At 40.8% G+C, this 72,089-nt stretch overlaps 1 protein-coding gene across 1 annotated transcript; it reads right to left on the bottom strand.

Moving 5' to 3' along the window:
• Nucleotides 1-24,599: 24,599 nt before the first annotated feature.
• LOC112408107 (phosphatidylcholine transfer protein-like) lies at nt 24,600-51,842 on the bottom strand. Its single transcript, XM_024757668.1, is given in 7 exon segments — nt 24,600-25,183; nt 26,164-26,231; nt 27,113-27,241; nt 27,244-27,283; nt 29,764-29,843; nt 32,412-32,523; nt 51,702-51,842. Coding segments are annotated over 7 exon segments (636 nt in total). The 3' UTR covers nt 24,600-25,117.
• Nucleotides 51,843-72,089: the final 20,247 nt, after the last annotated feature.

Here is a 72,089-nt window from a genome sequence, read left to right as displayed (position 1 = left end):
CTGAGGTCTTCTGCCAGCCTTCAGTAGGAGTTCTGTAGGAGTTGTTCCACGTGTGGATGTATTTCTGGTGTATCCGTGGAGAGGAAGGCGATCTCCGCGTCTTACTCTTCCGCCATCTTCAAGGTCCCCCCTTGTGCTATTCTTGTCTTTACAATCTTGTGGTTGGAAGAAAGACTGAGCTGAGTGCTGAGTTAAGGAGATGGTGGGGCAGGGAACCCAATATTTCCTCTTCTCTTGGAAGTGCCTGCAACTGGGTTATAGTTGTGCCAGTCTCATACTGGAGTTCTTTGGAATTTGTGGGTCAAACTAATGTGATGTGTTGTCACTCTTGCTCCTCTGATTCCCATTTCCCTGGAAGAACCAAGGAGAAAGAGCTTCCTTTTCCGGTGCGTGCCTCCATCCACCTTCCATGACAAGACAAGCATTGCCTTTGGGAAACTGCCAAGATTCTGGGGTGGGACCTGAACCCTTGGCCTCTCAGACAAAGGTAATGATGCTACCAGCTGAGTGACACAGACATACTTCCTGAGTCAGTGACTAAACACAGCCAAAGGAATGTGAGGCATTTCTTTCTCTCCCCTTGGCTAGCCTTGGCATGTCTGCTGGTGCAGCCAGAGGTGCCCTCCCCTGGGAGTAGCTGCTGGGCCACTTCCAAGGCTGCAGAGTGCAGAGCTGCTCCTCAGCTTGTTGGTGAGTTTCTTCACCTTTGGTTTTCCTAACTTGAAAATAACTAAAATGAAGTACATCTTTAAAACCTGTTTTGACCCTTTTTTCCCTTCTCCTTTCTCCTTTCTAACAGCTATCTTATTTTTAATGGGAATCATGAATACATGACATAATAGCCAAATTTACATTTCCCTGGATTTTCAGGCCTTCTGCACCCTCTGGGATGGATATGACTAAGCTTACACTCTAGAATGGAGATACAGGGCTTCCCTGGTGGCGCAGTGGTTGAGAGTCTGCCTGCCGATGCAGAGGACATGGGTTCGTGCCCCGGTCTGGGAGGATCCCACATGCCACAGAGCGGCTGGGCCCGTGAGCCATGGCCTCTGAGCCTGCGCGTCTGGAGCCTGTGCTCCGCAACGGGAGAGGCCACAAGAGTGAGAGACCCGCGTACCACAGGAAAAAAAAAAAAAAATAGAATGGAGATACAGATATCAAAGATATTAATGAAGAGAAGACAGGAAAAAGTAATAGGTCTGGGTAATCCACACATTAAGTTATCTTCTGATAAGAGCTGTTTTTAAGAATATGGGACAACATGGAAAAACACTGACTGTAGTCTATAATCCCAGTCATGTAAAAGTGGACAATATATGAGCAAAGACTAACAAGGATCATAAAGAACTAAAGCAGAATGTGAATATTTTTTTAATTTTTTCTAATGTTGTTATGATATTGTTTAACTTATGTCTTTTTTTAATGAAGAGGAAAAGGAAAGTGTGTAACAAATAATGCACTGACACAAAACAGCCCTGCTCCTTTTAGCTTTGCTATATTAATAACTAGATATAACATTAATCTTCAATCTGACTTTCCTTTTCTTTTTCCCTTTCTCCCTTGCCAGGAATGACTCTGCTCTCAGTCACTCTGCAAAGACTTTCCACTGCCTTCACCAGGGGGAGTGACAATCCCCATGGCTGCAGAGACATGTGAGTGATTCTCTTCCAGAAGTGATGTCATAATGCTACTAACTTAAGGGTCCTTCTCATATCTCAGTGACAGGGTTGTGGATTTTCAAAGGCTTGGCAAGGCACCCACATTTCCACTCCAGTTGACTCACAATCAGATGGGATAAGATGGTCTTTCTGACATAACTGGCCTGGGCATCCTGACCTCTACGCCAGGTGAACCTGCATCTCAGTAGATCCATCATCTGCCCCAGAGTCTGTTGGCAGTTTTCCTAAGTCAGTGTTAGAACATGGAAGTAAAGGTTGAGAATTGTGACTTTGATTGGTTGAGTTCTGTTAGCAATGTTGGCAGTCGGACCTATTTTTCAAAGACCTGTCTCCCCCTTCCTCTTGGTTCTCACCCTGAAGATCCAGGGCAGGGTTCTGAATCGAATCCAGAATGGACACATTGTATGTTTATGTATAACTGTTATAACAAGCTATACTGACAAAATGCCTAGGCTCATATCTTGGTGCTATCATTTGTTATCTTGGACTAATGACTTAACATCTCTGAGCATCTTTTCTCTTCTTTGTAACATGAAGGAAGTACTGGTGCCTACTTCACATGGATGTTGTGAGGATGAAATGAAATGATCCTTGTAACATGTTCCCATAGTGCCCAGAACATGGTGAGAACTCAAAAATGTTAGTAGTGATGTTTGTTATTTTGATCATCAATTTTATTATATTTCCCTTCCATTCTTCACTTTAATCATCACAAAGTGAGCTAGAAGCATTTTGATATGACAACAAGAGCAGGGAACCTGGAATCGGATCCCTTCTGTTCTAGTAGCTGAATGACTTTGAGAAGTACTTAGCACATCTGAATCTACTGCCCCATCTGTAAAACATGGATAGTAATGCTCACCACATTGGGTCCCTGGGAAGATCCACTGTACCAAGATGCAGAGAAATGATTGATATATACCAAGTGCTCAGTAAATAATGGTTAAATCAGGACATAGGTTTGGGCCACCCACCCAGCTTGTCTCTTTTTAGCTCAGATTTGCAACTAAAGGAGAAGTCACCCTACCCTCCATTATGCTCCTTCCAGCAAAGAGCAGCAGGACAGGGAGCCAAAGCAGGAGCCAGCTTTTGGCAGGTGCGGAACAAGGACTGTGATCACAAGGCCACCATGCAGAACTTCCCAAAGAATGTGCAAATTATGCTATTCAAGCTGGAGTATCACCCAAGTATATTTTAGAACTGCGGTGGCCACATCTCAGCTTGATTGGGGCAGTGAAGTTGTACAGACAAGGATTTTTATTATTTTATTTAAAAGTGTGAATCATCAGACAAGCAACATTCTCCATCCAGGTGCTGTATTCAGATTGCACTTAACATCTACTTCCTTGACACCTAAGCAAGGCAAAAGCATTTAGGAAAAATTGTTCTGGGCCTGGGGAGATATCAGGGGTTAACATCTCAGTGTTTTAATCAAGGAGACCCTGGAAGTATCACTTAAACACTCTAGGCCTCAGTTTCCTCGTGCATAAAATAGGAAGATAATAGGAAATACTACATAGGTTGTTGTTATCATGACCAAATGAGATGTGTGAAAAGTGTTTGAGGAGAGCATGGCACATGTAATGAAATGTGTTTTGCTATAATGAAAATGATTATTGTACTAAGGCCTTTGGGGCTTTCAAAAGGCATCACATTCTTACCTCTACTTTAATAATTTTATATTCTTTTCGGAGAAAAGACTTTGTACATAACAAATGAAATGAAGATACAGAGCTGTTTAAATTACATGACAACTGAGCAAGTTTCCTATAGTCTGCGTGGCTGGGAATAATTCTCTGCAGAAGAAAATAATTAGAACCAACCCTTGCAGGAAATTTAAAAACTGTAGTAAAGCATAGAAGGGAAAGAAAGGTGAATAACTTGGTAAAAATGTCCAGGCTGCCCTGATGAATTCTGACCAATTTTTTGCAACTACACACACACACACACACACATATACACACAAGATTTTCAGTGTTTGCTTAAACCACCTGGTTTCCTCTGTTTCATGAATCAGAACTTGTTTTCATTCTCCTAACCTCTTGGCCACCAGTTCTCCTGGCATATCTATCACTTTGTCCTAGTTGCCCCATGAGATCAACACATAGTTCCATCTTTAAGTTTTTGATCCCAGTTTCCCTCCAGAGTATGGTTTCCTTTAGTTGACTCTTGGGGAAGCATCCTGGAAGTTTGATCCAGGCCAGTAGAACACTTTTTCAACATCACATCCACAGGGAGCCCCTACAAGTCTCATGAGCAAGATGGGGGTAAGCTGTCCTAGGCCCTCTCATGTTTTAAGGACAATGAATAGGTCTAATTCACTCCTATGATCAAGACAGTAGCGGTAATAAAAGCTCATTAATGGGGGCTCCAATAGAGATGGCAGAAAAGGAGGATGTGAAGCTCACCTCCTTCCACAAATATGTCATAAATACACCTACATGTGGAACAATTCTCACAGAATACTTACTGAACGTTGGCAGAATATTTCAGACACCCAAATTTGCAGGTAAGATCTCCACATAACTGGGTAGGACAAAAGAAAAAAAGGCAGGGGGAATTGGGATGGAACCTGTGACTCTGGGAGGGAGCTGTGAAAGAGAAAATACTCCTGCACCCTGGGAAGCCCCCTCACCAGCTGGGAGATCAGCCAAGATGGAAAGAGAGCTTCAGAGGCTTGGAGAAGAGGGCAGCAGTTGTTTTGTGGCAGGCAGAACAGAGAGGGGCCTGCACAGACTGTCCGTGCCACAGCCCAGCACTCCTCAGGCTGAGATGAATGTCTGCTGGTGCACATGGAGGCTGAGTGCTGAAACTCAGGCTCTGGAGGACAGATCTGGAGAGAGGACTGGGTTGGCCGTGAGGAGACAGCTTGAAGGGGCTGGAGTGTGGTGTGACTGCAGCTGGGTGGTGGGTAGGGGTGAGGGATGGGAAGCAGGAGTAGCCTGGGCCTGCCAGAGAAGTAAAGTGCCATCATTAAAGAGGGTGTGAACAGAGGGGCAGGGCCTGCCATAGCAGCCTCTTTCTCAGTGTGCTTTCAGCTAGCCCAGCATGACTTCATAATATCTGGGAGTGCACAAGAACCAGCACACTGCTCACATGCTGAGGTGGGGCTGAAAATAGAGCTGATCCCCAGGGGCCATGCCACTTCGGAAACAGGAAGGAAATCTGAGCCCTTTCCCCATGCTTGTGCAATCTGCTGCTGACTTTGTAAACTCATTGCCTGTGGGACATCAGAGTGGACTACAAGTGCTCCCATGGCTGGGATGGGTCCAGCCTTAGCAGCTGTGGGCTGTGTGGGCATGCACATATGGAGGATGGGACAGAGTCTGGGCTCTTTCCATAGTTCCCACAGCAGGTGAAGGTCCATGACTATTGTGGTCCTGGTACCTGACTTCAGTGGATCTGCGCTGGCTGATCTGTGCCGGTGGCTTTCTGAACCCAGCACCTGAGGGACACCAGAGCTGTTTGCCTGCATTCCCACAGTTGAGGCAGGGCCGACTGTGATGCCAACAATAGTGTACTTTGTGAGCCCCCACAGTGAGCGACAGGTCACAGCACAGAGCTCACTCTCCTGTAGACAACTCTGGCAGAGGAATATATTCAGTGGCTCCTCTCCCAGTGGGAGTGCTCCAATACAACCTAACTCACAATGCAGCTCAGAAACAGATCTGGGGGCTTCTACTCCAAAAACTGAGGAGAAGATCCTGCCCCAGACAGGGCTGCGACAACCACAGAGCAAAGAGGAGACCCGGCTCAATATCCAGTGCAGTCTTTGGTCACCACAACACCAGTCACATCCCCATCAAAGGAATAATGACCAGAATCATGAGGAAAGATGTGGCAGGCATCCATACTAAAATCAGTCCTCACACCAAAAATATTATACTCACACAGGCTAGACAGGGATGTCCCCACATAAAAATAGCCCTCCAAGTCCACAGTAGACAACTTTCTCCTAAACACATGAAGTAAGAGAAATATAAGTAAAATGAAGAAGCGGAGTAACCACTCCCAATTAAAAGATCAATAGAATTCCCCTGAAAGAACAAACAATGAAACAGCCCTCTTCAGTCTAATAGACACTGAGTTCAAAAAGGAAGTAATGTAAATACTGAAGGAATTAAGAAAGGCTACTGATAGAAATGCAAATTACTATAAAAAGTAACTAGAAACTATAAAGTGGAGCCAATTAAAATTAGTAAACTCACTTGCCAGTACGAAAACTGAGCTGAGCCAATAAATAGCAAATTGAATAATGCAAAAGAATGAATAAGGGATCTAGAAGTTAGAATAATGGACATCACCTGATCAGAACAGCAGGCAGAAGGCCAAATGGAAAGAAAAGGAAAGCAACGTAAGAAACCTATGGGATAATATTAAGTGTGCCAACCTATACATAATAGAGATCCCAGAAGGAGAAGAAAGAGAAAAGGGGATAGAAAGTGTAATTGAAAAAATTATGGCTGAAAATTTACCAAACCTAAAAAAGGAAATAGACGTCCAGGTACAGGATTCACAGAGAGTCCCAAACAAGAACCCAAACAGACCTACACCAAGACATATTATAATTAAAATGTCAAAAGTTAAGATAAAGAGAGGATTCTAAAGGCAGCAAGAGAGAAAAAAAAAAAAGGGTTAATTACAAGGGAACCCCCATAAGGCTCTCAGCTAATTTCTCTACAGAAATGTTGCAGGCCAGAAGGGAGTGGCAAGATATATTCAAATACTTGAGAGGGAAAAACCTGCAAGCTAGGATACTTTACCTAGCAAGCTTATCATTTAGATTAAAAAGAGAGATAAAGAATTTTTCAGACAAGCAAAAACTAAAAAATACAGCAATACTAAATCTATCCTAAAAGAAAGATTAAAGGGTCTTCTCTAAGTAGAAAAGAAATAAGAATCTATAGGAAAGAGAAAATCAAAATTGGAAATTAAATCATTTAGATATGCCAGTACACAGATTTTTTAAATATAAAAAAAATTCCATGACAGCAGTGATAATCACATGAATAGCAAAGTGATAAACATGAAGATGTAAAAGAGGACATCAAAATCATAAAGTATGGGAGAGGAGAGTAAGAAAACGTAGATTTTTTTTTTTTTTTTTTTTTTTTAGAATGTGTTTGAACCTATATGACCATCAGTCAAAAACAAGTAGATATAGTAAGGAGTTAATATACTTGGAAAAAGGGTAACTACAAATCAAAAACATACAATAGATTCACAAGAAACAAAAAGAAGAGAACACAGCATAATACAAAAGAAAACCACAAAAGGAAAAACAAAAAGAAAAAGAAACTAACAAAGAAGAAATACAAAATCTACTGGAAAGCAAGCTTTAAAATGGCAATAAATACGTATCTGTCGATAATTACTTTAAATGTCAGTGGATTAAATGCTCCAATGAAAAGACATAGAGTGACAGATTGGATAATAAACCAAGAGCCTACAATATGCCTTCTACAAGAGACTCACGTTAGGGTGAAGGACATCCATAGATTGAAAGGGGATGGAAAAAGATATTTCATGCAAATGCAAATGACAAGAAAGTGGGGGTAGCAATACTCATATCAGACAAAATAAACTGTAAAACAAAGTCTATAAAGAAAGATAAAGAAGAGGACTATATAATGAGAAAAGGATCAATACAAGAAGAGGATATTACACTTGTTAACATATATGCACCCAATATAGGAGCACCCAAATACGTAAAACACATACTAAGAGACATAAAGGGAGACATTGGTGGGAATACAATAATAGTAAGAGACTTTAACACCACCCTGACATCAACAGACAGATCTTCCAGAAAGAAAATCAATAAGGCAAAAGAGATCCTAAATGAAGCAATAGAACAGTTAGGTTTAGTTGATATTTTCAGGATATTATATCCAAAAAATACAAAAAAACAAGAAAAAACAGAATACACATTCCTTTGAAGTACACATGGAACATTCTCTAAGATTGACCACATACTAGGATACAAAACAAGCCTCAACAAATTTAAGAGTATAAAAATTATTTTAAGCATCTTTTCTGACCACAAGGACATGAAACTAGAAATCAACAACTGAAAGAGAAATGAGAAAAAAATGATTACATGGAGACTAAACAACATGCTGCTAAAATACCAATGGGTCAGTGATGAAATCAGAGAGGAAATTAAGAAAATACTTTGAAACAGATGACAATGAAAACATACAAAATCTATGGGATGTAAAAAAGCAGTTCTTAGAGGGAAGTTCATGGAGACACAGGCCTTCCTCAAAAATCAAGAAAAATGTCAAATAAACAACCTAACCTAACACCTAAAAGAATTAGAAAGAAAAAACGACAAACAAAACCTAAAGTCAGCAGAAGGAAAGAAATAATAAGGATTAGAGAGGAAATTAATAAAATAGAGATTTTAAAACAATAGAAAAATTAATAAAACCAAGAGCTTGTTCTTTGAAGGGGTAAAAAAATTGACAAAGATCTGACCAGGCTCACCAGGAAGAAGAGAGAGAGGACCCAAATAAACAAAATAAGAAACAAGAGAAGAGAAATAATAACCAATATTGCAGAAAGATAAAAACCATAAAACAATACTATGAAAAATTATATGCCAACAAATTGGACAACCTAGAAGAAATGGACAAGTTTCTAGAAGCATACACCCCACCAAAACTGAATCAAGCATAAAGAGATAATTTGAATAGACAGATCACTAGAAGTGAAATAGGATCTGTAATAAAAAATAATAATAATAATCCCTACAAATGAAAGTCCAGGACTAGATGGCTTCACTTGGGAATTCTACCAAACATACAAAGAAGAACTTATACCAATTCTTCTCAAACTCTTTCAAAAGACTGAAGATGAGGGAACACTCCCAAAGACATTCTATGAAGCCACTATCACCCTGATACCAAAACCAGACAAAGACACTATCATAAAAGAAAATGACAGGCCAATATCTTTGATGAATATAAATGCAGAAATTCTCAACAAAATATTAGGAAACTGAATCAAACAATACATTAAAAAGTTCATACACCACGACCATGCTGGATTGGATCAAGTGTCACAAGAATGGTCCAACATATCCAAGTCAATCAATGTGATACACCACATCAAGAAAAGGAAAAACAAAACTGACATGATCATGTCTAAGTCGTAGTTCTCCACCTCGTAAGGTTGTTGGAAGGATTAAATAATGTAGTATATGTCAAGAAACTATCACAAAACCTAGAACCCAGGAAGCATTATCAGGATCATCATTATAAATCCATTACTCTAACCAACAATGTATGTATCATTATCACTAATATCTACTTTATTTACTATTAGCATTTTAAGAGTTTGCAATAAGATAATGGATATGAGAATGATTCTTGCCAAAAAAATAGTTATAAATAGCTTAAAAGTGTTGACATTTATTTTACTCTGAGTTGAAAAATATATTTTTAAATGGAATAAATTGAATTTAAGGTAATTGTACATTTCACAAATTTCTTGAAAATCATCTCTTCCAGGGTCTTAACTCCTGAGAATGCTGAAAGATGATTTCAAGTGAAAAAACAAAGACATTTCACCAATCTCTCCAGGCCATAATATTTGTCTTTATAAAGTTCAGCTGTATACTTATTGCTCAGTTAATCACTGGTTTCATGCAGAAGCTTAGTTCAATCTCCTACAGTGCATTTTATCAACATGGATGGGGTAGCAGGAGGAGATTTACTATCTTATACAAGACAGGGTTTTCTTAAACTTACAAATAGGGATAAAAGTCATAAGTATCCAAGGATTTTCTTTGTGTCCAGAGGAGATGGGAAGGAAAAGAAGAGAGCCCATCTTCAACCAAAATTGTAGATACAGTTCTGATACTTATGTCAGTCCTTCCAGGCTCCAAGTGAGAAAAGAATAGAGAGACTAGGACACCCCAGAATGCTGATGACTAGTTTCTTCCAGTAGAAATCTCTGAGTTGTATTAGTTCTATGAACATGTGAAAGCTCAGCCCTTCATGAACACAGCTACTGTAAACCTAGTGGTTTCCAAGTAACAGTCATGGTGATGATGATACTGATGATTAAACAAATCATCATAACCCATCAGCATGATTTTATTGCCCTAAAGCTTTGTTCACAGCTCATTGTTGTAGACTCCATTATGGCCTAACTCCAACATCAAAGGGAATTTCTGGAAAAGAATGAAAGACTACCATCATCAAAATCACTCTCCCCCTCATGGCTATTCTTCACATGTTCTGATATACCTTGTTTTCCTATACATGTATGTAAATTTAATTTTAAACACAGGGAAAAGTGTACCAAATGCCTCCTGAGTCATTAACAGAGTAACGTTCATCCCTGACCTGTGTGGAACGTAAGAATATACGTTCTGCAAATGTCACTACTTCTGGGACTCAACTTGGGAATCCCTGTCTCTTCCACAAACCTATTTTTTTATGATGAAGATGAAAATATTTTCATGTTCCTTAAAATATACAAAATGGAAGGGACTATTCATATTATTTATATAAATATATATATTTATATTATTTATATTATTTCTACAAACAAAAACGTTGTAGCGGAATATTAACACTGCCATCCAAAACTTAGAGTATTGGGACTTCCCTGGAGGGCCAGTGGTTAAGACTTCACCTTCCAATGCAGGCAATGCGGGTTCGATCCCTGGTCAGGGTACTAAGATCCTGCATACCTCATGGTCAAAAAACCAAAACATAAAACAGTAGCAATATTGTAACAAATTCAGTAAAGACTTTTAAAACGGTCCACATCAAAAAAAAAATCTTTAAAAAAAAGTGTGAAAGAGGCTGCTCTAAAGAATTTGCCCACCCATCAAAAAACAAACAAAAAAATAAACCTCAGAGTATCTTCACAGGTTCCTGTCCATCCTCAGACTTAGGTAGGAGCCTTGCTTTCTTATTCCCCACTGCCCTCAGTAGGTGTACAGTGATCCTCCTGAGACATGAGAGAACTTTCAAGTACTGAAGGGATTTATCTCCATAGGGTTGGGTGTTGTTTCCTACCCTTTTGCAGACAGAATAATAGACTGGGGTCCACTGTGGGCACAGATAGAATGATGTTTCCAATTACACAATGACTGAATAAAACAGTGGCTGAATTTCAGTAATGAAGTCAGGTTCCCCAGTGGGTTGTGTCTCCAATAGGCAATCTACCTTGGCAAACAGTCATGTGACTGAGAGGATGGAGTTTTTTTCCTGATCCTGTGTAGTCCCTGGGCATCAGACAGTATTCCTCAGGTAGTGGTATAGTGGTAGCTATAAAATAGCTTCCCTCAAAAATGTCCTGATTTGTAACATTTGCTAATTTCTGTGGTGTGAATAATCTTAACACAGGTGATTTTAACCTACTAATGTGATGTTACTGAACTTAGAGTTGGGAAGAGATGCACACAAAAGGCTCTTGGGAGCCAGAATGAACCAGTAGCTCCAGCATAATCCTGTGATAATATCCTTCTCCTGGTATGCTACGTCTGCACTCGCCGTAGGGGGTCCCCTCTCAGGTATGGCATCCAGGTATCCAGATGTTTGAGTTCCAGTCCCTTATTTCTCCTTTCTCACTTGGCTTTCTGAATGCAAAATCTCTCTTTGTGCTTCTATTTTCTAATAATAGGACTCAGTGGTCCATTTTAAAGAAGTTAATGGCACTTTGAAAAAGAATCCAAGCACTTGGTTTCTTATTTATCCTTCTAGAATGAAAAGGAGAACCCCGGGGCTTCCCTGGTGGCGCAGTGGTTGAGAATCTGCCTGCCAATGCAGGGGACACGGGTTCGAGCCCTGGTCTGGGAAGATGCCACATGCCGCGGAGCAGCTGGGCCCGTGAGCCACAACTACTGAGCCTGCGCATCTGGAGCCTGTGCTCCACAACAAGAAAGGCCATGACAGTGAGAGGCCAGCGCACCGCGATGAAGAGCGGCCCCCGCTTGCCACAACTAGAGAAAGCCCTCACGCAGAAACGAAGACCCAACACAGCCAAAAATAAATAAATTTTAAAAAAAAAAAAAAAAAAAAAAAAAAAGGAGAACCCCTTGCCTAGAAACACTGTAGCCTGCTTGCCTTTATTTAGAGGAGAATAAAAATGTTTTCATTCTTCCAGATGTATTACTCTCCGATAAGACCAAAGAGATTTCTGTAAAATCACTGAGAGAGAACAAAACAACAAATGCACCTGGACTTATGCTGTCTCAAAAACAAAATCAAACACAGTCAAATCTGGTACCAAAAGAACACAAATTTCCTGATTGTAGAGCGCAGACCTATATTATTCTTGAACATGTCTGCTTGTTTTCTTTGGGTTTTTTTTTTTGTGGTACGTGGGCCTCTCACTGCTGTGGCCTCTCCCGTTGCAGAGCACAGGCTCCGGATGCGCAGGCTCAGTGGCCATGGCTCACGGGCCCAGCGGCTCCGCGGCATGTGGGATCCTCCCAGACCAGGGCACGAACCTGCGTCCCCTGCATCGGCAGGCGGACTCTCAACCACTGCGCCACCAGGGAGGCCCTGTCTGCTTGTTTTACATGTCCTGAAAGAGGTATATTAAAGTTTCCCACTATGATGCCAGGTCTCCTTCTATTTCTGTCAATTTTTTCGTTATAAATTTTGAAGTGATATTACTGGGTGCATGAAAATTTATGATTGTGCTATCTTTCTGGTGGATTGACCCCTTTATCACTACGAAATGTTTTTTAAAAATCAAAATTAGCGATTTTGCCTTAAGGTCTATTTTGTATGATATTCCTTGCCATCTCTCTTTATCTAGGTTTTTACTTTCAACCTTTCTATATTTAAACTGTGTTTCTTGTAAGCAGCATATTGTTAGTTTTTATTTTTCTACTCTGAAAATCTTTATGTATTAGTTTGAATATTTAATCCATGTATATTTCAAGTGTTATACACATACCTGTGATTAACTAATTATCTATGTATTTTTTCATTTCACTCATTATTATTCCAATTCTACCATCTATTATCTTATTAATTATACATTCTTTAAGAAATTCTTTAATGTGTTTCCTTTATAATAAAACATGAATGCCTGATTTATTAGTCTAATATAAATATAACATTTTATCACTTTAAGACAATGCAAAAAAATTAAAACAGTTTACCTCCTGCTCTCTTTTGTGCTAGTTTTATAATTTATTTTAATTATACACGTATTTTAAATCCCATGTGGCATTGTTATTATTGTTTTATCCAGTCAACATTCACTGAGATTTAAACACAAATTTAATCTTTCTGTTGCTGTTCATTCTTTTCTGCATTTTCCTTTGTTAATCTGCAATCATTTTACCTCTATGCAAATATATCCTTTTAATATTCTATCTACTATGAGTTTGATGAACTCCCTAGGATTGTGCTTTTGAAAATGCTTTTAATATAACAAATTTATGAAGAATATTTTTCAGTGTACAAAGTTCTAGATTGGCAGGTTTTAATTTTTATTCTTATAATATTTTGAAAATGACTATCAGTTATCTCTGGCTTCCATAATTTCAGTTAAGTATTTCTTTTTTCCCTTTAACAGCTTTTAGTACTTTATTTCATCAGTTAATACTGTGATGAATTGAAATGTGGTTTTATTTGTATTATTTTCCTGTGTGTAACACTTTTCGAATCTATAGCTTGATGTCCTTCAGCAATTTTAAAAGATTTTCCACGACTATCTCTTTAACTATTGCCTCTGCCTTACCTTCTCTTTCCATCCTTATTGTATCACACTTACATGTATTTTAGATGTTTTCTTCTTGTTCCATATCTTTCTTAGACTATTCAGTATTTCCCATTCTTCTGTTATCTCAGTGATTCTGTATATTTTCACATTCTTTAATTCTCCTCTTACTTGTGTGTAATCTGTTGTTATGTTCCTATATTGAGTCCTTAATTTCAGTTTTATTTTTTAATTTCCATGATTTTATTTGATTTTTAAAAATATATTCTAGTCTCAGCTAAAATTTTTCATCTCATCTAATATTTTGAACATACAAACCCCCATTTAAAAAAAAAGTCTAAGTCTTATAAAAGAAGATCTGAATATCATACAGACCTTCTACTCTTATCTGATTTTATTCTTCTTTTTCAGTCATTAGGTCTTATATCCTTGCAGAGCTGGTAAATTATTTTGAAAGGTATTTTGTCAGAAAAAGATGTAGTGATAATATGAGTTTCTGGGTGATATGCTTTTACTCCAGAGAGGATAAAATTTTGCTTCTATCTATAGTAGAGGTAGGTCACAATACAATTCTGGATTGATCTATTTTAAAGCTGGAATTTGTGAAGGATGATCTAGTTCCAGATTTATTTTACTGTTTGTAGATAACTCTTCAAGTGTCCTAAAAGAGTCAGGAGTAGCGTGAGCCAAATGAGGCAAGTAAAGCCCATGATTTAATAAGTGGGTGCCTCCTAACATTTTGCACAATACACACCAAATTTGCTTCATCCTAGTCCTGGCTTTGGTACGAACTGAAAATCTGTGGTATTTACCAAGCATTTTTTCCTTGACATGTTCTAAATTCCAGATTTAGCTTCTCAGATGCCTTAAGACTTCCTAAGCTCTGCTTAGCTTCTCAATTTCTTTGCCTTGACTTATAAATAAGCAAAAACCTCAAGAGGAAATATAAAGTTTTTTTATTTTTAATTTTTTTTTCTGTGGCTGTGCCATGGGCATGCGGAATCTTAGTTCCCCAATCAGGGATGGAACCCATGCCCCCTGCAGTGGAAGCTGGGAGTCTTAACTACTGGAACACCAGGGAATATGAAAACCTTTAATATCAGGTTCATCTACCCGTACTTCTCCCTGGATTTTTCCCTCCTAAGTCACCACTTTCTCTGTAGTTCTCCCATGCTTTCAAGCAGAGTTTTAAAAATTTAATCTACCTTTTCCAGTTATTCCCTGAAGAATGGCTGGTGGAAACAAGCTAGTCTATCATGGCCAGAAATGGAAATCCTTTCTGTTTTTCTATATGTGTGTGATAATGACAGGTTGAGAGACAATTTCACATTTTTCTCAAATTGTAAATATTCTTGTGGATGTTTTAAATCATCCACATGGATCTTCATTTTCTTCTGACCATTATTTAAATGTTGGTGTTCCTCAGCTTTTCTGCTTGAGTGGTACTATACATACAAGGCATGAAATGCTGCCCATATTCTGATGAATCTCAAGTTTATAAATCCATCCCAGAACATTCATCAGGGCTTCAACCCCAGACTTCAAATACTTCATGGAATACCTCTCTCTGGATATCTTCTGTGCTCCTAGAACTCAATATGGCCAATAATGAAATCATCATCTTCCTTTCTACCTCCTTATTCTCTCAACGTATCTTTCTTCTTCTATTTCCTGTCTTAATTAATGATGGTTGTTTCCCCAGGATCTTATCTTACACTACAAACTTTATAAAGTCATTCTCTATTCTTTTATATTAAACCTCACATGTTTCATCAAGTCCTCTATATGCAGGAGTATATATGATATATGATATAATAGCATATTTAACATATTTAGTATATATAGTATAAAATATTTAAATATGATCCCCTCACCTACCACGTACACACTGAGATTGCCCTAAGTTAGGATTTTGATTTCCACCTAGGCTCTCCCAACATCCTGCTAATTCAGGGATGGCAAAAGCTTAAGTCGTGCCTGCTGCCGCTCTCTCTTATTTCTCTTCTTACATTAATGACAAGCATCACTTCCTTATTATTGGATATGTTCCTGCTGAGTCCAGGTACAGTTCTGAAGTCCTTCTCAAAGCAGCATTCCATACAGACACTAGTAGACTTGATAAGAGAGTGGAGTCTCATTTGTCATCATCTTTCTATCTTTCTCATACATACAGATGGTATGTAGCTAGTATAGCTAGTGCCACCAGAGATACATCATTAAGGGAGAACTGATCATGCCACTTCCATGTTTAAAAAATCAATGAGGGTCTCCTCTTGCTTATAAAAGAAGGTAACAGCTCACTGTTTGTGTGTATAAAGCCATTTACAATCCAATTCTAATGGAAAAGTTCAGACTTACTGACACAAGTATTCTACACTTTCATGGAAACACATCTCATTTCTGTAATCTGAAGGTCATTTATGTTTCTTTTTTTTAAACATCTTTATTGGAGTATAATTGCTTTACAATGGTGTGTTAGTTTCTGCTTTATAACAAAGTGAATCAGTTATACATATACATGTGTCCCCATATCTCTTCCCTCTTACGTCTCGCTCCCTCCCACCCTCCCTATCCCACCTTTCTAGGTGGTCATGAAGCACTGAGCTGATCTCCCTGTGCTATGTGGCTGCTTCATACTAGCTATCTATTTTACGTTTGCTAGTGTATATACGTACATGCCACTCTCTCACTTTGTCCCAGCTTACCCTTCCCCCTCCCTGTATCCTCAGGTCCATTCTCTAGTAAGTCTGCGTCTTTATTCCCATCTTGCCCCTAGGTTCTTCATGACCATTTTTTTGTTTGTTTGATTTAGATTCCATATATATGTGTTAGCATACGGTATTTGTTTTTCTCTTTCTGACTTACTTCACTCTGTATGACAGACTCTAGGTCCATCCACCTCACTACAAATAACTCACTTTCACTTCTTTTTATGGCTGAGTAATATTCCATTGTATATATGTGCCACATCTTCTTTATCCAGTCATCTGTCAATGGACATTTAGGTTGCTTCCATGTCCTGGCTATTGTAAATAGACCTGCAATGAACATTTTGGTACATGAGTCTTTTTGAATTATGGTTTTCTCAGGGTATATGCCCAGCAGTGGGATTGCTAGGTCGTATGGTAGTTCTATTTTTAGTTTTTTAAGGAACCTCCATACTGTTCTCCATAGCGGCTGTATCCATTTACATTCCCACTAACAGTGCAAGAGAGTTCCCTTTTCTCCACACCCTCTCCAGCATTTATTGTTGGTAGATTTTTTGATGATGTTCATCCTGACTGGTGAGAGATGATATCTCACTGTAGTTTTGATTTGCATTTCTCTAATGATTAATGATGTTGAGCATTCTTACATGTGTTTGTTGGCAATCTGTATATCTTCTTTGGAGAAATGTCTGTTTAGGTCTTCTGCCCATTTTTGGATTGTGTTGTTTGTTTTTTTGATATTGAGCTGCATGAGCTGCTTGTAAATTTTGGAGATTAAACCTTTGTCAGTTGCTTCATCTGCAAATATTTTCTCCCATTCTGAGGGTTGTCTTTTGGTCTTGTTTATGTTTCCTTTGTTGTGCAAAAGCTTTTGAGTTTCATTAGGTCCCATTTGTTTTTTTTTGTTTGTTTGTTTTTATTTCCATTTCTCTAGGAGGTGGGTCATAAAGGAATAATTTATGTTTCTTTTGTTCATGCCATAATTTTTTCCTAAAATTATCTTCCCTATTCATTACAAGCCTGTTTAACTCCTATAGTCTTATTCTTTCCTAAATTTCTCTGAGCATAATTAGTTGATCGTTTCTCTGGATCTCCAGAACACTTTTAAAATCTTTAATAGTGAACATAGCACTTTTCATTATTATGTTTTTTTATTAGTCATACATATGTCTGGGAGAACATTCCCTTTAACAACTGTGTCCTCACTCAACACAAATTGCCTAGCGGGTGCTCAATCAATATATGTTAAAATAGTAAATTCAATGGGCAACCCTCTTTTTTCTTTAGGAACAGTGTCAACAGTGTTTGCTTATTTCTCTTTACTCATTTATTCAACAAATACATTTTTGAATATCTACTATGTGTTATTCATTGAGCCACATACATAACAGAAATCTGCCTTTTCAAGCAAAGCATCACACTGCACCTAAAGCAACAGGAACCAATTGAGAAACTACTAAGTAGTTTTTAAACTAACATTTCAATCTGTTGTGCTCCATTCCATGGATGAAGGAACTGAAATGAAGTATTTGGCTTTCACAGAGTTATGGCACAATTCTTGACTCAGTTTGATAAATATTGATCTTGTATAAATTACTCAGGAGAGGCGGTCAATGGTTCCCTGAACAACACACACACACAGCCCCCACTCCCTTCTACGCAAAGACATAAATCATTAATGAATAGAGCCCCACATGCTCTATGAATAAGTCCCTTGGATTCAAAGATGGCTGATACTCAAGCATTTTCTCATTTGAGTGCAGACCTAAATTTAAGTAGGCAGTCAGAGTACATGAAATTACAATGCCCATTTGTTCACTGTAAGGTAGAAGATGCATAATATGTTTTCAAGGGTAAACATGCACACTTCCAAGTAAACACCATTAAGCGCAACTGCACATTTGTGCCTTTAATAAAATTGAAAACAAAGGGGATAGCTCTTTAGAAACATCTCATGTCATGATCATTAAGTTTTAAGTTTCAGTTGCTGGTGGAAAGTGGAGGGTTAGTGTATGTACATGTGCGGAATTGTGTAGAATTCCTTTTCTTTGACTACGGTTGAAACAAGGCTTTGGTTTCACCTGCAAAGTGTGAATAGCACAAGGAGTGGTCTGTGTGGGGTAAGGAGTCATTAAGATTGAAAACCAAAGGGCAGAAAACATTGGTTTCTCACAGTTTTTAGTGGTAAGATTACTAATAAAAGTGTTTACCCTCCAGGGACTTCACTGAAGGGACAGGAGGGAGGATAAAGAGAGGGACTGAGAAATACCTTGTAGTCACTTGGCAGGACCTGGAATTTGTCATTCGAACTCACACAAGGGGTCAAAATGGTAAAAACTTCTTGGGAAAAATAAAGGAATGTGACATTTTCTTTTGATACCTTGATTCATGTGACTTTTCCCACCTTGAATGTTTTTTGCCTGGATAATGGCACTATGGGCCCTCCCACTCTCAGTGGAAACTGGGGGACAGTGAGCCTCAGGAGTAGCTCCCACACCTCCTCTAAGGAAGCAGAAAGTTGAATTGGAATCTCAATTGCAAAGGTGAGCACCAAATGAGGAAATACCAAACATCCAAGAAAAGTCTATAGCATAAAAAAGAGACAATAAATTCAATAAACAGACCTTATACCCAAAGAAATAGAGTTAATATTAGTACAATAATTAGAACCAGGTTTGTGGAACAGAATAGTTATGTTCTTTATTATTTCTGAAAGTAAAGGAAAGGTCAATAGATGAAAGTAATAGGAAGTTAGATTTCAGTACAGTGTGAAGTAAGAAATTTTCAAATAATTGTGATCATCCATCATGGGACTTCAAGCGAGCACATACAAGCTCTAGCCTTGACAAAATGTTTGTATTTTACTTAAATACTCAATTAAAGGCATAGAAATGTGCATTATCAAAACAGAGCAATTTAACAACGATAACAAGGAAAAACAATAATTAGCCAAGAGACCAAAATTAAACAGCCCAGACACCAGGGAACAAGAAGAAATAACCCATGGTCACTGGACCTGGTATATAGTAGCCCTAAAATAAGTATTTGTCAAATAGACCTAAGCACCATCAGGGCGAATATATATTCATCTTATTTACCAGCAAAATGACAGACATCGTTTCCATTCAATTTTCATTCTAGTAGGGAAGCTAGCTAATAAATAAATACATAATATATAAGTAAGTAGTGATAATTTCCATAAGGAATAATGCCGATGGGGGTAAGGGGATAGAGAATAATGTGTGATCACTTTTGTTGATTTGCTTAGTTTTGGAGGTGAAACGGGAGACATTTGAGCAGAGACCTGAGTAAAGTGAGGTAGAGGATTAGTTACCTAACACTGTACCAAATTATGTCAGAACTTATTGGCTAAAAATAACATTTCTTATCTCAGGATTTCAGTGTTTGGGGCCTGGGTGTGGTTGAGCTGGTTCCAGTGTTATTTTTTAATTAATTAATTATTTTAAAAAAATTTTTGGCAGCGCCACACGACATATGGCATCTTAGTTCCCTAACCAAGGATCGAACCCATGCCCCCTGCAGTGGAAGTGCAGAGTCCTAGCCATTGGACAGCAAGGGAAGTCCCAGATGTGATTTTAGACATGTTCCTATATTGCTGGGAACTTAGAGTTTTCTGAGCTGTGACAGATTCAGGATGCCACTAGCCATTCTCAAGGTAGTTTCTGCTGGCAGGTGGAAGCTGCAACTTTATGGCTTCAAGGTCTCCCCTTGTAACTATTAGATTTTAGACAATATAATTGCTTTAGATTAGCAGAAAAAGAGAGATATATGTGTAGTGGCCAATAGCTCCTGTTACGTGAAATACCACATCAGAAGTTTAGACCTACTTAGATAAAATTAGACAACTGGATACCTGGCTAAAAGTCTCCTTGAAGTGATAGATCCAGACTGGGTTTCAGGCTTATTCTCTTGAATTCATATGGTAATGAGATCTATTTTGTCCATTAACGTTCAGGTTGTCACTCCTCCTACTTCTTATTGGGCCTGTTGCACCAAAATGGCAGATCAAGGGACTGAGATCCTGATCATACAAGATCCCAGGACCTGGAAGTCAAGAATATTTTCAATTTGGTGTCCATTCTCCAAACTGAGGCAGGATTATGCCCCGTTTCAGCAGGAAGTAGCCACAGCAGTTGGCCTGTTGTTCCCTGAAAGATTTGAGAAAGGTTGAAACAGGAGTGGGGCTTGAATCCAAGTCCCACTAAAACTGAGCTTGTCTGCCAAGTTTATGATCAGCCTTTCTATTCAAACGATTATTCCTTCTCTTGACCAGCACCTGTTCTCCTCAAGATTGAGAAGTGTCAAAGAAAAGTCTGGTTCCTTTTGCTCCAGGGGGTCTTCAAGGGCCTCCTTCAGCTCCTTTTTCTGACACCAGAACTGTTAAAAGATAAACGAGGCACATTAAAAATCAATTTGAATCATGCAGCACACAACCTGTCAGATATCCTTTTGCTCCAGGGGGTCTTCAAGGGCCTCCTTCAGCTCCTTTTTCTGACACCAGAACTGTTAAAAGATAAACTGAGACACATTAAAAATCAATTTGAATCATACAGCACCCAACCTGTCAGATGGAAAGGAGCTTCAGGGAGCTGTACAAAATGAGAGAGCTTTATAGGCAGAAGGGAGCAAGAATAGAAAGTTATATTTTAAAAAAGTAGGTTGGTTATTGCAAAGTTACTTTCCTTTAGAAGAGGGCAGGTGTCTATCAGGAAGATTAACTAGTGCTGATCAGACAATTCCTGATTGACTGGTTTGAGATTCCATTTCTGGGAGAGCTGAAACTGTATGTAAGTCTGTCTTGCTTTGGATGTGGGGCTTAGCATAAGTGACTCCATCTGGGGCCTGTGGTCTTATTTTTAAGGGCAGTTATCCACAGACTCTTAAAATATTATATATTTTCCATATAAAAGGTGGTAATCTCATTCTCTCATTATAAACTGGGCACATATTCCATGTCCTCTGTAGTCTGCTAATTCCTTAAGGGAAAAATTTGTTCACTTTTATGAACTCCACTGCCTAGCATTGAGCCTGGCACATCATGTAGAGAACTTTCAAAGTTACTCACATAACATGCTGCCTAGTTGTTGTTCCATTATTATATCTTATGAAATGGAGCATATATCATATGTATCCAAGCAGACATACACAAAACTACATATAAATAGATTAGCAATATAAATAATTTTATGAAGCCGTCTTATTTTGTTGGTTCTAAACTCTGAGAACCTCAGAATACAATGTGCTTCTGTGTTCTCAAGAAAAAAAAATATATATATATATACATATATTCTTCCTTGTAGTTGGGGAGGAGTGTAGAAACATAAACTTTGGGGAGGCAGACCTGCTTGCATTTTGTATGTCCTTCCTTTCTCTCTGCCACTTCTGGCTCCTGCAGTGGCTCTGCTCTGACAGGGTGCATGATGCAGTCACACTGAAGGGCATGTTGACAATAGTGTGGGCCAGGAGCATCAGAAGTTGTGTCCATGGGTGTTCCCTGCTCCCCTTTATCTCTGGTCAAACTTCAGAGGCTGATGCTCCACTTTGGAAACTAGGTTTGGGTGTGGGATACTCAGAGCGCTGCCTCAGAGTGAGGAGGATTCAAAGTGACAAGGCTTAGAGCACCTTGGAGAGCACCCCCATGCCATGTTGGAGGGATGTTAGAGATGGTGAAGAACCATGGGGGAAATGAGCTGCTGTTAGGAATGAATATGTCTTACCAGGTCACCGTTCAGCCTAAAATCCTTCAAAGCTTACTGGTTTTCTGGGTATGAAATTCAAAATCCTTGCCATAGTTCTCAGGGTCTCCCACGGCCTCACTGCCTCCTTCTTCAGCCACATGTGAGATGCCTTCCTTCATTTTCATTGCTCAGACCTACTGGCCTTTGGTAGTTCTTCAGAGACTGGTTCTCCTGCCTGAGGGGTTTTGTGGAAATGGTTGCTTCCATGCGGAAGTTTTCTTCTCCAACCTTCATCCAGCTAAATCCAACGTGCACTCCCCTGATCCCTCAAATTTGGTTAGTGCCCCCAGGTTTAGATTCTAGCCCCCTCTACTTGCCCTTTCTCACAACTCATCACCTTTCAACAGCTTGTCCATTGTGTCTTCTTCACTGTATAAGCTCCATGAGAGCGAACACCAGTCTGTCTCACTCATCCCAGGAACTGCCATGCCTGTCCCCTTGTCAGATGGACACCAGACCATTAAGAAATATCTGTGAAGTGAACACACATCTTAAAACTTTTAAAGATAATTCTCTGAGCCGACTGGGTGGTGCTACCAGAAACATGAGAACCAAATGGGCTCTGCCTGCTTTCTTTCTCTTTCAAACCCAGCTGGGAAACAGGACGATTGAAGGGCAGGCAGTAGAGGTGGGGATTCTGGGTGAGGAATCTCAGCCAGGGAGCCAGGCCAGGACCCTCATTGTGAAATAGGAACATTTTCAAGGAAGTGACCCTCTGCTGGAATTCCTCAGTTCCAAGGTGGTCATTAACTTTGAACTGTTATGCAGCGTGAATAATTTGCCTGTGGAAAAAATTTAGCACCAACAGTAATGCTACTTTCGTCATGAAAATCCTGAAATCCTGACTAATCTCAGCTGGACTCAGTCCAGACTGTGCCATTTCCATAACATGTAAGTATAACCCATAGCCACACCAGCAAAGCCACCCCTTAACAAATAAAGGACCTGGTGCTCTCATGGAAAGACCAATGGGAACCTGAGGAATCTTGAACCCCTAAAATGACTTGGGGAAATAATTTGGATTGAATTAAGTTATTAAACATTAAAGTAATATTTAATGTAATGAATTCAAACCTCTATATTTGGATGGGTTGAGCCTTCTGGGTGTGTGCCATTTGGTCAATCTTCTCCAAATCATTAAAGGCACTCATTTAGTTACCATTTGAGTGCCTAAGATACATTCCCTTAGGGAGCAGTAATAAAAGTGAAAGAAGGGTTTCTATCCACAAAGATTTTATTGTCTATTCAGAGAGACAGACATGGGGAAATAAGTGAAACAAAGTGCTAGAATAATGAGAATATATTTATACCTTTCAAATTCCAATGATACTTTCAGCCCCTGTGGAGAGGCAGACCTTGAAGAATTCAGCACAACCTCCAAAGTAACAGTTCTATGTTTTTTGGGCCTCTGACACTTACTATTGACTCATGGGTTCTCAGTTTCCCAGGTAATCTCATATATCAATGCTGTGTAGGACTATTTTCTCCAAATTAGCAAGCGTGAATGTGAAAGGGTCTTAACTCTACTAATTATAGCAAGCTACGTGACTTTGTAAACTGCCTTAGCTAAAAACTCAGAATTCTTATTATTCTCAGTGTTCTTAGCAGATTATCAAACAGTGTTTAAAGGTATGGTTTGCATGACATTATTTTATGTTGGTTCTTTGCTCAAAGACTGTAATCCTAGTGCTTGTGTTTCAATGACTCTATACATAAAATGTCAACATGACCTTTATTACATGAGACATTTAGAGTTAGTTTACCTAAAATTCCAGCTATATTACTGATAGTGATATTTTAATGATAAATTTATGAAGTATTCACTTTTTTGCATAATTCTATACATGTGATCACAATGACTGGGGCAGGGATTGCCACATGGCTTTGAGGGAACCATGGGATAGTTTGGGATCAACTGGAAAGAAATGCTGTCTTTTTTTGACTTGGCATGAACCTGGGAAGATGCAGGCCTACTTTCTTCTCTTAGCAGCCATCCTGCAATCAAACACAGCCTAATATCAAAGATAGCTTGAAGAAGAACAGAACTGATTCCTAATGTCAAGTTAAGCACCTGTACCATTCTCTACCTGAGACTACTCTACACCTGGCCTTGCATGTAAGTGAGCCTGAGATTCCTTTTTATGTTCACGTCCATGAGTAAGGCCTTGAGATTCCACTGTTTAGGGCTGAATCCCATCTCTGCCTCTCACCAAACTTGGCCACCTCAGGTGCTGGTGGGAGCAAAGCAGCCACAGGAGAGCACAGGCATCAACATGTCAGCTGAGGTGACTACTGGTGAACAATTTTCCTCCTTGAATCATTTTTTAGAGTAAGAACAGCCAGGAATGATTAGCAATAATTTGAACATGGAGAACCTAGAACAAGCCCATGATGACTGCCAGACCCTATGTAGACAAAGATTCTAACAGGAGAGAACTAAACAAGTAAAAAAAAATACACGCATACCTGTTACTGAAGTAAAACTCAGTTATTATCTTTTGAATAAAAAGTAATATTTTATTTGCTTCTGGTAACTGCCAGAGCAGTCTTGATGCCTCAGTGTCCAGTAAAATGCTGAACTAGTGGGGTACGGACAGACTTCCCCAGGGGCATATGGGAAAGAGAAAAACCCAGACATGGATAATGAGAAAAAAATGTTATCACACTGTGTGCTTGGTCAGGCCTGCAATGTTTTTCAAAATAGTTTCATATCAAAACAACTCATGATCCTCCACAAATAGGAATGGGGAGAGACAGTGGATTATCATCTCAAATCATGAAAATCAAGTCAGCAAAGCATAAGGCAAATGGACATGAGTCTTCCAAGTCTGGGTGCACTGAGAGTCAGCTCTGAAGGCAAAGCAACTTCAGCAGGGACTCACCCTCCTGGGTTACAAGAACTCACATGTGGGAAGGAGCCAGCTCGCTGGGATCAGTCAGTCTTAGGTGGTGTTGCCAGTCCTCCACACATGACCCCCCAAGAATGGCACAATGAAATGACTTTTTTCCCTACTGAGGACTCCCTTTTAAAAAAATAAACAAGCAAAGTTTCCCTATTTTGAGCCACATTCAACATTGGAAGAAGGCAGTGGGTCCTGGGGTGGGGAGAGTGGGAAAGGAAGGCAGGAGTCAGGCAAGCATGCTTGGGGATAAGGTGATGGAGAGTGTGAAGCAGGCCTCTGAGGACTGAAAAGGGAAAGGCAGGCTGAGCATCAGTAGTTGTGGCACTTCCGGAGACATCATTCCATGGACACAGAGCTCCCAATTTTCTCTCTTAGGATCTCCTGGGATAGTTATCACAGGTATTCACCATGTTTTTCAAGTAGGTAGGAACTCCTTTCTGCAAAGGAAAGAAGACTGTCACTTCTATGTCCTCACAGTGATTACTCCTGATTCTTTGGGATGTGGCAAAGGTAAAGGAAGATGGCTTTGGGAATAATACATATGACAATAGGGCCCCTGACAAGATTTCAACAGAATGTTGCTATAGATGGTGACAAAAGGTAAGATGCAGGGCACAGGTAAGGCTGGATGGTAGGGGCCACTGTTATAGGACCTTGTTGTATATTTTGGCTTTTGCTAGTAAAAATCTAAGATATTTTTAAGACACCATTTTTGGAAAAGAAAAAATTAAAAACAGGAAATGAGATTGGCTTGGGCTGTGGGATTCTTCCAAAGAAATGAAAGAAAGGACTTGCTTTACAGATTTAGAAAATGGTAAGGACTGGGGGCAAGGGGCAGGATATGTCATCCTTAAATCAGTGTTGAACATTGCCCAAGACTTTCCCCAAACATAGTTCTATTTACTTCTCTACAGGGTGAGAATATCCATCTCCATTTTTAAAAGGGAAAAAATTGATGGCTTCCCTAGATTACCCAGTTAGAAGCAGGGCCAGGATTCAATATATGATGTTTGACTCAAAGCCTATGTGCTTTTCCACTCTCCCAGGGAATTGGTGAGCCTTCCAGCCAGTAAGTAGGACCTTACAAAGCAGAAGGAATGGTCGCCATGATTCCAGGTCCTAGGCAGTCCCTAGTGATCTGAGTACCACTGCTCTGGAGGTTCCAGAGAGTGATCCTGGTAGAGTCTTGGGGCAAAGCAAGGAGGGGCTGGCATTCCTCCTAAAGATTATTTGTCTTTTGTCTCAGCCTCTGTGCTGGGTATTGGCAATCCCAGTCCTAACCATAGTCACTCAACAGAGTAGCTTCATAAAATAGCATCATGAAGCCTAAGACAGTGCATCTCTTCAGGCTGACAGCCCCACAGATTAAGTCAACATTGGTCAAACACACTTCCCCTCCTGCCTCCTGGGATCTCACCTTGGCAGCCCACTTAAAGAGCCAGTTCGGAACTGGGCAATCCAGGTTATCAAGGTAATACATGAAAACTAGAGAGGGAAAAGAAGGACAATTCAGAAGGAAGAAAAATATTAGAAAGATACAGTACAAACACTGCAAACCTTCCATCTTTATATCCAGGCCCAGAAAGTAAGGAGGGAGGTAACATGGAATTCAAGTGAACTCGCCCCTCGCCTTGCCTTATGGGAGACTTACATGTAAACATTTTGGAAAACAGCCAAAGAACATTCTACTGCTATTTATTAAACGCCTGACAAGTACTAGACACTTGGATATATCTCTCATTTAATTATTTCTCTCATTAATCATCTCAATCCTAAGGAGTTGATGAAATTGAACCCCAGTTTATAAATGATAAAATGGAGACTCAGAAGAGTGGGGTGACATGCCCAAGGTGGCAGATCTAACACACGTCACCACTAAGTTCAGATTTTGCTGCAGCCTTAAGGCCACACTGATTCCAGTCCAGCAGGTGGCCACATGGACCCCTCTCAGCCTCTCTCCAGAGGCTGGAACTCAAGTCAGGCAGGTTCTGAGTCCCTGGGTTTTTGCTGAGCAGGAGCTGCCTCCTCAGAGATGGTCCCACCAGCCCTCCTGCCCCGCCTTGGCCAGTGTGTGCATGGACAGGACCAGCCTGAAGTGAGCTTCTAAACCTTCTAGTTCACTTGGATGTTCTGATTTCATCGGAACAATGCAAGAGTCGGTAAAGAATGAATTGATCAGATTTAAACATCCACCTTGCATTGTAGCCAAGCTTCTGGGGTGAATTGAGTCTCCCTTGCTTTTTTGCACCCATGCCCAGTCCCTGACCTCAGGGAATAAAGCATCCTGCATTTTATGTGTCTTGCAGTCAGCCTGGCCTTCACATGGGTGGTCCTGGCTGGTGCGCCAACACGTGCCCCCTTTTTACCTTTGCTTCCCCTCTTGCCATTGCTCTGGATCGCCAGCCTCTGTTTGAACTGCCTCACCTGGATCACACACAACTTCTCTGAACACTGCGGCATGGAGGTGCTCTGGGCCAGGATCACATGGATCTTCTACCCTTAAAGTCCAGCTCCTGCCACTGATGCACATAAACGTACCACACCGCCAGTCAAGGCATGACATTGCGGCCAGCATCTCAGATGGGCAGAAGGAAAGCCCACAAGCCAGAAGCAAAGGGAAATGATTCTGTTTCTCCACTTGGCATTTGCTCCCTTGCACTGTTACTTCACTTCCTGACCTGTCTGCCTACTTGCTCTGCAAAACTGTGGCTCCTCCCACCTGGTGTTCTCATTTGAGAGCATGTGTTACCCAACTGTGAATGGTTCCTTGCTGCTTTAATTATGTGGGGAACCCACTTCTCCTTTCTCCAAGATGGCAATGAGATTTCAGAGGATTGGTAACTTATCAGCTGTGTGATCCTGGGTAAGTTACTCAACTCTTCTGAGACTCAGTCCTTACCCAGGGAAGGGGGCGTCACACTGCCCCAATGGGGCCATTTCTCTCTGTCCTCCCCCTAAGCCCCAGTCACTGACCTCTATGCACAGAGGATGGTCAGGCAAGGTTACTTACACCTGGAGATCACAGGAAGACACATGAATATCTGAATATTTAGTAGGCAGAGATCCTCACTTGTTCTGGGTTACCAAGAATAACAAAGCCATTTCATCTCAATAAATACTCACAGAATGACCACTATGTCTATGGTACTATTATAGGGAAGATAATTCAATCCTGAGAAACGACAGGAGTCACCACTTACTGAGCCCTTACCATGTACATACTTCATGTGTTTAACATGCAGCATCAGTATTGATCCTGAGAAAGTCCCTGTGAATCCTCCATTAAGTATCTCCATCTTACAGATGACAAAATTGAGGCTCTCAGAAGTAAAGAAACTTGCCAAAGATCCCATAACCCAGCTGAAGTGATGTAACCTGAATTTGAACTCAGATCAGGCTCCAAAACCTGGTGAGACTTTCACGGCTGTACAGGGCTCAACTCTTTAATGTGCTCATTAAACTTTTCAATGGCAGAATTTTAGATTTCACAATAGAAGGAATTAAAGCCTAAAATAATCCAAAAACTCACTCTAAGTTTAACACAGTTACACTTACTACAATAGCCGCAACCACAGCCCCAGGCCAGCTCGGAGCCTCTACAGCACCCACGGTGGGCTGCCCCTCCCCCAGGAACTGCAGATAGTCTATTGTGCATATATGTGACATATGTGTATATACAAAGACTAAGAAACTCATTATGGGATTGTGTGGCACTAGAAAGACAATGAAATAGACTTCAAGCAGACCTAAGTGTCCACTGAGAACACCCCCCAGGAGTGTCCCTGTGAGGTCAGAGAGTGGTGTTTCCCTGGTCCAGATCACCTACTCTGGTCACAGCTGGACCTGGGCCCAGGTCTCCCTCTGCCGCCTACTAGTGGTGAGAACCTGATGAGAACCTGAGCAGGGCTCTGAACTTCCCTTTGCCTCAGTTTCCTTCCCTGACTGATGGGGATGATGGCTCCTACCCTGCACAGTTGTTGGCAGGAGGAGAGAAAACCACATAAAATCTACCACAATCTTGAATTACCTACCACCTGTATCTAGCAGTCTGTGGGAACTTAGCCAAAAATAATCCCTTATGCAGTCTGTAATCTAGCTGGGCCAGGGTAGACACATACACACAAAACACACAGAAATAATACCCACAAACAACCCCCATGCCCCTTCTCTATCTAAATAACAATTATTTAGGAACATACAGGCTTACAGAATATTAGAGCTAGAAAAGATTCCGGTGATCACCCAGTTCAGTGGTTTCCAAGCTTTTCTTTTTTAATTCCACAGACCCTTTGTTAAAAGGATCCTTTATGGAAATTCAGTGTGTAGAACATTCAGACGCTAAGACTGAAGAGAACAGTGGAATGGAAATCTCACCTGTCCCCGCCTATATTCTACCCCATCTGCCCCCCCAGCAAATGTCCATCAAACATCCCCAGGCTGGCCCTAAGGGGGCCTCATAGAGTCTTGGAGTGTCAGCTAAGACTCCTCACATCCATTCAACTGCTTCATATCGTAATCAAGGAAACTGAGGGGGAGAAACATACACACAGTGTCCAGATCCAATATTTGAGGAGGAGGGAAGGTGGAGGGAGCTGGAAATGTGGAGCCTGAGTCCCAGCCCCCAGTCTGCTGCTAACCACCTGAGTGTGAGCCTCTGTCACATTGCCCCTCTGGGTCCCTACTTCCTCTCCTATAGATTGAGAGAGTGTATTGAATACTCTTTATGAAAAGTTGCTTTCAGGTCCCCAATTCTGTGTCTCAACAATTTCAATCCCTAGAAAACTTCTCAGGAAGGTATTATCTGCCTTCCCATGACCACAATTACAGATGCTGCACATGGAAATCACACTCTGAGGTCTCTGAAAGCCACACAGGAAGCAACAGCTGTTAGCAGATGCCTCTGAAAGAGTCAAAGACGATATTGTCCACACCTGCTGGACATACACCATTGGGTGATGGTCACAGGGTGCAGAAACACTTTGAAAGCTGAGTAATGGTGCCTCTCTGGAAAGGATACATCTCTGTTGAACTTGGGAGAAGGGCTCTCCACCTCCCAGTAGACCACTGCCTCTCTGCTGCATTCTCTTTCATAAAGTTCTAAGGAGAACAAAAGAAGTTACTGCATCTGGAAACCTATGTGGCTTCAATTAACAAGAAGCTTTGATATGATGATCTCATAGAGAATGATAAACCACTGACTTATAAGGCACAGAATTCTAGAAAAAGACAGATTCATTACCACTGAAAACTTGTTGCCCAGGGACAGTGTCTAGCAGATATAAAAACACAGTAAAAATAAAAGAACACAACAAAAGTTGTTCAACATATAGCACAAACAACACTCTCAAGTAAACTGCAGTGAAATAAAATTAGGCATTAAAAAATAAATTTTCAGGTTTAAAAATCAGAGAAACCACCAGATGTCACTAGAGTACCAATAGTTTTACTGTTGTGTCCTTATGCCCTTCTTTAGACTTCTCTATATATTACTATTGTTGTGTCCTTATGCCCCTCTTTAGACTTCTCTATATATTACAGGTGTCCTGAGACTAAGCCACCCAGCCTAGTGTGTTCAGTTGGGAAAAAAATGTTCCAGAGAAGACAGTGTCCTTCCTAAACAGCTAGAAAGTGGCTTAACCATGCTAACCCTAAGTTTCTTGCCTTTCTCCCATGTTACATTATATCACAGCTATAGGGACCAAATCTCCTTAATATCCACCATCCTATTGAATGCAAATAGCATTAGCTTTCAAAGGGGGATAGCAAAGAAATTCTAAGAAGTGCGCAGCCTCTGCCCCCCAAGCTGTGTGGGAAGCTAACTAACCATTTAGGGAAGGAGCCAAGCTAAGTTTGCTGAAGTAACCAAGGGAGTCCCTTAAGGAGATGCTGACTGTGGAAATGTGTTAATTAATTTAGCTTTTGAAAAAAAAGTCTATTAGAAGCAGACCACGGGGTAAAGAGCTTGCCAGCCCATTGGTACAAGAGGCTGAAGATGCCCTTGAAAGGAAGGGAAGGAGTAGACATCTGTTGCTTTCTCCTGCTCAGCTTTGACTCTCCCCTTCTTGGACCAGCATCTCATTCTTCTCCAAGGCATCACCCTTCGCCTACTTCTCCACTATGTGGTTTATGCAGGACTGACTCAGCATTAGTTTCAGGGCTGGGAAATTGAGCCAGACATGGCCACAGTGATTAGTTTAGGGAAGGCACTTGTAGACACTCTTGGCTTGCCACTCTAGCAAGTTTAGCCCAAAAAGTGGTTTAGTAAAGGCTCTCAGGTAGCTTGCAGAAGATCTAGGAAGACCAGAGTTAGGTTAGAACCTCAGGATGGCTCCAGAGAAGCCAAACTACTGCTGTCTCTGGACCATACTCCAGAGTGTGGACTGCTGATGCCAAGTACCACACATCAGAGACTCTGCCAATGTCTGTAGCACACGACTGAACCTGGCTGCTAGGGAGGTGGACAGAGAATGTCTGGCTTCTCCCTTGAATAGGTGGCATCACAATTCCCTCTAGATAGGAAGGGTATTTGAAAACACTAAGTGACCCAAAACCATGATAAACATCCCCAGGAAGTAAATATATGATCCATGTTGAGGCTACGAAAGCCAACCTTGGGACTCTGGCTGCATCAGTAGGAAAGTTCCTATTCCTCTGGGGTTACGTACATGGTTAGAATGTAAGCCTGCCTGGCATCTCTGCCATGACACAAGAATCTGCCTTAGAATGAGATCAACACAGAAGAAAACAGAGTCAAGCTGGAAATGAAGTATTGGATGCAGCTGTCCTGGAAGCCAGACACCCATGGATTTTCAGTGTCATGAACCAAAAACACTTTTTCCTTTTCTTACACTGGCATTTGTTAGTGCTTGGTTACTTGCAACCAAAAGTCCCGACCACAGCAAGGGTCTGTCAGAGTTTCTGTGTCCCTGGGCTAGCTGCTGTGTACCTATTCCACTGTGACTGGGATGGCAGAGGCCACTCCCCACTCTAAGTGGCAGGAAGAGCCCCTATCTAATGCCTCTCATAACACTCCATCACTTCTAGGGAAAATCTAAGAAGTGTAGCTGAGTGGCTAGCCTAGGCCCTTGGGGCTCTGGACCCTCCTCCCACTCTAGTTCCAGATTCTGCTACCCCAGCAACTCAACAGCACCATGGGCACGAACCCGTGTCCCCTGCATCGGCAGGCGGACTCTCAACCCTGCGCCACCAGGGAAGCCCCTGATCACAGTTTTTTAACATTCTATGTTGTTTCATGCCGTCCACACTTTAGTCATATTGTTCCCTGGGTCTGGAATGTCCTTATACCACTCACCCCCTCACCCTCTCACCTCTCCACATGTGTCAAGTCTGTAAAATTTTGATTCAACTTCTAAAACAAAGTTTGGACACCACCTCCTCCAAGAAGACTTCCATGGCCACCCAGGTGCATGAGATGACAATAAACTTACAGTAAGATCAAAGTAGCCCTCAAAGCAAACTGGAGAGTAAATCTAAGAATATGCAAGGAGCAAGTCACATTTCAGCCCAGAACTCCAGATATTTAAGCCAAAATTTAAAATGAAATGTAACACTGTAGAAATTAAGCCTATTGCTTTCTATTGGCTAGAGTAAATACCAATAGATTCTACTCTATAACTGATTTTAAAAATTGTAGGTGTCACTCACCTTTAACAAATTCGTCCCACTCTTTTCTACAGTTGAAGTCCATAGAGACATCTGCAAGTAGATCCGGTGGGAAAGCATCCAGAACACCAAAGGCCTTATAATGTCCAGTTGGCTGTAAAAACAGAGCAGGCAGAAACAATCCATTGATTCCCAAGCTGAGATTACACAGCATATGAAGAAACAGCTGTTCATGCAGCACCACTATTGAGCGCCTCCTCTGTGGTTTTGGTGACACCATGGTGAAAAAACAGATGAGACTACTGCTCTCATGGGTCTTATATTTGTCCTTAGGCTTTGGTGGTGGTGACAGCTCTAAATACTATCCAGGTAATTCAAGTAGGATAAAAGAGGGTTATGTGATAAATGGTGCCTGGGTTTGGAGGGCAGGGGTTCAATACTGTCAGGTGGTGGGGAATGGCCTCTATGAGGGATAATATGTATCAGAACAGTTTGGTCTAAATATTAGAAGGATCCAGCCATGGGAAGATGAGGAAAGCCCATTCCTTGTTGGGAGGGGGTCCTAAGGTTGATGGATGGCTTTACTCACAGAAAAGAAAGTCAGGGAGTCCAGAGAACTGTGTTGGGGGAGAGTGGTAGGGGCTGAGGTCAGAGAGGTAGTAGAGGCCATGCCCAAAGGGCTTTGTAAACCGGGATAAAGATGTAAAAAATGTATTCTAACTGCTATGGAAAACCAATGAATGACTTTAAACAGGAGAATGACTTTTCTAAAGGTGATTCTTGCTGCTTTATAGAAAATAGATCATAAGGGAGCAAGGAGATGGGTTAGAAGACCAGGGCAATGGTGCAGATAAGATATGATGGTGATTGGACAGGGAGGAAACAACAGTGATGGGGAGAAGTCGGTGAATTAGGGACACATTTTAGAAGTAATGTCAAAAGGAATGCTGACAGACTGGCGTGGGGAGACAGAAAGCGAAGAATTGAAGCTAACTCTTGGAACCTTTCTTAAACAACCAGGTAGATGGGAGATCCATTTGTGGGATGTGTGGTAACCAAGAGTTCTACCTTGGGCAAGTTGAGTCTCAGGTGCTTATTAAACATCCGTGTGGGGGTGTCATCTAGGCAGCTAGCATTCAGGGTTCAGACTACTGTTTTAGATACACATGGGGCATAACGAAACCCAACACATCATTTTACCAATTCCAAGACAGAATTTTTCACCAGCTGCTTCTTTTTTCTGTAAACAACTTGTATACAAAAGAGTGAAAGGAGGAAGAAACACCAGGTTCAAATCATACTAGTCTCTTTTACTTAGAAAAATATACTTTCTAGATTCCTAAGTACAAGAGATTTTCCCTGTTTGCATGTTAAGCCTTATTCTGTGAGGGTTCTGGGCTTGAGCTGGTGACACTACACACTTTACTCTCCACACAATGGCAGCTAACAATTCCTGACCCTCACCTTGCTTAAAGGCTCTACTGTTAAGACTAAACCAATGGCTCTTAGATTAATTTCAGTGCAAAAGCAAACAAAACCAACAAAAGTGAAGCTTTTGGGTGTGCTCATACTGCCATGTGCTAACAGAATCTTATTGGCTAGACATGGGGAATCTTTCTAGAGATCCAGAGGCTTCAAGGGTCTCCTGACTCAAGTGGCATAACCCAGGGATAAGCATATCCCAGTTTAGGAATCTCAGATGTATATGAAAGTACCTGGCAGGAAATGGAAGGTAAAATTGAAACTGAATTCATAAGGATGTTTCAGTTCCAAAAGTATGTGGCTTTATACTAAGGGTTTCCAACCAGCAAATGACAAGCTGGTAGGGTGACCCCCTTACGTGCTGTGCCATGGATGCCCCATAGGAAGGGCAGGACTCAAGAGAAACAACTCCCTCCATTCCTGTCTCCTCCCCTCAAGCTCACAGATGGGGAGAGAGTGAGGGATTGTACACACCACACATCTACACCCACACATTTTAATGCCTTAGGAGAGAGACAATTAGCTTCTGTTCAGGAATGGTGGGTCCCCATTTTCTACACATACTGAGTAAAAGGGATAATTATGTATAAAGATAATGATCTCCCTAACTTCAAATGAGTTACTTTTGGTTATCTGGATGAATTAAGACAGTTTTCTGGACCTGGTTCCCATCCCTCTGAATATAGTTTCAGCCCTTCGTGACCTCAGTCCTGTAATATTGCAGAAAAGAAAAACAGTACTCTTTCTCTTCAATTATAGTGTTTATCTGCATTTACATCACTAACTACAAGACAGCCTCGATGAATCACATCTCTCTAATCCTGTAAATTCACCTCGAGTGGGCACTGAATTTTCTTTGCTTCTCATAGAGGAGGTCATTTCCATTTCTCAGGGGCCAGGAAGCCTCCCCAGTCTATGATTGTGGAAGCTGTCCAACTCCCACACTCTGTGGCAAGTAACAGGCTCAGATGGTATGAAAAGTAAGCATTTTTCACTGAGGAGAATCACTCCAAATGGCAGGTGTCAAAGATGCAGGTGCCACTGGGCTGTGTGTACCAAGACTGTATGAAGAAAGACAGCTGAGTAAATCTGATTTAATATTTGAGGTCTCTCCAAAATCAGATGGCAGGTTTAATCCTGAAGGACTACAGAGAGCTAGGTAAGATAACACTGATAGCTAATGCTTATTGAGTGCTTACTAAATACCAGGCCCTGGGCAGACTGTTTTACAGGGGTCATCCCACTTCATCTACCCAATGGTAATATGAGATATGGACCATTGGTAAACTCACCTTGAGGAATGAAGGATTTGGACATTCTGGATCTTTAGACATAACACCATACCAATACCTGGGTGAACTGGGAACTGAACTGGGCCACATAGAGGACGGTTCTTGCTTGGCCTTCCAACCTGCCTTTAATATCAAAATCACCACCTAAGGGCAGGAGGAGAGCTCTAGCAGGCTCTCCAGTGGGAGACACAAGCTCACCACTCCCTGACACTATTTTGAGAGGCTATTTTACCCTTCATGGAAACGATGCAAATGAATATAGTTTTGAAAGAAAGGGAGAATCCATATGAATACCACTGTTTGAATTTTAGCCTGGGACTTTTAATGTTTTTTTTTTTTTTTCTTTCTTTCTTTTTTTTAAACATCTTTATTGGAATATAATTGCTTTACAATGGTGTGTTAGTTTCTGCTTTATAACAAAGTGAATCAGTTATACATATACATATATCCCCATATCTCTTCCCTCTTGCATCTCCCTCCCTCCCAACCTCCCTATCCCACCCCTCTAAGTGGTCACAAAGCACCGAGCTCTTCCCCCTTTGCTATGCAGCTGCTTCCCACTAGCTATCTATTTTACATTTGGTAGTGTATATATGTCCATGCCACTGTTTCACTTTGTGCCAGCTTACCTTCCCCCTCCCCGTGTCCTCAAGTCCATTCTCTAGTAGGTCTGCATCTTCTAGGTCCATCCACCTCACTACAAATAACTCAATTTCCCTTCTTTTTATGGCTGAGTAATATTCCATTGTATATATGTGCCACATCTTCTTTATCCATTCATCCAATGATGGACACTTAGGTTGCTACCATGTCCAGGCTATTGGAAATAGAGCTGCAATGAACATTTTGGTACATGAGTCTTTTTGAATTATGGTTTTCTCAGGGTATATGCCCAGTAGCGGGATTGCTGGGTCACATGGTAGTTCTATTTTTAGTTTTTTAAGGAACCTCCATACTGTTCTCCATAGTGGCTGTATCAATTTACATTCCCACCAACGGTGCAAGAGGGTTCCCTTTTCTCCACACCCTCTCCAGCATTTACTATTTCTAGATTTTTTGATGATGGCCATTCTGACTGGTGTGAGATGATATCTCATTGTAGTTTTGATTTGCATTTCTCTAATGATTAATGATGTTGAGCATTCTTGCATGTGTTTGTTGGCAATCTGTATATCTTCTTTGGAGAAATGTCTTTTTAGGTCTGCCCAGTTTTGGATTGTGTTGTTTGTTTTTTTGATATTGAGTCACATGAGCTGCTTGTAAATTTTGGAGATTAATCCTTTGTCAGTTGCTTCATTTGCAAATAATATCTCCCATTCGGAGGGTTGTCTTTTCATCTTGTTTATGGTTTCCTTTGCTGTGCAAAAGGTTTTAAGTTTCATTAGGTCCCATTTGTTTATTTCTGTTTTTATTTCCATTCTCTGGGAGGTGGGTCAAAAAGGATCTTGCTGTGATTTATGTCATAGAGTGTTCTGCCTATGTTTTCCTCTAAGAGTTTTATAGTGTCTGGCCTTATATTTATGCCTGTAATCCATTTTGAGTTTATTTTTGTGTATGGTGTTAGGGAGTGTTCTAATCTCATACTTTTACATGTAGCTGTCCAGTTTTCCCAGCACCACTTATTAAAGAGTCTGTCTTTTCTCCACTGAATATTCCTACCTCCTTTATCAAAGATAAGCTGAACATATGTGCATGGGTTTATCTCTGGGCTTTCTGTCCTGTTCCATTGATCTATATTTCTGTTTCTGTGGCAGTACCACAGTATCTTGATTACTGTAACTTTGTAGTATAGTCTGAAGTCAGGGAGCCTGATTCCTCCAGCTCCTTTTTTCTTTCTCAAGATGGCTTTGGCATTTGGGGTCCTTTGTGTTTCCATACAAATTATGAAATTTTTTGTTCTAGTTCTGTGAAAAATGTCAGTGGTAGTTTGGTAGGGATTGCATTGAATTTGTAGATTGCTTGGGGTTGTATAGTCATTTTCACACTGTTGATTCTTAAAATCCAAGGACATGGTATATCTCTCCATCTATTTGTATCATCTTTAATTTCTTTCATGAGTGTCTTATAGTTTTATGCATACAGGTCTTTTGTCTCCTTAGGTAGATTTTTCCTAGATATTTTATTCTTTTTGCTGCAATGGTTACTGGGAGTGTTTTCTTAATTTCATTTCAGATTTTTCATCATTAGTGTATAGGAATGCAAGAGATTTCTGTGCATTAATTTTGAATCCTGCTACTTTACCAAATTCATTGATTAGCTCTAGTAGTTTTCTGGTAGCCTCTTTAGGATTCTCTATGTATAGTATCATGTCATCTGCAAACAGTGACAGCTTTACTCCTTCTTTTCCGATTTGTTTCCGATTTGTTTTCTTCTGTGATTGCTGTGGCTAAAACTTCCAAAACTATGTTAAATAATAGTGGCGAGAATGGGCAACCATGTCTTGTTCCTGATCTTAGGGGGAATGGTTTTAGTTTTGCACCATTGAGGACGATGTTGGCTGTGGGCTTGTCATATACGGCCTTTATACTGTTGCAGAAAGTTCCCTCTTTGCCTACTTTGTGGAGGGTTTTTATCATAAATTGGTGTTGAATTTTGTCGAAAGCTGTTTCTGCATCTATTGAGATTATCATATGCTTTTTCTCCTTCAATTTGTTAATATGGTGTATCACATTGATTGATTTGCATATATGGAAGAATCCTTACATTCCTGGGATAAAGCCCACTTACTTGATCATGGTGTATGATCCTTTTAATGTGTTGTTGGATTCTGTTTGCTAGTATTTTGCTGAGGATTTTTGCATCTATGTTCTGCAGTGATATTGGCCTGTAGTTTTCTTTCTTTGTGACATCTTTGTCTGGTTTTGGTATCAGGGTGATGGTGGCCTCTTCAAATGAGTTTTGGAGTGTTTCTCCCTTGGCTATATTTTGGAAGAGTTTGAAAAGGATAGGTGTTAGCTCTTCTCTAAATGTTTGACAGGATTCTCCTGTGAAGCCATCTGGTCCTGGGCTTTTGTTTGTTAGAAGGTTTTTAATCACAGTTTCAATTTCAGTGCTTGAGATTTGTCTTTTCATATTTTCTATTTCTTCCTGGTTCAGTCTCAGAAGGTTGTGCTTTTCTAAGAATTTGTCCACTTCTTCCCAGCTGTCCATTTTTTTGGCATATAGCTGTTTGTAGTAATCTCTCATGATCCTTTGTATTTCTGCAGTTTCAATTGTTACTTCCCCTTTTTTATTTCTCATTCTATTGATTTGAGTCTTCTCCCTTTTTTTCTTGATGAGTCTGGCTAATGGATTATCAATTTTATTTGTCTTCTCAAAGAACCAGCTTTCAGTTTTATTGATCTTTGCTTTTGTTTTCTTTGTTTCTTTTTCATGTATTTCTCATCTGATCTTTATGATTTCTTTGCTTCTGCTAACTTTGGGGTTTTTTGTTCTTCTTTCTCTAATTGCTTTAGGTGTAAGGTTAGGTTGTTTATTTGAGGTGTTTCTTGCTTCTTAAGGTAGGATTGTATTGCTATAAACTTTCCTCTTAGAACTGCTTTTGCTGCATCTCATAGGTTTTGGGTCATCATGTTTCCATTGTCATTTGTTTCTAGGTATTTTTTGATGTCCTCTTTGATTTCTGCAGTGATCTCTTGGTTATTAAGTAGTGTATTGTTTAGCCTCCATGTGTTTGAATATTTTACATATTTCTTCCTATAATCGATATCTAGTCTCATGGTGTTGTGGTCAGAAAAGGTACTTGATACGATTTCAATTTTCTTAAATTTACCAAGGCTTGATTTGTGACCCAGGATATGATTTATCCTGGAGAATGTTTCATGATCACTTGAGAAGAATTTATATTCTTTTGTTTTTGGATGGAATGTCCTATAAAGATCAATTAAGTCCATCTTGTTTAATGTACCATTTAAAGCTTCTGTTTCCTTATTTATTTTCATTTTGGATGATCCGTACATTGGCGAAAGTGGGGTGTCAAAGTCCCCTACTATGATTGTGTTACTGCCGATTTCCCCTTTTATGGCTGTTAGTATTTGCCTCATGTATTGAGGCGACCCTATGTTGGGTGCACAAATATTTACAATTGTTATATCTTCTTGGATTGATCCCTTCATCATTATGTAGTATCCTTCTTTGTCTCTTGTAATAGTCTCTGTATAAAAGTCTATTTTCTCTGATATGAGAATTGCTACTCCAGCTTTCTTTTGATTTCCACTTGCATTGAATATCTTTTTCCATCCCCTCACTTTCAGTCTGTATGTGTTCCTAGGTCTGAGGTGGGTTTGTTGTAGACAGCATATATATGGGTCTTGTTTTGTATCCATTCAGCCAGTCTGTCTTTTGGTTGGAGCATTTAATCCATTTACATTTAAGGTAATTATCGATATGTATGTTCCTATTCCCATTTTCTTAATTGTTTGGGGTTTGTTATTGTAGGTCTTTTCCTTCTCTTGTGTTTCTTGCCTAGAGAAGTTCCTTTAGCATTTGTTGTAGAGCTGGTTTAGTGGTTCTGAATTCTCTTAGCTTTTGCTTGTCTGTAAAGATTTTAATTTCTCCATCAAATCTGAATGAGATCCTTGCTGGATAGAGTAATCTTGGTTGTAGGTTTTCCTCCTTCATCACTTTATGTATTTCCTGCCACTCCCTTCTGGCTTGCAGAGTTTCTGCTGAAAGATCAGCTTTTAACCTTATGGGGATTCCCTTGTGAGTTATTTGTATTTTTTCCCTTGCTGCTTTTAATATTTTTTCTATGTATTTAATTTTGATAGTTTGATTAATATGTGTCTTGGTGTGTTTCTCCTTGGATTCATCCTGTATGGGCCTCTCTGTGCTTCCTGGACTTGATTAACTATTTCCTTTCCCATCTTAGGGAAGTTTTCAATTATAATCTCTTCAAATATGTTCTCAGCCACTTTCTTTTTCTCTTCTTCTTCTGGGACCCCTATAATTCGAATGTTGGTGCATTTAATATTGTCCCAAAAGTCTCTGATACTGTCCTCAATTCTTTGCATTCATTTTTCTTTATTCTGCTCTGCAGTAGTTATTTCCACTATTTTATCTTGCAGGTCACTTACCCATTTTTCTTCCTCAGTTATTCTGCTATTGATCCCTTCTAGAGAAATTTTATTATCATTTATTGTGTTGTTCATCACTGTTTGTTTGCTCTTTAGTTCTTCCAGGTCCCTGTTAAACGTTTCTTGCATTTTCTCCATTCTATTTCCAAGATTTTGGATCATCTTTAGTATCATTTTTCTGAATTCTTTTTCACATAGACCACCTATTTCCCCTTCATTTGTTAGGTCTAGTTGGTTTTTGCCTTGCTCTTTCATCTGTTGTGTGTTTCTCTGTCTTCTCATTTTGCTTGACTTACTGTGTTTGGGGTCTCCTTTTCAGAAGCTGTGGGTTCGTAGTGTCCGTTGTTTTTCGTGTCTGTCCTCAGTGGCTAAGGTTACTTCAGTGGGTTGTGTAGGTTTCCTGGTTGAGGGGACTAGTGTCTGTGTTCTGGTGGATGAGGCTGGATCTTGTCTTTCTGGTGGGCTGGCCCACGTCTGGTGGTGTGTTTTGGGGTGTCTGTGGCCTTATTATGATTTTAGGCACCCTCTCTGGTAACAGATGGGGTTGTGTTCCTGTCTTGCTAGTTGTTTGGTATAGGGTGTCCAGCACTGTAGCTTGATGGTCACTGAGTGGAGTTGGGTCTTGGTGTTGAGATGGAAATCTCTGGGAGATTTTCGCCATTTGATATTATATGGAGCTGAGCTAGTGTCCTGAATTTGGCTCTCCACCTCAGAGGCACAGCCCTGATGCCTGGCTGGAGCCCCAAGAGCCTGTCATCCACACAGCTCAGAATAAAAGGGAGAAAAGAAAGAAAGAAAGAAGATGATAAAATAAAGTTATTAAAATAAAAATTTATTAAAAATTTTTAAAGTTATTAAAAAAATAAAGAAGAGAGCAGCCAAACCAAAAAACAAATCCACCAATGATAACAAGTGCTAAAAACTACACAAAAAGAAAAAAAAAAACAAAAACGGACAGACAGACCCCTAGGACAAATGGTAAAAGCAAAGCTCTACAGACAACATCACACACAGAAGAATACACATACACACTCACAAAAAGAGAAAAAGGGAAAAAAATATATATATGTATCATTGCTCCGAATGTTCACCTCGTCAGTTTGGGATGATTTGTTGTCTATTCAGGTATTCCACAGATGCAGAGTACATCAAGTTGATTGTGGAGATTTAATTCGCTGCTCTTGAGGCTCATGGGAGAAATTTCCCTTTCTCTTCTGTGTTTGCACAGCTCCTGGGGTTCAGCTTTGGATTTGGATCCGCCTCTGCGTATAGGTTGCCTGAGGGTGTCTGTTCTTCCCTCAGACAGGATGGGGTTATAGAAGCAGGTGATTCAGAGGCTCTGGTTCACTCAGGCCAGGGGGAGGGAGGGGTACAGGGTGTGGAGCAAGCCTGTGGTGACAGAGGCCAGCGTGATGTTGAACCAGCCTGAGGTGTGCCGTGTGTTCTCCCAGGGAAGTTGTCCCTGGATCACGGGACCCAGGCAGTGGCGGGCTGCACAGGCTCATGGGAGGGGAGGTGTGGATAGTGACCTGTGCTTGCACACAGGCTTCTTGGTGGCTGCAGCAGCAGCCTTTGTGTCTCATGCCAATATCAGGGGTCCACATGATAGCCGCAGCTCGTGCCCATCTCTGGAGCTCCTTTAAGCTGTGCTCTTAATCCCTTCTCCTTGCGCATCAGGAAACAAAGAGGCAAGAAGAAGTCTCTTGCCTCTTCGGCAGCTCCAGACTTTTTCCTGGACTCCCTCCCTGCTAGTTGTGGCACACTAACTCCTTCAGGCTGTGTTCCCACAGACAACCCAGTCCTAGTTCTGGGATCTCCGAAGCCGGATCCTCAGCTCCCAGCCCCCGCCAGCCCCAGGCGGGTGAGCAGACAAGCCTCGTGGGCTGATGAGTGCTGGCTGGCACTGATCCTCTGCGTGGGAATCTCTCTGCTTTTCCCTCCACACCCCTGTTGCTGAAGTCTCCTCCGTGGCTCCGAAGCTTCCCCCCTTTGCCCCCCCACAGTCTCTGCCCGTGAAGGACCTTACTAGTGTGTGGAAACCTTTCCTCCTTCACAGCTCCCTCCCACTGGTGCAGGTCCCATCCCTTTTTTTTTTCTTTTGCCCTACCCAGGTACGTGGGGATTTTCTTGCCTTTTGGGGGGTCTCTGGTTTTCTGCCAGCATTCAGTAGGTGTTCTGTAGGAGTTATTCCACATGTAGATGTATTTCTGATGTATTTGTGGGGAGAAAGGTGATCTCTGTGTCTTATTCTTCTGCCATCTTGAAGCTCCGTCCCTTTTAATGTGTTTTTAAGACACAAAAAATTTTACAGATATACATAGCTACCTTATCTTTCCTTTTAGTTTAGGAAACACACCATTCCATAGCTACCTTTGGATTTTCTGAATATACCCTAGTAAGAATAAAACTCCAGAATATTCGTTCATGTACCCATTCAAGCAGACTTTCAGGACCTATTATGTGCATGCGTTTTGGTAAGCCCTGGTGGTGCCTGAAGAATAAGACAAAGTTCATGCCTTCCATAAGCTTTAAGACAATAAAATAGGCACTTTTTATGCTATGAAGATCTGAGTTCCTGACCTATACCATTTTCTTCCTCCCTGAAAAGCTTCTTTTAACATTTCTTCCAGAACAGGTCTGCTGTTGATGAATTCCTTCAGTTTCTATTTGTTTGAAAAAGTTTTTATTTCTTCTTCACTTTTGAAGAAGACATATTTGGATATAGAATTCTAGGTCAGTGGTTTATCCTTTCAAAACATTTTGTATTTCACTCCACCCTATTTTTGCAGGGTGGTTTCTGATGCGATGTCTGCTGTAATTCTCATCTGTATTCCTCTGTGGTTAAAGCGCTCCCCCATCCTTCCTGCTGCAGCTTCTTTCAAGATTTTCTTTTTCTCTTTGGTTTTCTGAGTTTGAATATGATTTATTTAAGATTTTTTTGGTATTTATCTTCTATGCATGCTCAAGATTGGCAGATTTACTTTGAAGGGTGGTCTGGGCTAAAATGGTAAACCACATATGATTCAAACTAAAATATAGAGCCTCATCCGCCAGAGGGCAGAGAGCAGAAGCAAGGAGAACTACAATCCTGCAGCCCGTGGAACAAAAACCACATTCACAGAAAGTTAGACAAGACGAAAAGGCAGAGGGCTATGTACCAGATGAAGGAACAAGATGAAACCCCAGAAAAACAACTAAATGAAGTGGAGATAGGCAACCTTCCAGAAAAACAATTCAGAATAATTATAGTGAAGATGATCCAGGACCTCAGAAAAAGAATGGAGGCAAAGATCGAGAAGATGAAAGATATGTTTAACAAAGACCTAGAAGAATTAAAGAACAAACAAACAAAGATGAACAATACAATAACTGAAATGAAAACCACACTAGAAGGAATCAATAGCAGAATAACTGAGGCAGAAAAATGGATAAGTGACCTGGAAGACAGAATGGTGGAATTCACTGCTGCAGAATAGAATAAAGAAAAAAGAATGAAGAGAAATGAAGACAGCCTAAGAGAACTCTGGGACAACATTACACAACAACATTCACATTATATGGGTCCCAGAAGGAGAAGAGAGAGAGAAAGGACCCGAGAAAATATTTGAAGAGATTATAGTCGAAAACTTCCCTAACATGTGAAAGGAAATAGTCTGCCAAGTCCAGGAAGCGCAGTGAGTTCCATACAGGATAAACCCAAGGAGAAACACGCTGAGACACATAGTAATCAAATTGGCAAAAATTAAAGACAAAGAAAAATTATTGAAAGCAGCAAGGGAAATATGACAAATATCATACAAGGGAACTCCTATAAGGTTAACAGCTGATTTCTCAGCAGAAACTCTACAAGCCAGAAGGGAGTGGCATAATATACTTAAAGTGATGAAAGGGAAGAGCCTACAACCAAGACTACTTTACCCGGCAAGGATCTCATGCATATTCGATGGAGAAATCAAAAGCTTTACAGACAAGCAAAAACTAAGAGAACAAAGGTCTACAACAAAGGCTAAAGGAACTTCTCTAAGTGGAAAACACAAGAGAAGAAAATGACCTACAAAAACAAACCCAGGGGCTTCCCTGGTGGCACGTGGTTGAGAATCTGCCTGCTAATGCTGAGGACATGGGTACGAGCCCTGGTCTGGGAGGATCCCACATGCTGCGGAGCAACTAGGCCCGTGAGCCACAATTACTGAGCCTGCACGTCTGGAGCCTGTGCTCCACAACAAGAGAGGTCACAATAGTGAGAGGCCCGTGCACAGCGATGAAGAGTGGCCCCTCCTTGCCACAACTAGAGAAAGCCCTTGCACAGAAACAAAGACCCAACATAGCAAAAATAAATAAATTAATTAATAAAACTCCTAACCCCAACATCTTCTTTAAAACAAACAAACAAAAACCCAAAACAATTAAGAAAATGGTCATAGGAACATATATATTGATACTTACCTTAAATGTGAATGGATAAAATGCTCCAACCAAAAGACACAGGCTTGCTGAATGGATACAAAAACAAGACCCATCTATATGCTGTCTACAAGAGACCCACTTCAGACCTAGGAACACATAGAGAGGGGATAGAAAAAGATATTCCATGCAAATGGAAATCAAAAGAAAGCTGGAGTAGCAATTCTCATATCAGATAAAATAGGCTTTAAATAAAGAATGTTACAAGAGACAAGGAAGGACAGTACATAATGATCAAGGCCTCAATCCAAGAAGAAGATATAACAATTATAAATATATATATGCACCCAACATAGGAGCACCTCAATACATAAGGCAACTGCTAACAGCTATAAAGGAGGAAATTGACAGTAACACAGTAATAGTGGGGGACTTTAACACCTCACTTACACCAATGGACAGATCATCCAAAATGAAAATAAATAAGGAAACAGAAGCTTTAAGTGACACATTAGACCAGATAGATTTAATTGATATTTATAGGACAATCCATCAAAAATCAGCAGATTACACTTTCTTCTCAAGTGTGCACAGAACATTCTCCAGGATAGATAACATCTTGGGTCAAAAGTAAAGCCTCAGTAAATTTAAGAATGTTGAAATCATATCAAGCATCTTTTCTGACAACAATGCTATGAGATGAGAAATCAATTACAAGGGAAAAAAACATAACACAAACATATGGAGGCTAAACAATACATTACTAAATAGCCAATAAATCATTGGAGAAATCAAAGAGGAAATCAAAAGATACCTAGAGACAAATAACAATGATAACACAACAATCCAAAAACTATGGGATGCAGCAAAATCAGTTCTAAGAGGGAAGTTTATAGTTATACAAACCTACCTCTAGAAACAACAAATATCTAATAAACAATCTAACCTTACACCTAAAGAATCTTGAGAAAGAACAAACAAAGCCCAAAGTTAAAAGAAGGAAAGAAATGATGAAGATCAGAGCAGAAATAAATGAAAAAGAAACAAAGAGAACAATAGCAAAGATCAATAAAACTAAAAGCTGGTTCTTTGAGAAGATAAACAAAATTGATAAACCATTAGCCAGATTCACCAAGAAAAAGAGGGAGAAGACTCAAATCAATAAAATTAGAAATGAAAAATGAGAAGTTACAACCGACACCACAGAAATGCAAAGCATCCTAAGAGACTACTACAAGCAACTCTATGCCAAAAAAATGGACAGCTGGGAAGAAATGGACAAATTCTTAGAAAGGTATAACCTTCCAAGACTGAACCAGGAAGAAACAGAAAATATGAGCAGACCAATCACAAGTAATGAAATTGAAACTCTGACTAAAAATCTTCCAACAAACAAAATTCCAGGACCAGATGGCTTCACAGGTGACTTCTATCAAACATTTAGAGAAGGGCTAACACCCATCCTTCTCAAACTCTTCCAAAAAATTGCAGAGGAAGGAATACTCCCAAACTCATTCTATGAGGCCACCATCACCCTGATACCAAAACCAGAAAACGATATTACAAAAAAATAAAATTACAGACCAATATCACTGATGAATATACATGCAAAAATCCTTAACAAAATACTAGCCAACAGAATCCAACAACATATTAAAAGGGTCATACAACATGATGAAGTGGTATTTATCCCAGGGATGTAAGGATTCTTCAATATATGCAAATCAATCAATGTGATACACCATATTAAAAAATTGAATAAAAATCATATGATCATCTCAATAGATGCAGAGAAAGCCTTTGACAAAATGCAACACCCATTTATGATAAAAACTCTCCAGAAAGTGGGCCTAGAGGGAACCTACCTCAACATAATAAAGGCCATATATGACAAACCCACAGCAAACATCATTCTCAATGGTGAAAAACTGAAAGCATTTCCTCTAAGATCAGGAACAAGACAAGGATGTCCACTCTCACTACTATTATTCAACATAGTTTTGGAAGTCCTAGCCACAGCAATCAGAGAAGAAAAAGAAAGAGAAGGAATACAAATTGGAAAAGAAGAAGTAAAACTGTCATTGTTTTCAGATGACATGATACTATACATAGAGAATCCTAAAGATGCCACCAGAAAACTACAAGAGCTAATCAATGAATTTGGTAAAGTTTCAGGATAGAAATTTAATGCACAGAAATCTCTTGCATTCCTATCCACTAATGATGAAAAATCTGAAAGAGAAATTAAGGAAACACTCCAATTTACCACTGCAACAAAAAGAATAAAATACCTAGGAATAAACCTACCTCGGAAGAAAAAAGACCTGTATGCAGAAAACTATAAGACACTGATGAAAGAAATTAAAGATGATACCAACAGATAGACAGATATACCATGTTCTTGGATTGGAAGAATCAATATTGTGAAAATGACTATACTACCCCAAGCAATCTACAAATTCAATGAAATCCCTATCAAATTACCAATGGCATTTTTCACAGAACTAGACAAAAATTTTTTACAATTTGTATGGAAACACAAAAGACCCTGAATAGCCAAAGCAATCTTGAGAAAGAAAAATGGAGTTGGAGGAATAAGGCTCCTTGACTTCAGACTATATTACAAAGCTACAGTAATCAAGAGAGCATGGTACTGGCACAAAAACAGAAATATAGATCAATGGAACAGGATAGAAAGCCTAGAGATAAACCCATGCACCTATGGACACCTAGTCCATGACAAAGGGGGCAAGAATATACAATGGAGAAAAGACAGCCTCTTCAATAAGTGGTGCTGGGAAAACTGGACAACTACATATAAAAGAATGAAATTAGAACAATTCTTTAACACCATACACAAAAATAAACTCAAAATGGATTAAATACCTAAATGTAAGGCCAGGCACTATAAAACTCTTAGAGGAAAACATAGGCAGAACACTCTATGTTTTGTTTTGTTTTGTTTTTTTCACAGTACGTGGGCCTCTCACTGCTGTTGTGGCCTCTCCCATTGCGGAGCACAGGCTCTGGTTGCACAAGCTCAGCAGCCATGGCGCATGGGCCCATCTGCTCCATGGCATGTGGGATCTTCCCAGACCGGGGCACGAACCCTTGTCCCCTGCATTGGCAGGCAGATTCTCAACCACTGTGCCACCAGAGAAGCCCAGGCAGAACACTCTTTGACATAAATCACAGCAAGATCCTTTTTGACCCACCTCCTACAGTAATGAAAATAAAAACAAAATTAAACAAATGGGACCTAATTAAAGTTATAAGCTTTTGCACAGCAAAGGAAACCATAAACAAGACCAAAAGACAACCTTCAGAATTGGAGACTATATTTGCAAATGAAGCAACTGACAAAGGATTAATCTCCAAAATATACAAACAGCTCATGCAGCTCATAACAACAAAAAACAAAACAACCCAGTTAAAAAATGGGCAGAAGACCTAAATAGACATTTCTCCAAAGAAGTCATACAGATGGCCAACAAACACATGAAAAGATGCTCAACATCACTAATTATTAGAGAAATGTAAATCAAAACTACAGTGAGGTATCACCTCACACGGGTCAGAATGGCCATCATCAAAAAATCTACAAACAATAAATGCTAGAGGGGGTGTGGATAAAAGGGAACCCTCATGCACTGTTGCTGGGAATGTAAATTGATATAGCTACTATGGAGAACAGTATGGAGGTTCCTTAGAAAACTAAAAATAGAACTACCATATGATCCAGCAATCCCATTACTGGGCATATACCCAGAGAACACCACAGTTCAGAAAGACACATGCACCCCAATGTTCATTGCAACACTACTTACAATCTAGGGCATGGAAGCATCCTAACAGTCCATCAGCCGAGGAATGGACAAAGAAGATGTGGTCATATATAGAATGAAATATTACTCAGCCATAAAAAGAAAAGAAATCGGTCATTTGTAGAGACGTGGATGGACCTAGAGAGTGTCACACAGAGTGAAGAAAGTCAGAAAGAGAAAAACAAATATCATATATTAACACATATATGTGAAATCTAGAAAAACTGTATAGATGATCTTATCTGCAAAGAAGAAGTAGAGACACAGATGTAGAGAACAAATGTATGGATACCAATGGGGAAGGGGGTGGGTGGAAGGAATTGGGAGATTGGGATTGACATATACATACTCTTGATACTATATATAAAAGAGATAACTAACAAGAACCTACTGTATAACACAGGGAGCTCTACTCGATGTTCTGTGGTGGCCTAAATGGGAAGGAAATCCAAGAATAGGGGACATATGTATACGTATAGCTGATTCACTTTGCTGTACAGTAGAAACTAACACAACATTGTAAAGCAACTATACTCCAATAAAAGTTAATTAAAAATAATAAAATTCTGTGATTTAATAGAAAAAGAGAAAGGGAAAAAGTATCAAAATGTGTATATCAAAAGTAGCCATTTGTCCAAGAACAAGACTCAGAAATATTTGGTTCTACTAAAATGAAGCCACAATCTTTTTATTGTAAAATAAAATTTATTTGTTACATTGCAAACTCTTTCAAGTGCCTCTACACTTATTTCAGTCTTTTCAAAACATGTGATAGTAAGGAAAAGATTGCAATGAAAACCCTGACCTGGAGATTGCCAGAGGGGCCAGGCTTTTCTGGTCTGACCTCCAGTCAGGGACCTGGAGACCCAAGGCCACATGCACATGCGTAGGTAAAATGAGCAGGGAAGTGGGTGGAAGAGAAAGAAGAGGTGCATAATGGCAACAACATACATGGTGGATGAAATCATACTGGCCCATAAGATAGAAAAGGGCAAAGGGCTTTAAGGGAGATAAGTGCAGGTCTAGGCAGTGTGGGACAAGCTGAATTCACTTTTGATGCAGAGTGGTATTCAGATGACAAGATTTATTAACTGGAGATGAGAGGAAATTTTCTTCAAGGAGAAAAAGGATGGGAGTCAACCTGGAAAGAAGATGAGGCTCTAGCAAAATGAGTCTGGCAGCAAATAATGCTCAATATGCTAGAATCCAGTAAAGGTTCTAGGAAAGGGCTTGTACCCTGACCCAGCAGGGCCTCTTGACATTTAATACAGATGGAGATCAAAGTGGGCAGTCCTAGCTCATCCTAGCTACTGAGGCTCAAGGCCAACACCTATAGTAATCGTCTGGCCTCCAACTTATGAACATTTTATGTAAAGACTTGTAGCTTATATCAAAGTACCATGACTGCCCTCATGCCCAGAACAGGTGGAAATAAGACATATCTTATAAGGTTGGTAGCAATATGAACTATTCTGAATACCACTCACATCCTCCCCAAAAGAGGAAGGTGGGCCCTGCTACATAACAATACACAATGGAAACAATATACAAAACAAAGCCAGTCACTTGGTCTCAGCTCAGGCAGTGGACGTTGTGGATAAAAGGCACAAAAGCAAAAGAGTAAAAAGCCTGTGGGGGTAAGTGGGGGGAGTGATTGGTGTGACTGGAAGACAGGAGGGGTATGGATGAGTCATGGGAGGTAAAGCTGGACCAGCCTAGTTCTGCATGCATAGCCCACATGCCAGCACTTGCTCTCTTTCAAAGAGTCAATGCAGGAACGTATTTGTGGCACAGGTCTGGACCTAGACAGCTGAGTTCCAATCCCAGTTTGAGTCTTCAGCAATCAACTTAACCTTTCTACATACCCATTTCCAAAATGGTAAAAAGGTGATAATCATAGTACCTTACATATGCACACATAGGACCTTACAACATGATACATAGTACCTTACAATATAGGGCTGATGTGAGGATTGAGTAAGTCAGTGTGTGCAAAGCATTTAGACCGTGCCCGGAGCCTAAGAAAGCATGCAATGCATGTTAGCTATTACAGTAGTTATTATTATTATCAATTCTGCAATCAACAGTGCCACTGGAAGGGGCGTGATAAGATCACAACCTTTCTTTCAGGTTCTTGACTGGGCTGTAAACGTATAGGATGGAAGGGATCAGAGAGGTGGAAGGCCAAGAAGCTAGTTAAGAAGTCACAGTAATTCTAGGTGAGAGGTGCCACCCAACGTGGCAAAGGGAAAGGGAAAAAAAGGAAGGTAAACAGGCCAGACATCAGATACATCTGAGCATAAAATGACACTTGGCAAATGCCTGGGCATGGCTGATGCGGAAAACGAATGGTCAGAAGGTAATGGTCAGAAAATATGTCTCTTTCTGCACCAGGGTAGCTGCTGGTGGACAGTTGGAAATTAATTCTGCCTGTTTTTTACTGAGTTTCGTGTTCATCTTGCTGTACCAGTGACCCTGGTACTCACAGACATTCAGAGCTTCTCCCTTCTCTAACACTCTAATCTTCTGATCCTCTGCCAGGAAACCTCAACTTCACTTACCTTGTCTAAAGGTGACTTTTAAGCTACTTGCCATGCAGCTACCCGCACACAGAGCAACTGATGACTGGCCATCATTCCACGGGGCTCCAAAACCCTCCAGGCAGGCCCCCAACTCCATTCCTCCTACCCTTTTAATCTTTCTCCCGGGAGGCTTCAGACAAGTTATTAAGTCCAATTTACAAGGAAGTGGGGAGCATCCAAACGAAGCAAGTCAGTAAAATGACTAGAGATGACAGTAGGTCCCTTCTCAGCAACACTCCTGTCCCCACACATATCACCCTGCACATCCGCTCTCTGAAAAGTCCAGTCTTTTTTCTACCTGTATTCAACCCTAAAATACTTCTCACCACACAGACACCACTGGCATCCACCCGGGAGCGGGGCTCCACGTCCCTTGCAGCCAAGTGCATGGAGCTAAGAATCAGCAGACCCACCTTTTAACTCTATCAGTAAGTTGTAACAAACGACTTGCCCTGTCGGGCCTCAGACCTGAGCCTAAATTCTGATGACCTCCCCACTCCCTGAGACCCGAAAAGGGTAAAGCCAGCTGGAGGCACCTCCAGCTCTCAGTCCTCCGAGATCCAGAAGACCCGCGGGATCCGGACCGGGCTGCAGCCCTACACTCCCCGCGGGCAGGGCCCCTTCCCCTCCCGCACGCTGCTGCCTCACGCGGTTTTAGCCCACCAACCACTACTTGGTTCAGCTGCCAATAGATGCTGACGCCCATGCTCCTCACCAGCAGCTCCCAGCGGGCCCCGCCTACCCCGGGCGGCCGGAGCTCCGCGCAGAGATTCCTGAACTGCTCCTCGGAGAAGCAGCAGGCAGCAGAGGCCATCCTTCATTTGCCACAGCAACTGTGCCTGCAGGGGAGGCCGGGGACAGGCTTGGTGTGTGTTAGAGATGTGGGCGAGAGGATGATCCGGCGTGATTGGCAGAAACACAAAGAGAGACAGGGTAGAAGGCGGGACTTAGCGGGGAGAAGGAGCTAGTGTGAGGAGGCAGCTAGGGGTGGGTCTAGAGAAGTGGACTGGGCTGAGCCAGAGATGAGCGAGGACGGAAAAGAAGTAAAACCAGAGGAACACGGAGCTTGATCTGGGGAAAGATGGAGGTGCTAGAAATGGGGAGGCTTCTACAAAGAAGGGGAAAGGAAGACACCAATGTCATCTCAAAAGCATCTCTTCCCCAACACCATTCTCTTCAAACCTGCTTGCATGTCTCTCCTTTACCTTCTCTGAAGAAGGTTAGGGAAGGTCTCTGAATGGTTTGGAAGACGTGGGAGGCGAGATGCTTGAAAATCTCAAGGGTCAGATGCTAAAACAATATTCCATTCTTTCTGTTATGCACTTTAAAACGCTATTCTGAGAAGAAGTCCGTGGGATTCCCCAGAAGGCCAAAGGGGTCCGTGGCACAAAAAGGATTAAGAAATCTAATCTATAATTGTAATTTGCCACCTGGAGGGTGAAAGATGATCTAAGAAGGTATCATGGTATCCATCCAGGATTTCTGCAGCTTGCATAATTTAGATCTTTTGCACCTCAAACATGTTTCTTTCCTTCAAGTCCCTTGGTTGTTACTATATTTCTTACCAACAGATTGTACTTAGGTTTGAGTAAAATAGACAGTTTAAACATCAATCAGTGTAACATCACATGGTGCCAGTAAACTCTGGCAACCCATGTTTTCAAGCACATAAAATGGTATAAGGATTGTGCAGAACTTTAAAACTGAGGAGGTGACTACAGAAAATAAACATAGAAAGTGTTTGCACAGTGCCTATCAAAGTAAATGTTCATTAAAATGTCCACTTGTTTTACATTTCTATACTGAAATGTTTCTCCTTCTGTACTTGAAAGAAAGCCTTGAAGTTGATGGCAAACTCTGCATTTATGCCAGTTTCCAAGAAGAGAAAATGATCAGACTTGGCAGCATAGATAACTTGCTGCTGTATTCAATTCAAGGCTGGTTCTGTTCTGTTTTATGAGGATGGGAGGACGGATGGGGTAGTTCACTACACTAAATGCACAAGGGATTAGAGACTACAGTTTTATAATGCCTTTTAGCTTCTCTCTTATTTATAAAAATGTATTTAAAATTCAATTGCTTAAAAAAACAATTTCATCAAAAACCATCGGCTATGGAGTATTTTCAAATATTGTAAAGGAATCCCATTTTAAAGGTGAGCTTTGATAAAGCTGCACCTTTATCACTTTATAGCAGTTGATTAATGAAGACAAGCATGAAAGTATAAATGGCATTATGAAAGATATGATATAAGGCAGGAAGTTTATATTGTATTTATTACACGTGTTTAAAAGTATACTAAACTCAGAAGGTAAATGTGTATATATTTAGGTATGTTGAGATTCACAACCATGTTTATGTTATTACAGCTAATGAAGGAAAGAATCACATTAGGAAATAATTTTTATTTTGTGGCAAAAGTCTGGAAAAGGGCTTGAAAGGGGTCTAGAAAGACCTGTTCTTCAGGACTTGTCTATTATAATAGGCCAGCCTATTTCCTTTGTGAAAAACTCTCTAGAGGAACTTGCAGAATATGGCAAGTGGTGAAGAGAGGAATAATATATTTGGAGCTTCCTAAAATTCCAATAGACAAAAGTTCTATGGGCTTGAGTTGGAGTTCTAATACTCAAACATGGACTAAAGATTTGGTGCTGGGCCATAACTGGTGGGAAGCTGGACCAGGGACTTCTTCATGGAGCCTGGATCCCCTAAGAGCTGCCCCTTCCATTCCAATGAAACCAGAAAATCCCCAGCCTGTAGACCATGGAGCCCTCAAGGAACCTCATGCTTTTCCGAAGCCTTAGGTAGAAAGAAACAAAAAGGCAACTGGAAGAAACCACACCCCAAGCCTATGCCAGAGATGGAATTTAAATTTACATTACCTGCCACTGAATGGGAGACATAAGGAGATAAATTAACACAAAGGACCATTGAAATGCCTGGGACCCTGCCAGAATCAAAACCAGTGACACTTTCACAACTAGGACACATGCAATTATCCAAGAGAAAACAACACCCACAAGTAGGTGCATGTACAGAAAAGTGAGTTACAGAGACCTGAGGGAACAACTCTCCATGTCAGAGAGTTAGCAGATGTGCAAACAGGACCATCAGAACCAAAGAACCACAGATAACAGACCAATATGAGAGTAATTATTCAACACGTATTTGTGATAATATAAGAGGTAAAAGAAGGTCTAGAAAAGAGAAAAACAAGAAAGAGATAAATGAATTTGAAAAAGAACCAAAAGAACAAAACCACCTTGTACAAGTAAAAACTGTAAGTCACTAAAATTAGAAAGTTGAAAGAGGAGGTAAAAGAGTTGTCCTGCCACAGTTCAAGAAGGAAATAAGAAGGTGGCTATGAGGAAATTCTTCAGAGGTATAAAGAAATGGAAAACGTGAAGGACTAATTAAGAGACATGAAGGATACAATGAAAAGGTAAAACATTTCTGACTGGAGTTTCAAAGAAGAGAACAGAGAGGATAGGAGGCAAGGTGGATGGGTAGGAGGGAATAGACAAATGCACGTATGGAAACAAAGTGGAACTAAAATTCTAAACAGCAAAAAACAAAAACAGCGGAGGGCAAAGTTACAGTTTTGTGTAGAAGGTAGTTAAGATATATTGATTAATTTAGTCTCTTGTGCATGTTAAAATTTAATGGAATGAATTCTCAAAATGCAGTAATAAAACAAACAAACCAATAAAAATGTGCAAAAGATTTAAATGGAAATTTCACCAAAGAATATATACTGGTGGTAAATAAAAACATGAAAGATACTCAGTATCCTTACTCATTAAGGTAACATAAATTAAAATCACAATGGGATATGATATGCTCTGAAATTAGTAAAAATTAAATTGATTGACCAAAGTAAGTCTTGGCAAGGATGTGGAGGAAATAGAACTCTCATGCACTGCTGGTCGGAATGCAAGTGGTACAAATACTTTGGGAAACTTTGACGATTTCTTAAAAAGTTAAACATACACTACAATACAATCTAGCCATTCCATTCCTAGGTATTTACCCAAGAGACAAGGAAGTAGCACTGTCGGGCTTCCCTGGTGGCGCAGTGGTTGAGGGTCCGCCTGCCGATGCGAGGGACATGGGTTCGTGCCCCGGTCCGGGAGGAACCCACATGCTGCAGAGCGGCTGGGCCCGTGAGCCATGGCCGCTGAGCCTGCATGTCCGGAGCCTGTGCTCCACAACGGGAGAGGCCACAACAGTGAGAGGTCCACATACTGCAAGAAAACACTGTCCATGTATGCACTAATGTTTATAGCATCTTACTTTGTAATAGCCAAAAACTGGAAACAACTTAATATCCTTCAATGAGTGAACTGATAAAGCAAATTGTGATATATCCATCCATGAAGTACTGCTCAGCAATAAAGTTTTAAATGTTTAAAATGTGTGTATATAAGTGTGTGTGCATATGCATGAGTCATATATATGTACATATATGTGTAATGCATGCAATAAAGCATAAATCATTCAATTTAGAGGTGAAGTAGCATGATACCTGCAATTTACACTCAAATCGTTCAGTTAAAAATTGTGTAAATTTTAGAGAAGCAAAAGTGACAAAATGTAAACAACTGATAAATCTAAGTAAGGGTAGCAATATTTTCTGTTCTATTCCTTCAACTTTCAGAACCACGGCAGAGAACTGGCTTGCTAAGGGAACCCAGCTACAATCAGGAAGTTGCCACCATGACCATATACCATGCCTGTTAAATGGATGTCTCCCTGGCCACTTACCTCAGGTCCTGATGCACAAATGCATCTTATTGGCAGCCCAAATCCTGTCTGGACTCTAGTGCAAAGCCATTTGGGAAATACAAGTATTTAGGTAGTAAACTAGACAACTGTTGGGGAAGACATTGAATAAGACAATCCATTACATGCACCACAGGCAGGCCCGGTACACAGCATTTTCTGAGTTATTTAAGGCCACAGAACCATTTCTCGTAAGAAGTATCTTGAAAGAAAATGTTCCAGGGAACATGCTTTTGGAAATTCTGACCCAGTTCAACTTTCTCATTGATGAGGAAGGAAACTGATGCCCAGAGAGATGGCTGCTTGGCTGATACCACCTAGTGAATTAGCAGTGGTCCTTCCCAGTATTGTTTCGCTGTGCTTACCAAGCCACAAAAGCTCCCCAGAATATGAGACCAGACATGCTGGGTTCAGACACCACCTCTGCCCCTGCAGTTAACTGTGTGACTTCTGGCCAGTTGCCTAAACTTTTTGAACCTCAATTTCCTTACCTTTCACAATGAGATGACCTCACCTTATGAGGTTAAAGTGAAAGTCACCATGACAGTTAAGCACCTCGCACAAGGTAGGCAAACAATCATAGTATTTCCCTTCTTCCCTCTTTGCCCCCAACCCAGGTACCATGTGAGTACAACAGAGACAGGAGGAATGTGCCTGGAATTAGAGATTTAATGATGCTTCTGGGAAGAGCCAAGGCTGTGGAAAGACAAAGGGAGGGGTGCTATAGAACTTGATCTCTGGCGACACGAGAAATGTGTTAGGGAAGGTGGAGTTGTATTTAAAGAAGCCGGGTTTTTTCCAATGATGGTTTAAAAACAAAAGCAGAAATATAATAGACAGAGGTTTAAGATTTAATATAAGGCCATGCAGTGCTCTCAGAGTTGTAAAGAGTAGACTTTTTCACCAACTACCTTCGTCTGGTTTTAGTAGCTTGCCCAGATGTCACTTCCATTCCAGAGCCTGTGAAGCTTTGACAGACTGTAAGGCGATGCCACTGTCTTTGTAGCCAAAAGATGACTCTTCACCTTCCCCTGGAAACCAGGTGTTAAATCATCACCAGATGACAGTAACATCCAACAATTAATTTTCTAGGAACTCACCAAACCATTTCACCTTTGTTTTTTTCCTTTTGCTTCTCTATGTCACATAAGCATTTATTCAACATAAAATAGAAGCAGCCTTGAGCTTGTCTCATCCTTATTTTGCACTTGACTTGGAGAATCACAGAATTTTTAAAAGAAGGGAATGTCCATTCCTCAAGCTATAAGGAACGGGCTCTCAGAGTTTGTATTAGCAGACTTAAACCCTGTTTGGACTTGGATGAAACTTGACAATGAGTCATATACTTGTCCAACTTGTTATTTTTCTTAAGTAAGAAAAAAGGATACTTTAAAAAATATCTTGGGAATATTTGGGAATGTAGTTGGGAATGTAGTGGAATGTAGTTGGAATAGTTGTGAATGTAGCCAGCTTTCCCAAGGTAAGAGCCATCTGGTTATCTAAACAAGCTTCTTCTTAACTGCACTTTCTCTTCCAAATTCCTCCATCCCACTCCCAAATTCATTTGTACAACCAAAGTCAGGTTTTTTCAAGGACTCACTGGGGTAGGGATGAAAGAAAAATGTAGAAACATTAAAAGGGGCCGGTGATGACTGAAATCCATGCCATGCTCTGGGAACACCAAGGAATCTGGAACTGTGGATCCCAGGATGTTCTAAGAGGGAGTTTAATGGGGCCTTGGATTAGTCCCAGAGAATTTCCAGGATACTCCTGCTTCCTACAGTATTGTTAGGTGAGCTGGGGGTTGGAGAGGGAGTTAGCTTGAAACATGGACACTAAGTTGCGAGACAAGGGACAGCTCCAGAGTACTAGAAATCAGGTCATGCCCAGTGCAGCTCGGGCTGTACCTGTCTCCATCATCATTTTGGAAATGTCGGTACCAACAACTTGCATCCAGTCAGTGGAGCTAGAATTAGACTGGTGGACACTGACCAGTCTAACAGACCAGGTGGACACACTCTCCAAGGTCTTGTGCAAAATGAAAATATCCAAGTTAGTAACTGGGTCACTACCATAGAATCTGGACTAGAGAACTAGAAGTATAAAGTAATTGGACAAAGGAGAGGGCATCAAGGTTGCAGCCCTAGTCTGTGGACTGGGTGAATGTAGGGGAAGAAGGTAGAAGCGAGCTGCAAACCCAGTCTTACCCATCCCTCCTGGTAACCAGTCCTGCTAGAAGATCTCAGATCTAATTAGTGGCAAGCAGTGTGGGAGCCCCTCAGTATTCCGGGGTCATGAATCTTGGGTCTGGGATAATATAATACCAACCTGGAATGGGAGTCATGCTGAATTATTCATCTCCATCTGGAGTAGGTGAAGGGATTGAGACTCAAGCTGGGGAGCATCAGCAGAAGAAGCTGTGAGTAGCTGGGGACTCAGAAGCAGTGAAAGCAAAGCTGGTGCTAATCTAGCATTGAAAATGTTGAAAATTTTAACGTGTCCACAGCGGTAACCGTACAGAAGCTCTCTTAATAACTGCCTGGACTGAAATGCACTAAAAATGAGTTTTCCTACCAAAAAGAACTCATATATGACATTGATATGCAGAAATAAAAGGAAGGGGAGACTGGGAACCATCCTTTCATGTTGAAGCAAAAATACAAGGCTCCTGGGTACTTCTTTCATAAGATTCTCTTTTATATATTTACTTTCAAATTTTGCTTTCTCAGTGAATAAAGAATATCTGATGATGAGAAGACAAGGACAAGGAAAGACATATCCACGGAGGAAGCTTTAGCTCCAAATTGTTGTAATCACTTCCCAATCTCCATTTTTTAGTCATTTGGGAAAAAAATTAAGAGATGCATCTCGTTGCTTCTCTTTCGCAAAAGTTTAACTTTGGGCATAAGATGTTATATTAATGGTAAAGACAACATGTTCCATCTGAGGTAACAGTGGGGGTCAAAGTTAAAATTTATCAGTGAAGTAGAATAAATATTTGTAGTACTAGGGTAAAAAGTCTAACAGGGTATTAGAGCTGCTTATAGGAGAAATAAAATAAGTTCTAACTCTCTTTGACCAACTCAGCAGCTGACTTTTAAAAACTTTAGTAATTTAATATTATATGTCCCAAATGACTTTTTTTTTTTTTTTTTTTTTTTGTGGTACACGGGCCTCTCACTGTTGTGGCCTCTCCCGTTGCAGAGCACAGGCTCCGGACACGCAGGCTCAGCGGCCATGGCTCACAGGCCCAGCCGCTCCGCGGCATGTGGGATCCTCCCAGACCAGGGCACGAACCCGTGTCCCCTGCATCGGCAGGCAGACTCTCAACCACTGCGCCACCAGGGAAGCCCATGACAATGTTTTTTTATCCATTGGAATGTGAAGTCCAGGAGGACAGGGGATTTTGTCTATTTTATTTACTGCTGTCTTTCTAATGCATAGAATGTAGTGAACACTCAGTAAATACTGTGAATAAATGAGAGAAACCAACTTGAAAGCATATCTGCATATGGACAGCCTCACACCCATTTCAGTGTTTCAACAAGGGCTCAGCTGTTCCCATGACATCATCCTTGCCTTCCCCTTCCTTCCACTCAATCTATCATGGAGAGTTTGGGTTTACTGACAACTAGAGGATGGCTCTCTGATCTTGAGCATCCCATTTTGTTCTGCTCTGAGTCTAAAGAATCCAGTGGGAAAATCAAAGGATGAGATGAGGCCATAAAAATTCCTGAGAATACTTCAGGATCCACAGAGTAAGAGATTGGGGACAGTCATGGAAAGACAATTCCCCTTCCAGCCTCTGCTCTTGATCACAAAGAACAGAGTAAAAGGATACATTGCTTCCCTTTAGGACTTAAATTCTGTTACTTCAGTTGATTTTCACTCTCTTCTTCAAAAACCCTGTTATCATAACTGTGTTCATAGTTAATACCCCCATTGCAATTTCCATTGACAGGAGGTGCCATTGTGCCACTTCCCACAAAAGGGTGATCATGCCTGTGGCTTAACTTGGACTTGGATCATTGTAAGTTGTTCGGTCACCTTTATCTAAGAAGGAAGAGGCAAGGTCAAGGTACTGATTTTGCCAAGCTCAGTCAAACATCCTGAAATGTTTTCCGACATTGGGAATTTGACAAGATCCCAAGCACATTTGGCTGAGGCCCCCCTTTTCCCCTTAATTGCTGAGCGCAAACAGAAAATGTAATCCATCTGCTTCAGAGTCATTTTCCCAAAACTCATCCAAATTTTCCTTGGTCAGAACTATTTGAAGCCTTTGTCTTCATGAGCCTAACACCTTCCTTCTTATGTTTTATATCTTGGAACTTGGAAGCAGACAGATTCAATAGGAACAGGACTCAGTTTCAAACACAAGACATAATCTGTAAAATCAGATGCTGGGGGTGGGGGGTCGAGAGTCTCACTTCCAGAATTACAGCTGTGACACATCTGAGGGGTAGTTAAGAGAGTCTTACAACATATGTGTCCTAAGAAGGCCAGAGAACACAGCTAACTGAGCACAGAGTCCTCTCCACCCCGTATCCAGCAGCAACTGGGACCCAACACCTCACCACAGTTCCCTGGTGGGAAAGTTGGGAAGCAGAGGTTTCACTAACTCCTGCTCTTTGGTAGTTGGTCATATTGTAAACACTGAACTTGGAGCACAGAAAGGCTCACAAGATCCACCTAAGACCTTTTAATAAGCCCCTGACACTCAGAGTGAGACAAAAATGGGTCAGAGTCCTAACTCCCAACTATTATGGTACTTACTGGTTTTATGACCTTGGGCAAGTTCCTTAACATTTTGGAATGTATGTGTTTTCATTGTAAATAAATATAAGAAAAACCTTCCTGGCATATGGCATCTGGAAAGTACTCAGTTAGTGACAGCTGTGAGTATTGTTGTTATTTTTTATGACAGCTTTATTGAGATATAATTCACATACCATACAACCTATACATTTAAAATGTACACTTCAGTGGGTTTTGGTATATTCAAGGAGTTGTGCAATCATTACCACAATCAATTTAAGGGCATTTTATCACCCCCAAAAGAAACTGAATACCCACTACAGTCACTCTGCATTACCTCCCAGTCCTAGGCGACCACTAGTCTACTCTTTGTCTCTATGGACATTTGGAAAATCAACTGATTTTAACTGAAAAGGTTTATTTCTGACGCTCAATTTTGATCCGTTGATCTATGATTATCCTCATGCCAATATCTCACTGTCCTGATCAATGTTGATTTGTAGTGAGTTTTGACATCAGAAGCTGTGAATCTTCTAAAATTGTTCTTCTTTTCAAGATTGTTTTTCTATATAGAAGGTCATGTCATCTGCAAAAAGAGATAGTTTTACTTCTTCCTTTCCATCTGGATGTCTTTTCTTTCTTTTTCTTGCCTAATTGGTCAGAACCTCCAGTGCAATTTTTGAACAGAAATGACAATAGCAAACAATCTTGTCTGGTTCTTGAGCTTAGGGGGAAAGAATCTACCATTATTAAGAATGAGGTTAGCTGTTTTCTGTTCATGGATGGTCTTTATAGGGTTGAGGAAGTTCCATTCCTAGTTCGTTGAGTGTATTTATCATGAAAGAATTTTATTGTTATTATATAATACAAAAATGCAGGTGCTCTATTTTGCCCTTGTTTTCTTTTTCCCTTTTTTCCCCTTTTTTTGGTTTCTTTCCAGAACCTGGTAGGACATCAGGATGACATCAGGAAAGAGGAAACCACGGGCTGCTGTGCATCCATTCCCTGAAGTGCCCTATGAGCAAGTACCTGCCACCCCCTCCCTCCTGTCTGCACTCCTGACCTAATGATGCCCTGTTGTTCTGGCAAGCTGCATCTCTCCCACTTTGATCTGTTTTTCTGGCCTACTGTCTCCTGTTTCTGGATCCCTGGCTTCCTGTCACTCTTCTTCAGTGTTCAGATCCTCTTTCTATCTCTTTCCAGGTGTCCTAGGCTGCTTTGGCAGCTACTGGTGTTTGGAAAGCTAAAGGCTGTTTTCCAGGCAGTAGAGTTTCCTTTTAACTCATATGCCCATTTTGATTCCACAAATAATTTATGTGAACTTTTTAATGCCAGAAGTTGTGCTTTTTGAGTCTGATAATACAATAGTCCCATGATATTGTTCCTAGCCTGGTCCCATTTTTCAGAAGAGGAAAACAGAGGCTCTGTGTGGCTAATTTGTCTAAGATTACGTACATAGTAATTGGCACAGCCACACATTGATTACAGATCTCTCTGTTTAGGGAAAAAGAGAGAGACATGCGTAGAGTCAAAATTCCTAATATAGAACTCAGGACAACAGTTGCCATGTTGGAGGAGCCAGGAAGAGCTAGGAAAAGTACTATGTATCATTTCAAATACAAGGCTTCTATTTTCTGATCTTTGCCAACTTGTCCAACCCATCTTCCAAAAAACACACACCCATCCACCCAAGACACAATGAATCATGTCAGGCTATCTCTATTGCTGTGCTTTTTCATAGGCTTGTATCTCTGCCTGTCTCTTCTACTCAACTGAGAACTTCTAGATGCCTGTCTAACTCCTACTCCTACTTCAAGACCCAATAGAGGAATCACTTCCCCTGGGAAGTTTTTGACTCACCCCAGGCTGTGCTCCATCATATCCCATACCACCTATGTCATAATGCTCTCCTCCTTCTCCCCCACAATCAATCACCAATAAATCATAAGCACCTTGAAGGCAGTAGCCATGGTTAGTTCTCCCCTCTCTCCCAGGACTCAGGATAGTTCCAGGACCAATGTTTCTTGAATTACTAATTTACTCTTAAATGAGCTCCTATTGACAGATGCCCTTTCTGGTAGGTGATTTCAACCACCTCTCTATTCAGGTAGATGAGGGGCTGGGACCATTTCATGTTTCCTTCCACTGTGCAGAATCTGAATCCTAAACCATGGGGCTCAAGTCTGTGAAATCTGAACTTAAAACAGTAAAATCACCTATCCACTCTGAAAAACACAAGTCAATGTCATCAGGTCACCATGAGGCAGATCTCAGGAAAGATGATGATCCAAAGGAAGAAAGCATGGGTCTAACATTAAACTCAGGGTAAGAACACCCTAACGTTCTTAGATACTTCTCAACATCCAAGGATCTAGAGTCAGTGCCAGAGACCGTCTTTAGGTTAAAAAGCACAAGACATTCATGTCTCCAGCTATTAAGCAAAATGATCACTTTACTTCCGAACCAATGCCAACTCAGTGAAAAGAAGCCAGCTGCAAGTGAAGAGATTTCTGGACTCTTCATCACAACTCTGAGAGCAAAGCCTTAATGCAGTCACCTTTTGCTTTCTCTTCAAAGAGAAGGCTGTGAGGTCAGACCCAGGAAGACAATGCCTAACAGCCCCAAAAGGCTCTTGGTATTAGTCCTCGCCAATTTCCCTCCAAGCCCGGGCACATCTTGGGCTGACGGCACACAGGCTATCATCATTTAAGCATGAATGCTGAACCACTGGGTATTTTTTTCTTTTCTGGGATTTCTGATAACTCTGTCTATAAGATGTGGTTTTAAGAAAGATTACTCCTGGTCATTTATCTAACAGACCATGCTGTGGTCTGTAAGCTCATTCTTTCTTAAAGCTTTCACATTCTGTAAACTGAGGAATTTACTCAGACGGGGGACTTCATCTGAGGTGGAAACTGTAAAGTGGCCAATTATTTCTCAGTCATTGGTTGCATATGATCTTTACCCCAAGCTTTGGAAACACAGACAACATTTAGCAAACATTCTGCTCCAAAGCTAATGTTTTGGAAAGAATAACAACATGTTGGGAATAAATTACATGGTCTTTAGTGCATTTTCGTGTTATTGCCTGTTAACAGGCAAAGCGGTGTGTCAGCTCATGAGAGAACGTCAGTCTTCTAAGGAATCGATTTCTGAATTGCTGAGCTTATAGCGTCTCTGTTGTAAAGCTGAACAGGCTGGGAGCACAGAAGGCCATGTCTGTGGGAGCTGACCTAGGGGAAGCTATGAATCTTAGGCTGTCCTTACATTGTAATGATATACAGACCATTAGCCCACTCTGAGTACAGCATTTCAGGCTTTTTAACTAAGACTATCTAGTTTCCCATACCATGGGTTATAGTAATCCTAAAACCAGGTAATCTAATATACCTAATACAAGTAACTAATTTAACCTTAATCAAACATTTCTCTGAGTACAGCATTTCAGGCTTTTTAACTAAGACTATCTAGTTTCCCATACCATGGGTTATAGTAATCCTAAAACCAGGTAATCTAATACCTAATACAAGTAACTAATTTAACCTTAATCAAACATCTACTGGGTTCAAAGTCTTTTTCCAGGTTCTCTGGAAGAAAAGTGGGAGCTTTAAATGAGCATTGATTTCCTTTCTATGAAATGTTCAGAACAGGCAAATCCATAGAGGCAAAAATTAGATTAGTGGTTTTCTAGAGCTGGGAGGATGGGGGAACTGGGGAGTGCTGGTTTAAAGGATGTGGGGTTTCTCTGGGGGGTAATAAAATGTTTTAAACCTGATTGTGGTGAGGGTCACACAACCCTGTGGATACACTAGAAGCCCTTGAACTGTACAGTTCAAATGGACAAATTGCATGGTATGTGAATTACACCTCAATAAAGCTGTTAAAGAAAACATAAAACCTGGCCCTCACAGAGAGAGAAAACATGTTAACAATTGGAAGCAGGAAGAACTAAAGTCAGGTACCACATGGGCTGAGGGAGAGCCACACAGCACAGAGTCCTTCCGGCTTGGGCTTTCCTTTCATCTGGAGCTGTCACTCTCTCTCGGCACATGTTTAGGTCTGGGAGGGTGGGAGAGAGGGACTTATAGGAGCAGGAAGACAGCTTCTAATAACTGACTAGAGATGAAATCCATGAGGAGATGGTGAAGGATGTCATGGGAACAGAAATACCAGACCTGAGACTCTCGGCGGGATCGGTGGGCTCCTAATGCAGGTCCTACCCCCTGGACAGCTGGTCGCAAGTACAGTGTCTTCTTTAAAGGAGGGAGGGTAATTCCTTCAGCTGAGAGGTGTCTCCTGTTACCTTAGCCTATCCATCCTAAAGACAAGTTCTCCAGAAAAGCATCATTCCCACCCCCACACAGGTTCCCATGCTCCTGGAGCAAAGGGCTCTGAAATCAGGTCTGTCCACAAAATAAATCAATAAGAACTAGTGCTGAAGCAACTTATATGTCTAAATATTGCCCCCCACACAAACAACCAAAACCTATATTTCAGGCCATGTAGGCTGTCATAGAAATTCTTTAGGAAGAAGAAGAAATTGTATTACATGCTTAAGGGATTTATTTTTTATTGGGGTGGGCTTATTTTATTTAAAAAGATCCATCACCATCTTCATCTTCTACATATACCCTCTCGCCACCAGTTTTGTTTGTTCTCCAATTTCCAATATTTAGTCAAAAGCAAAATTAACAGCTGTATTTAATATAAATAATTCCAAGTAATTTCAAATGTGATAATACTTTTTAAACTTTTACACTAACTATAAATATTATAAGTGATAAATTGCTTTTGTGGGTAATATTAAACTGTCAAGCAGTGCTGTATATAAGCATTTTAAAGAAAAAGTTCATCAAGAGATTATACTTCACGAATGTGACCCTGAGTTCTAGGTTTGGTGTACTCTGTACCTGTGGACCTCTGCTTCTTCACTCTTGCAATGAGGACCCTCTACCGCTTTGTGCTATTCTTATCCCTACATTCTTGGTGGGAAGAAAGGCTGAGCTGAGTGCTGAGTTAAGGAGATGGTGGGGCAGGGGACCCAATCATTCCTCTCCTCTTGGAAGTCCCTGCAACCGGGTTATAGTTGTGCAGGTTTCATACCTGAGTTCTTTTGAGTTCGTGGGTCAAACTAAACTGAGTGACGTGGTGTCATCCTGCTCCACTGATCCCTGTTTCCCTGGAAGAACCAAGGAGAAAGAGCTTCCTTTTCCAGTGCGTGCCTCCATCCACCTTCAATGACAAGGCAAGTATTGCCTCCGGGAAACTGCCAAGATTCTGGGGTGGGACTTGAACTCTTGGACTCCCAGACAAAGGTAATGATGCTACTAGCTGAGTGACACAGACCTACTTCCCGAGTCAGTGACTAAACACAGACAAAGGAATATGAGGCGTTTCTTTCCCTCCCCCTTGGCCAGCCTTGGCAAGGCTGCTGGTGCAGGCAGAGGTGTCCTCCCCTGGGAGTAGCTGCTGGGCCACTCCAAGGCTGCAGAGTGCAGAGCTGATCCTCAGCTTGTTGGTGAGTTTCTTCACCTTTGGTTTTCACAACTTGAATGAAAGCTCATCTTAAAAAGCTCTTTTTACCTCATTGTTTTACTTCTCCCTTCTCCTTTCTAACAGCTGTCTTATTTTTAAGGGAAATCATGACTATATGACAGAGTAGAAAAAAACAAAACCCAAAGTTAGGAGAAGGAAAGAAATCATAAAGATCAGAACAGAAATAAATGAAATAGAAACAAAGAACACAACAGCAAAGATCAATAAAACTAAAAGCTGGTTCTTTGAGAAGATACACAAAATTGATAAACCATTAGCCAGACTCATCAAGAAAAAGAGGTAGAAGACTCAAATCAATAAAATTAGAAATGAAAAAGGAGAAGTTACAACAGACACCGCAGAAATACAAAGCATCCTGAGAGACTACTACAGGCAACTCTATGCCAATAAATGGACAACCTGGAAGAAATGGACAAATTCTTAGAAAGGTATAACCTTCCAAGACTGAACCAGGAATATAGAAAATATGAACAGACCAATCACAAGTAATAAAATTGAAACTGTGATTAAAAATTTTCCAACAAACAAAAGTCCAGGACCAGATGGCTTCACAGGTAAATTCTATCAAACATTTAGAGAAGAGCTAACATCCATCCTTCTCAAACTCTTCCAAAAAATTGTGGAGGAAGGACCACTCCCAAATTCATTCTATGAGGCCTCCATCACCCTGATACCAAAACCAGAAAAAGATACTACAAAAAAGGAAAATTACAGACCAACATCACTGATGAATACAGATGCAAAAATCCTCAACAAAATACTAGCAAACAGAATCCAACAACACATTAAAAGGATCATACACCACAATCAAGAGGGATTTATCCCAGGGATGCAAGGATTCTTCAATATACACAAATCAAACAATGTGAAACACCATATTAGCAAATTGAATAAGAAAAATCATATGATCATCTCAATAGATGCAGAAAAAGCTTTTGACAAAATTCAACACCCATTTATTATAAAAACTCTCCAGAAAGTGGGCATAGAGGGAACCTACCTCAACCTAATAAAGGCCATATTTGACAAACCCACAGCAAACATCATTCTCAATGGTGAAAAACTGAAAGCATTTCCTCTAAGATCAGGAACAAGACAAGGATGTCCACTCTCACCACTATTATTCAACACAGTTTTGGAAGTCCTAGCCACAGCAATCAGAGAAGAAAAAGAAATAAAAGGAATACAAATCGGAAAAGAAAGTAAAACTGTCACTGTTTGCAGATGACATTATACTATACATAGAGAATCCTAAAGATGCCACCAGAAAACTACTAGAACTAATCAATGAATTTGATAAAGTTGCAGGATACAAAATTAATGCCCAGAAATCTCTTGCATTCCTATACACTAATGACAAAAAAGCTGAAAGAGAAATTAAGGAAACACTCCCATTTACCACTGCTACCAAAAGAATAAACCACCTAGGAATAAACCTACCTAGGGAGACAAAAGACCTGTATGCAGAAAACTATAAGACACTGATGAAAGAAATTAAAGAGGATACCAACAGATGGAGAGATAAACCATGTTCTTGGATTGGAAGAATCAATACTGTGAAAAAGACTATACTACCCAAAGCAATCTACAGATTCAGTGCAATTCCTATCAAATTACCAATGGCGTGTTTTACAGAACTAGAACAAAAAATCTTAAAATTTGCATAGAGACACAAAAACACCCCGAATAGCCAAAGCAGTCTTAAGGGAAAAAAAACGGAGCTGGAGGAGTCCTCCCACATTTCCTCCCCAGTTGCCTCCCAATCAAACGGGATAAGAAGGACTTCCTGACACAGGTAACTGGCCTGGGCATCCTGACCTCCAGGCCAGGTGACGCTGCATCTCAATATCTCCACCATCTGCTCCAGAGTCTGTCTGCAATTTTCCTAACTCAGCCTTAGAACATGGAGATAAGGGTTGAGAACTGTGACTTTGGTTGAATGGGTTCTGTTGGCAATGTTGGCAGTCTGACTTATTTTCTGAAATTGATTATCTCACCCTTTTCTTGATGCTCACCCTCAAGATCCAGGGCAGGGGAAGAATCCAATTCAGAATCCACATATTGTATGTTTATGTATAGCTGTTACAACAAGCTATAGTGACAAAATGCCTGGACTCAATCTTGGCACTATTGTTTGTTATCTTGGTCTAATGACAACATCCGTGAGCATCGTTTTCCTTCTTTGTAACATGAGGAAAGTACTGGAGCCTACTTCACATGGTTGTTGTGAGGATGAAATGAAATGATGCTTGTAAAGTGTTCCCATGGTGCCCAGAACATGGTGAGAACTCAATAAACGTTAGCAGTGATGTTTGTTATTATGATCATCATGTTGGTTATATTTCCCCTCCACTCTTCACTTTATTCACTGAAAAATGAGCTGGAAGCACCCTGATGTAGCAGCAAGAGCAGGGAACTTGGAATTGGATCCCTTCCATTCTAGTAGCTGAATGACTTTGACAAGTACTTAGCACATCTGAATCTACTGACCCATCTGTAAAGCATGGATCACGACACTCACCCTACAGGGCCCCTGGGATGATCCACTGTAATAAGATACAGGGAAGTGTTTGATATATACTAAGTGCTCAGTAAATAATGGTTGAACCAAGACTTCAGTTTGGGCCACTCACCCAGTTTGTCTCTTTTGGCTTAGATTTGTAACTAAAGGAGAAGGCATCCCACCCTCCCCTATGCTGCTTCCAGCAAAGAGCAGCAGGACAGGGAGCCAAAGCAGGAGCCAGCTTTTGGCAGGTGCGGAACAAGGACTGTGATCACAAGGCCACCATGCAGAACTTCCCAAAGAATGTGCAAATTATGCTATTCAACTTGGAGTTTCACCCAAGTGTAGTTTAGAACTGCAGTGGCCACATCCCAGCTTGACTGGGGCAGTGAAGTTGTCCAGGCAAGGGCTTTACTTATTTATTTTGCGGTACACGGGCCTCTCACTGCTGTGGCCTCTCCCCTTGCGGAGCACAGGCTCTAGACGTGCAGGCCCAGTGGCCATGGCTCACGGGCCCAGCTGCTCCGCGGCATGTGGGATCTTCCCGGACCAGGGCATGAACCCGCGTCCCTGCATCGGCAGGCGGACTCTCAACCACTGAGCCACCAGGGAAGAAGGGCTTTATTATTTTATTTAAAAGCGTGAATCATCAGACAAGCAACGCTCACCATCCAGGCGCTGTATTCAGATTGCATATTATACCTACTTCCTTGGCACCTGAGCAAGGCAAAAACACCTGGGAGAAATTGTTCAGGACCTGGGGAGAACTCAGAAGCTAACATCTCATTGGTTTAAGCAAGGAGACCTTGGGCATATCACTTAAAACTCTCTAGGACTCAGTTTCCGCTTGCATAAAATGTTAATGATAGGAAGTACTGCATAAGTTGTTGTTATCAGAACTAAATGAGATGTGTGAAAAGTGCTCAGAGGAGACCATGGCACATGTAAGACCCAAATGTGTGTTTGCTATAATGAAAATGATTACGGTACTAAGGGCTTTGGGATTTTCAAAAGGCATCACATTCACACCTCTACTCTAATAAGCTTATATTCTTTTAGCAGAAAAGACTTTGTATATAACAAATAAAATGAAGATACAGGGCTGTTTGGAATACATGATAACTGAGCAAGATCCCTATAATCTGGGTGGCTCAGAATAATTCTTTGCAGGAGAAAATAATTAGAGCTAAGCCTTGCAGGAAATTTAGGAACTGTAGTAAGGAATAGCAGGGAAAGAAAGGTGAAAAACTTGGTAAAAACTGTCCAGCCTGCCCTGATTGAACTCTGGCAGCCTTGTTGTAACTACATACACACGCACACACGCACACACACACACAAATCTAAGGTTTTAGTGTTTGCTTAAACCACCTGTTTTCCGCTGCTGCATGCATCAATCCTTGTTTTCATTCTCCTGACTCTGACACCAACTCACATGGCCTAGCTATTATTTTATCCTAGTCTTGCCCCATAAGATCAACACATGATTCAGTCTTTAGGTTTTTGATACCAGTTTCTCTCTACACTACGGTTTCCTCTAATTGACTCCTGGGGCATCTGAGAAGTTTGATCCAGGTCCCTAGAAACCCTTTTCAAATATTACATCCACAGGGAGCCCCTACAAGTCTCATGAGCAGGACAGGGGTAAGCAGTCCTGGCCTGCCATGTTTTAAGGACAATGAGTAGATCTAGTTCACTCCTGTGATCAAGGCAGTGGCAGGTCATAAAAGCCCCTCAGAGTCGCACTCAGTAAGGGAACTTCCTAAAAGCACAGGCCACTCAGGGGGACAGTCTCCCCATCCCTGGTTGTGTCAGCAGCTGGGAAAACCAGGGCCCTGAATTTCACAGAAAGGTGGATCCTGATCTATTCCCAGAAATCTTCTCTGATGACTCTCATGCAGCTTCTAACACTGGTTTGCTCAGCACTTTGTTACAATGACTTTGCTCTCTGTTCAGGGTAGTGTCACTTACAGGCCAACCAGAAGGTAAATTTCTAGGTAATAGCAGTTTCATTGTTTGGGGTTTCACTTTTTTTATGACTCAGCATAGTGGATCTCTATACTTGGCATGTATGGAGGACACATACACATACACAGCACACACATACAACACAGCAAGAACAATAACAGCAAAGGTTTATATAGAAACGCTCTGCGGGTCTCCGATCCTGGAAAGCAGAGTCAGAACTTGGAGGCTCTAGTCCTGGTCCCACAACTTACGACCTGAGACATCAGTGTGTGTCACAAAGTTTTCCAAGCTTCCTTCCCCATCTGTATAATAAAGATGGTGAAACTAGCCCTGCTTACCCTAAGGGGTGCCATAGTGCCAACAGATAACAGATGTAAAATAATGCCTGGAGAACCTTTCAAAATAAAAGAAAAATGAGACTGAACTCAGTCTCAGCTTACAAAGAGCTTTTGCTTGTTTTAAGGAAAAAGATGACTCTTTTATAGGAGAAGAGAAAATGAAAAGAGCGACCACTATTTTGAGGACTAGAAGACGAAAGAAAACCCTAAATCTTTTTTTTTGTATCAAATTGCAGTTTCTCGTTTGGAAACAGAGAAGAAAAATAGTAAAGTATTATTTAGCAGTCTTTTACCAAACATGTCTTTTAAAGCCAGTGTTGGAGGAAACTAGTGATGTGGCATTCAGGGTTGGCTGGGTTGTTGCTCCTTTTGCCCTGACTCGATATTTCTTGGACACCACTGCCTCGCCGGGTATTGATGGGAAGTGTGTTGCAGCAGGTGCCTGATATGGCATTGGCTCAAGTCTATTAGGCAAACCTCTTAGAAGCCATATATTAAATGAGTTGAGGAAAGAAGTTGTTCTCTGAAGAAGTGCAAGTTTTGGCTCATTCTATTACTGACTTCTCAGAGTTCTCTCTTTTCCCCTTCTCTTTGGACATCTTCCTTTAGGAAATTTTATTCTCCATTAGTGGTAGCAGGACCAAGGTCCAGTGCAATGCTGTTAAGAGCTCTGTACAGAAGGAAAATATTACAACTTGTTGGCTAGTATGAGTGATCTGGAATAATGTGCTGACATCCAAATTCTGTGAGCCTTGGGTTAACATGACTCTCTTTTTGTCGCTTGCACTCCTCATGATTAGGATAAAGCATAAAATTCTAGCAGCCAGTATAGATAAATAAACCACAATCTGGAGGGTGTGTGCTAGTGGCCAGACTTTTCTAAGTTGACCCATTTGATTTTTGCAGCAACTCTTAAGACAAGTACTTTTACCTGCTTTTTATGGATGAGTAAATTTATGTTAAACAGTTTTTCCTAAAACTACATGGCTGATAAAAAGCAGGGAATGCTTCTCAGAGGACATAAGGTTAATCCAAGTTCTGAGAGAGGTGAGGTGCATCACTTAAGGAGAAGGAAGGGCATTTTATGCATCAGATTTGGCAATAAATACATGAGTACATGAAAGAGCCTGAGCCAGAAGACAAAAGACTTTGATTCCAAAAT

This window comes from Neophocaena asiaeorientalis, unplaced genomic scaffold (assembly GCF_003031525.2).
Source record: "Neophocaena asiaeorientalis asiaeorientalis breed wild unplaced genomic scaffold, Neophocaena_asiaeorientalis_V1.1 scaffold327, whole genome shotgun sequence".
Classification (NCBI taxonomy): Eukaryota; Metazoa; Chordata; class Mammalia; order Artiodactyla; family Phocoenidae; genus Neophocaena; species Neophocaena asiaeorientalis.
This window is presented reverse-complemented; position numbering and strand designations above follow the sequence as displayed.